The 60,948-nt window shown below is 38.6% G+C and overlaps 1 protein-coding gene, 2 long non-coding RNA genes and 5 gene segments (V, D, J or C); 2 read left to right on the forward strand and 6 right to left on the reverse strand.

Moving 5' to 3' along the window:
* LOC112845271 (Ig heavy chain V region 5A-like) overlaps positions 1-106 on the reverse strand; it is a 452-nt gene extending 346 nt beyond the window's left edge. Inside the window, 1 exon segment of the V gene segment in view lies at positions 49-106. Coding sequence covers positions 49-91 — 43 coding nt within the window.
* A 1,476-nt stretch (positions 107-1,582) lies between these two features.
* LOC106096721 (immunoglobulin heavy variable 3-21-like) lies at positions 1,583-2,203 on the reverse strand. The segment is given in 2 exon segments: positions 1,583-2,001; positions 2,083-2,203. Coding segments are annotated over 2 exon segments (450 nt in total).
* Positions 2,204-11,299: 9,096 nt separating this feature from the next.
* LOC102083129 (uncharacterized) lies at positions 11,300-18,932 on the forward strand. Of its 2 annotated transcripts, XR_003218075.1 has the most exons (3): positions 11,300-11,582; positions 11,897-18,134; positions 18,449-18,932. XR_003218075.1 is itself a non-coding variant. In XM_019357432.2 (2 exons), the coding sequence occupies exon 2, from the start codon at positions 12,105-12,107 to the stop codon at positions 17,940-17,942; it is 5,838 nt and encodes a 1,945-aa protein (XP_019212977.1). In that variant the 5' UTR covers positions 11,300-11,582; positions 11,897-12,104; the 3' UTR covers positions 17,943-18,440. The 2 variants fall into 2 exon arrangements, 1 of the variants encoding a protein (XP_019212977.1); XM_019357432.2 differs by lacking the exon at positions 18,449-18,932 and having other exon boundaries at positions 11,897-18,440.
* Positions 18,933-26,886: 7,954 nt separating this feature from the next.
* On the forward strand, positions 26,887-34,517 carry LOC112845281 (uncharacterized). The gene is made up of 3 exons (XR_003218086.1): positions 26,887-27,010; positions 34,444-34,446; positions 34,480-34,517. It is a non-coding gene; the product is annotated as an uncharacterized LOC112845281 (long non-coding RNA).
* A 4,175-nt stretch (positions 34,518-38,692) lies between these two features.
* Positions 38,693-45,235, reverse strand: LOC106096732 (uncharacterized). Of its 8 annotated transcripts, XR_003218078.1 has the most exons (8): positions 44,954-45,234; positions 44,545-44,852; positions 44,140-44,416; positions 43,953-44,047; positions 42,970-43,653; positions 42,326-42,876; positions 41,218-41,387; positions 38,693-39,590 (listed from the first exon to the last, which is right to left on the reverse strand). It is a non-coding gene; the product is annotated as an uncharacterized LOC106096732 (long non-coding RNA). The 8 variants fall into 8 exon arrangements; XR_003218079.1 differs by lacking the exons at positions 38,693-39,590; positions 41,218-41,387 and adding an exon at positions 43,766-43,856 and having other exon boundaries at positions 41,556-42,876; positions 44,954-45,235; XR_002062042.2 differs by lacking the exons at positions 38,693-39,590; positions 41,218-41,387 and having other exon boundaries at positions 41,556-42,876; positions 42,970-43,261; positions 43,369-43,653; positions 44,954-45,233.
* Positions 45,236-45,832: 597 nt separating this feature from the next.
* On the reverse strand, positions 45,833-46,636 carry LOC106096722 (Ig heavy chain V region 914-like). The segment is given in 2 exon segments: positions 45,833-46,484; positions 46,571-46,636. Coding segments are annotated over 2 exon segments (357 nt in total).
* A 6,713-nt stretch (positions 46,637-53,349) lies between these two features.
* Positions 53,350-53,927, reverse strand: LOC109201779 (Ig heavy chain V region 914-like). The segment is given in 2 exon segments: positions 53,350-53,704; positions 53,787-53,927. Coding segments are annotated over 2 exon segments (357 nt in total).
* Positions 53,928-57,515: 3,588 nt separating this feature from the next.
* LOC109201778 (Ig heavy chain V region 5A-like) lies at positions 57,516-57,994 on the reverse strand. The segment is given in 2 exon segments: positions 57,516-57,840; positions 57,914-57,994. Coding segments are annotated over 2 exon segments (366 nt in total).
* Between the last annotated feature and the right edge of the window lie 2,954 nt (positions 57,995-60,948).

Here is a 60,948-nt window from a genome sequence, read left to right on the forward strand (position 1 = left end):
AGTTGTACCACAAAAGAATTAACCACTGAAAAGTCTTCAGAGACTTACAGGATCCAGCAGCCAAAAGCAGCAGGAGAGCTAGAGAAAACATGTTTTATGTTGTAACTGATCTGCTGTGAAGCAAACTGACAGTTTGCTGTCAAATTTTTATAGCTGTGTTACAGGAAAGGCCACAGAGTTTGCATAGAATTAATCCAGCGCATGATCCGCTTGCTAAGTTAAGTTGATTTGTTTATTCTGAAGACCTTAAGTATGGCTGGAAATCCCATAGTCCCAAAATACATTTTGCTTTTATTAATATATTACAATGAATTTTGTTAAGAATAATAAGGAGGATAATGATGATAAATCTATTTAGTAAAATATCAATTACTGTTGATTTAAAAGTTTAAATAAAAGACTTTAATGCAGACAAAAAGATGAACCCTCAGAATTAAAAAAAACAAAAAAGCAAAATTTTGTGCATGTTCTATGAATCTTGTTAGGGTGATTAAAGGCAAACTAAACTCTATGTTGCCAGTATTTTCAAATCATTTTGTTCAAAATGCTCATATATTTCAGTCACGGATGTTTTGCTCAATATGCCAAATTAATATAAATTATTATAAAAACAAAACAATCCGTGGACACTAGCAGCTCACAGACTGTCAATAAATGAACAAGTTACAAACACATGTATGTCTTCTATTATGAATATAATCATTTATCTGTTTTATATGATTCCACATCAAGAATGCTTTATACAGTAATTAAAGAGACTTGGTCTGGTCCTGAAATCATTAGTGGTCTTCAGGCGCCTCCTCTGGTGGTTTCATGTTACAAGTGTTCAGACTTTGAGGGGTTTTGTTCAGACCTGCTGATGATTTGTGTTACTGTGAGTGTCTGGCACAATAATACACAGCAGCATGCTCAGGCAGATGCTGTGTAATGCAGCTGCATTCTGTCCATTTAGAGTCACTGTGTTGCTGGAAGACTGTAAGTCTATATTGAACTTGTTCTTTAATTATTCTTTGTAGTATGTCATGGATCCAAAACATACACTTTGAATAAACTCCAGTCCTTTCCCTGCAGTCTATCTGATCCAGGCTGTGTGATAGTTACTAACAGAAAAAGAGACCTGACAGGTGATGGTCAGATACACAGAGACAGAGGATGACTGTGTCAGCTGTTCACACTTCACATCGTTAAAAACAAGAAAACTGTTTGTTGCAAGATATCAAAATTTACTGAAAAAGAACAACTGTGGCTATGACAAGTCCAGACAGACTCACACCCAGACCCCCCAAAACAGTAACAGAGGTACAGGAAACGTTTTATGTTCAAACTGAGGTGTTGGCATGATGTCAGTGATAAAGTTTTTATAGCTGAGTAAGCAGCACTCATAGCATTAAAGAGTTAAAAGTCTTTAAAAAACAAAATGTACTGATTGATCTTCTTACTTTAATAAAGAATGATCTCTTGACGATAGGCAATGAATTATACCGATTTTTTAAAATTAAATCAATTAATCATTTTGAGATATTATAATATTTGCAATATGTAGATATTTTAAACCACAGAATACACAAGTACAAAGATAATTTCATAATAAACAACATTATTTCCAAAACTTAAGTAATCTTTTCTCTTCTGTTCCCCGTTGCTGTAAAAGAGGAAGTTTTTGTATGGCTCTCCTATTATTTTCTCTCACTGTGTTGTGTCGGGCACAGTAATAAACTGCTGTGTCCTCAGTCTTCAAGCTGTTCATCTGTAGATAGAGTTTACTGCTGGAATCATCTCTGGAGATGGTGAATCTACCCTGGACTGACTGGGAGTAATAGATATGGGAACTGCCTGTGTGTATAAAAGCGATCCACTCCAGTCCTTTTCCAGGAGCCTGTCTGACCCAGTCCATAGCGTAGCTGCTGAATGTGAATCCAGAGGTCGTACAGGTCAGTCTGTGGGATTCTCCAGGCCTTTTAACTGCTGGTTCAGACTCAGTCAGGGTTTGACCATCAACACCTATAAAGAGAATTTAAAAAAACCTGATTAAATGTGCTGGATTCAGATCTAAAATCAGCATGATAATAGAATCTATTTCACCTGCAAAGCAGATCGTCAAAATCAGTAGTCCTGTCTTGTAGCCCATACTGGTAAACTGTGTGCCAGCTGCTCTCTGTCAAACTTTCTATACTCAGATATATAGAGGTGAAAGACATTTGGGTTTAGTCTTAACTCCTCCTCACAGGAAGCAAAACCTAATACGGCTTTATTGTGTTATGTAAATATACAAATGAATATCATTTGCTGTGAAGCTCATGATAAAATACAATAACCAGTAAATATATAAATACATTATTAAATTAGGTATTTAAAGGCAGTAATCCAATTTTATCTTTATCATTAAATTAAGGCTCTCTGTGAAGTTTAGTTTAACCAATAAATTTAATCAGTGAGAAAACGTTTCTTCACCTTGATGGTAGAATTTTTTATTGAAATTTGTATGGAGTTTTTACATGGCGTTCATTCCTGTATGTGTTTCAAGATCCAAAATAAATTCAAATGTATTTACATAATTCCTTTTTTTTTTTTTTACATCTTTAAAGATGTATAGTGTACGGTCATTCCACCCTAGAGAAAGGAACAATTAAAAAAGAAGGGAAAATAGCTAAAACAAGTTTTGCATGACTCTCACAGGAAGAAAGGGGAAAACTGCACCCTGCTTTATGAAAGTCACATGTACACTGTTGCCTGGTTAAGAAATATCAATATGTAACATGTCTGTGAAGGTTCTCAGTCATCCAGGTCTTCGTAGTCTAAAGAGCTTGGAAAGAAAAGCGTCTGGACTTCTTTAAGTTTCTTGAAGACATTTCACCTCTCATCCATGAAGCTTCTTCAGTTCTTCAGTTAGAAATGAAGAAGCTTCTCGCATGAAGCTTCCCTGAAGTTAATCACTTCATTTGGACATGCACAAGTTTCACCTTTCAATGGTGGGAATTTTCAGCAGTCATACATATATGTTCAGTTCTGTGGTGCTTGAGGTTTTGAATTATTTGTCAAATTTCTTGTCAAAAGTTTTTTTTTGAATTGTACTGATTTAATTTCATTTGACACTCAGGTGTTTTATTTATATATCACACTAAATAATTAGACAATAAATAATTATGATCATCAGGGACCTTTGTATCAACAAAATGTCTCACTGGACCTCTTTAGCTTTTAGTTGAATATTCCTGCTTTATTACAATTGTGAAGGTACTTTAGGTTTTTGTACAGCTGCTGAAGCACCTTCAGTCACTGTGACTCTCGAGCACAATAATAAACAGCAGAATCTTCAGTCCTCAGACTGTTCATCTGCAGATACAGCTGCTGTCTGCTGTTGTCTCTGGAGATGGTAAACCGGCCTTGAACTGACTGAGAGTAGTATTTGCTGCTACCACTGCCACTATCAAGAGTAGCAACCCACTCCAGTCCTTTTCCAGGAGCCTGTCTGACCCAGCCCATCCAGTAGCCACTGAATGAGAATCCAGAGGCTGTACATGTCAGTGTGTGGGATTCTCCAGGCCTTTTAACCACAGGTTCAGATTGTGTCAGAGTCTGACCATCAACACCTGTCAAGAGAATTTTTTTTTTTTTTAAAGAACATAAATAACATGAATAGGCTGGTGGAAAAAAAAGACCAGCATGTGTTATGTTAGAATGTTTTTACCTGCCCAGCAGATAAATAAAATTAGTAGTCCTTTCAAATACTCCATCATGTTGATCTGTGTCCACTGTTCTTTGGTGATCAGATAAGTAGAAGGGGGACACATCCAGTTTTGCATGACTCCTCCTGACAGGGAGGGGAGAACTGCATTTAAATATGCATTAATTTGCACAGTGTTGCCTCATTTTGATTTATATATGGCGTTACTTTTGTGCCAGTATTCTGTGCGCATTTAAAAAAATATTGAGCGCACGTAAAAAATTTTTTTGCAAGTACAAGTGTTTCATTTTGAGGATAAAATTATTTTGAGCGAAGAAAACCTTAATTTGAGCGAACGAGATTCATTGCTGCGTGCATAAAATGTATTTCAGTGTTTGTTATTATCCATATACACACACAAAAACAGCCCCTCTCACTCAGTTTTTGCATTTGCTCTTTTTCAGATCTCTGTGGACCTGCTCACAGTGTGTTGCTCCCGCTCTCAATATCTCTGTCCCTGCGTGCTCAACTCTTTCTGTACACCGTTATATTTGCGGGACAAAACCAACCAATCACAGACTTGGATGCAGAAAATCAGATTAGCTGTTTTCATCTCTAATCAGATCGCTAGCTTCTGCATTCTGGTAGCACTGTCCAAAATGTAACTAAATCCAGTGGAGTGGTTTGGTTTAAGCTAGATTAAAACCAACAATGGCCTTAAATTACATATTTTAAAATAAAATAATTAACCATACTAACCGAAAATGGGTCTATTTCTCAATTCTCAAGTAAGCGAGTCCGTACTCGCGTTCTCGCTAATCCGGACTTTCGTAAATTGACATGGGAGTCCGGACTTCCCGAGAACACGAGAATGACATTTCCATTCTGGAGTTTTTACTGCCATTCCCTCTTAATTTAAGTGTGATTAATATTTGCAATGGAAATTACACGATGTAGATTTTTTTTTTTTAAAGATAATTTCATAAAGTATCTAACCTTCCTCTTGTGTTAGGGTCTGCACCCACCCGTTTTAAATTTTAAATGCATACAAGAATCACATAAATTTGTCTATTGCAACAAGGCTTTTTGACTTTGTCAGGAACCTTTATTTCAACAAAATAAAAAAAAAATATTTTTTTACTGAATTATAAAATGCTGTGATAGAAATTATGACCTTTGTGTTGTTAGGGTCGGTTTCGACCCAGTTATGAAAATACGATGATAAAGCAATATTTGGAGCCCAAACTGAAATCCTAAGTGCACTGCCAGCTGACACACTGACAACCAGCTCCTCTTCTAATCATGTGAGCTTTCTCATTTTACGTGCAGTATACCTGCACAAAAACAAAACAAACAAAGACGGGCATGTCCAGACATGTCAGGTGAATTCTCTCATTTGAGTGGCCATTTGACTTGCAGAGTGCACATTTACAATTTGTAGCATGCAAAAATGAGAACAAGATTTACAGTGAGCCAAGTTCTGGATCATATTTTGGGTGAAAATGAAGGAGAGGACACAGAGCAGCATAGCGATTCAGATGGGCAGGTTTCTGAGGAGGAAGACAATATGAAGTATCATCCAGAAGATACAGACACATCTGATGAGTCAGATGAGGAAGTCACTGGTGCTGAAGCTGCTCCTGCTGAAAGATTCAAGTCCAAAAATGGTAAGATCTTTTGGAGCTCAGTACCTCATGAAGTACATAGCAGGGCAGCTGCTGCAAATATCATCAAAATGACCCCTGGAATCACAAGATTTGCTCTGACCAGAGCCAGTGACATCAAGACATGCTTTGAGTTATTTATGCCATTGTCACTAAAAAGAATCATCATTACTAAGACAAACCTTGAAGGAAAAAAAGTCCATGGCCACATGTGGAAAGACATTGATGAGGAATACCTGGATGCTTTCATTGGTGTTCTTCTTCTTGCTGGACTGTACAGATCCTGCAATGAGGCTACTGATAGTCTATGGTAGAAATATTTTTCGGGCAACAATGTCACTTCAGACATTTCAAATGATATCAAGAGTCCTCAGATTTGACAACAGAGAGACCAGAGTGAGATCTGACAAGCTTGCTCCCATCAGGGATGTCTGGGAGAGATGGATGCAGCTCCTTCCGCTGATGTTCAACCCAGGGCCAGAGGTGACATACCCAGTAAGCCAGGGAAATACGGCATAAAAATCTGGGCAGCCTGTGACGCAAGAATCAGCTATGCCTGGAATCTGCAGATTTACACAGGCAAAGCTGCAAGTGGCATCCATGAGAAAAACCAAGGAAAACGTGTGGTCCTCGATATGACCACTGGACTGCAGGGTCACAATATCACTTGTGACAGTTTTTCTACCAGCTATGACCTTGGACAAGAACTTCTCAAGAGGAAACTTACCATGGTGGGAACAGTGAAGAAAAACAAACCTGAGTTGCCTGCTGAAATCTTGCAGGTGAAGGGCAGGGCTCCACTTTCCTCAAAGTTTGCTTTTACAGACACCACCACTGTTGTCTCATATTGTCCAAAAAGAAACCGGAATGTGATACTCATGTCTACTGACAGAAACAAATCTCTCTATTAATAAAAATAATATACATGTATGTCTGAATAATAACAAACAGGTGAGATGTTTGAATGCGTTTATTTTTACTTCAGTAGACACTCAAAACTTAGAATAGACAGCTGGGTTTTGGAAGAGAATTGAACAAATATTTAACATATAATCTGATCATTTTTGGAGCAGCCTTAAGGATCTCTACATATTAACATGCTGTTTTTGCTCCCGGTGAAAATGTTTCCTCCTGAATTTAAATGTTTTTAATCTTAGATTTAATTCTGAGTCAGCTGTTTAAATAAGAACAGAACATTTTACATCGGGGGATATGACGGGTGAAATTCAAAATATACTGACAGCTCTCCAAGTAAAGACTTCAGTATTATATTATAAAACGGTCCAATTATGAAGCTTAACTTTAATCTCAGCCAAACTGATTTACTCAGGAACAAATCAAACACTGAAATAAACCAAACATTAACATTTAGAAGTTATCTAATTGACTTATATATAATGTTTAACCTGAGTAGCAAAAGACCCCGGGTGGTTTGAAAACGATGTGCCGGGAGTCCGTTGCTCTCGCCAGCTCCAGTGAGCCTTGACCACCCGGTCAGCTGGTGGGTAACAGGCATCTCCGAAAACATCAGAGCACTTTTCCAAGTATGTGATGTCTTTGTAAATCGAGTTGAAGTTTACACACCTACATTTACGCCTTAAAATAACTTAAAAGTTTATTTTGTGACCCAGAAAGAGTAATATTTCAGACTTTTTAGCCGCTTTACTCGGCCATGGCTGCGTTTGAGTTTTGGACGAAATGCATTCTGGGATATTATGCTTGGTTTAGCTACAGTAGCTAGCGAGCTGATTGGAGATGAAAACAGCCAATAAGAATTTTTGCATCCAAGTCTGTGATTGGTTGGTTTTGTGGTGCAAATGCAAAAACTGAGCAAGAGGGGCTGTTTTTGTGTGTGTATATGGATAATAACAAACACTGGAATACATTTTTTGCACGCAGCAATGAATTCTGTTTGCTCAAATTAAGATTTTCTTCGCTCAAAATAATTTTATCCTCAAAATTCAAATTTTTTTTTACATGCGCTCAGAATCTTTTTACGTGTGCTCAGAATACTGGCACAAAAATAATGCCATATTAATACAGTAGGCTATTTTCAGCTGTGATTAGTGTGACAGAAAATTTCAAAGATGACAAAACTTTCGACAGAATGTGCGATATTTAATATAAAAATGTGGTACAAGTTTCTCTTGGCATGTGTGGTGGTTAGTTGCTGATGCTTTTTTGCACAATTCAGCTCTGATACTTTCTGTTATTGTGACTTATGAAACAAAACATAGAACATCTTCAGGTATTACATTCAGATTGATTTGGAATTTGACCTCCAGTACAGATCACCATATTTATCATGTGACATATTAATAGTTTGAGGTCTTTAAAATTACGTTATTACCACAGGATTTTTTTTTAGAATAGAGAGTGGCAGCAGAAACATGACTATGTTCATCACTCTGAGGCTGAATATGTGCCCTCTTGCCCTCCACACAATACACAGGACCACTCGGCACTCCACTCCACAGACTGAAGATTTGTATCAGAGAAGAGTGCTCATTTCTGTTACAGCGTTTTGTACAATTTTAAAAATAAATGTGATTATAACATGAAACAATAGCCCTGTGCTATTATATCAGCATGTTCCTCTGAGCCTCTGGCTCTTTCACTGCTAGAAGATCAGTTATGGTATTGCATGCATTATCATATGTATAGAACCATGTGGAAACAAAAATAGCATTTGCAAGTAATGAGAGTGTCAGGAGATTTATTCTAAAACACTTCTTCAGTTGAGAATCAGAGAGGAGAAACACACAGTTTTACTTGCAGCAAGGGCAGCCACAGAACTCGCACAGAAGTGCGGGCTCTGAGACTCGCGCCGTGCCACTGCCCTGTTCTTTATTTATACATCAGTGGGTGTTTGTTCTTTACATTGGAATGTGGATGTTTAGGTGTGTGTATGTGTGTGTATGTGAACCCATAAAATGACTTCCTAAACCTGCTGGCCTAGAAGTCCAGCAGTTCATCTAAACAAAATGCACTTAGAGTAAAACAGACATAGATACGTTTATCCTATCATAAAACAATAAAAGAAGGTACGACCTCTCCCATGCTCCTAGGATGTGGGTGTGAAAACCAGAACACTCTGGAACCACACAAGCTTCCTAGGATGAGACATTCTTTCAGGATACTATCAACTACATACTTCTAAACACAAATGATTACATGCAGCATTCTACCTTAAGTAAACCTATATAATTAAAAGATAATACTGACATTATATTTGACATTCTATTAACATTCCCCCCTGTTGTCAGTTTAACTTTTAAATGAAATATCAGTATATAACTTCTTGTTGTACATTTTCTGTCACATCGTCATTAATCACACAGATCTTCACGTTCCAACAGGTCGGAGTCATTATCATCATTGGTCACGACTATGTATGCAGCAACAGTGGAAAATATTATGCGGTTAGTCATGAGTTTTAGACATGGCAGTATACATGTTACAAAAACACAAAATAAAAGTAAGCAATAGTCCAACTCTAATAAGTAGTCTTTTTAGCACCTGGCTTCAACCTTAAGTATTGTGTTTTTGGCAGGTCATAGATGTTATCACATATTCTTTTGCTAAAAAAATTTAAAGTGTAAAATTGTTGATTTATTAGAGAGATCATCTCCCCTCCTGTTGAGACATGGCTTAACTCATGGCTCACTAGAGCGGCTGTTTTGTGTAATGGTTGGGGAAGAATGGGAATTCCTGCTATTTTATTATGTCATCAGTGTCTAATACTGCTCTGTGTTTTAGCCATTGCGCTTCTTCTTTTGACGGTGCTGCTTTCTGTTCATCCTGCAGTACAGACAGTGGGATAGTGTGATTTTCATGGGTTATTAATAAGACTGTGGGTGCTATGGCTGCTGCTTTTGCAGCTTTATCAGCAAAATTGTTTCTCGTTGTGACTTCAGAGTCATCCTTCTGATGTGTGGTCCGCCACATATTTCTGCAGAGCAGTTAAGTTCTGCAGTGCCTCATAGATGTGTCTTCCAGTTGTTCCCATCACTGTCCATAGGACCAGAGTCCAAATGTATGTAGAATAGACATTCAAACATACCAGTTGAGTTTGTTGTTTGTCAACATGGGTCTCAGCTATCTTGAAAGCTGCAGACCTCGTCAGCACTCTAGTTTTATGGCCTCTGCCAACCCCCATCACCTCACTTCAGGCCTCTGTCCTGTGGGGGATATTTATGACTCCTCCATTGTCCATCCTCTGCAGGAAAAATCCTCTATGGAAAGGATGTTGGATCCAGTTATCTTACTGCTGTTATGGTCCCAGCAGTCTTCAGTGTGCCACCGTATGCACAGTACAGTGACACAGCATTAGGTGATGTTCATAGGAAACTGCCGTCATCACCACCATAGCTTCTGGTTCCTGTGCTTTTCACAGAATCATGATGCCATCCTTGGACTCCCCCTGCGTTGTCGATGGAGCTTGGCACGCTCCCCTCATCCTTCAGGTGCCCGTCTGTCGTCCACAATCTCCTCTGTTGGCCTCTGGAAAGCCCCCTTGGCACAGCTCTCATCCTTCGCAGCTTCGTGGTCCTTGCTGTGGCTCCGAAATCTGATCTCATGATGGGCCCCAAACAGCTCGACCTTTGACCTCAACCACTGCCTGGACGCAGCTATGCCTGAAATGGGTTGCTTCTCACTGGGCCTCTGAAGATTTCTCAGGAGATTCCTTTCAGCAATACTCTGACTGCTGCACCTGTATTTCCTTGCTAGGAGGAAAAACTCCTATTTGGAAAGCATGTCAACCATCATCAACCCACATTCTTAGTTCAGTGAGCTTCATTTATGGACCATCAAAGCCTCATCTGAACATGGACGCACCACTTTGCATAGGTTTACCCGTAAATGAACTGTTAATCACACAAATCACACAAAAAATCATAAAAAACATAGTTTAGAAAACATAGAAAAGATAGTTTCATGTAACTCTATAATTCTGGACCCCTCCTCTTGACGCATGGACACTCCCATGAGTCAACTCATCAAACCCAGATTCCTGTCTTAAAGAAAAAGGTTAGCTAGATTACGTCCCAGGCAACATCAGGGCATCTCCTCTGGAGCAGCACCACCCCGGACCTATAACCCTGCAGTAAAAGATGTTAGTGTGTTTTGCATAATAAGTGTGCTCAACGTCTGGCTCCGCCTGGAGCCATCATACACACCATCATGGCCTGGAAAACAAGATCTGGAAGTGAAATCAAACTTCACACTTATAAACAATTGTATCATAAGTAGCAATAAAGCACTCAGCATCAGCAGGACAAGTATCATGTGCAGGTTTTCTCAAATCAGTAAACTACAATTATCGGCATAATTTGCCTCAGACATGGATCATCCCATGTACTCAGTTAACATTAGTGTAATCGGTGACTTCCCTGAAGCAAAGTCACTCCATGTATTTAACACTAGGAGCTCAGTAGTGGCCAGCTAATGAGCCCCATATTAAACTATTCCATAAACACTGCATCTCTTAGTTGCTTTCTCATGTTACTTGTCCGTCTCTGCTGAATCCTCTACATGCACTCTTAGAAAAACAAACATTAGCAACACACATGGACAATCCTGGAGGTCAGGCACAAATTGACAGGGTCCAGAGGTGCCATAAAAAGACCATAAAGTTAGCCATCCATAGCTGTGGAAAGAAGTGACACTAGTTTCAACACAGGGAATGTTTCACATGTTATTCATATCGTCAAAGTAACCTTCACATTTCCCCAACAACACAGTGTAACAGCATCACCAACTCATAACCTGTAAACACAGTTTTCTTCACACATAAACCCAGAAATCCTGTAGTAGAAAACATCAACCAGCTATCCTGGTATAAATCACATGATCAAATCACATGAAGAACTGTAATGCTGTAGAAATGTTAGCGCTGCGCAGGTGTATACACACTTCCTCACAGTCACCTCTGTGAGCAACACAAGGTAGTGAATAACACCCCTGGTAGATTCACAGACACAGAAAGTGGCATTTAAAAGGTTAAATCATCACGCAACCTCGAATGTTGTTGTCATCTTTCTGCTCCTGTAAAAAGAAACACACATAGATTCATCTGCACCTTTGTCAGTGTGCTGCCCCTTTAAGGCAGGCATGGTAATTTGGGTGTGTGTTTTTTGTACCAGCAGACTTGCCGTAGTACCTCACCAGTGAAAAACAGTCCTGTAGCCAAACTGTTGTCTGTTCCACTTTTTGTTCACTTTTTCTTGCTGAGCCTGAGAGAGCACATGCCTGTAAGTAGTTGCTATCTGTTGTGTAAGCTTTCCCGCGATAGTTTTGTGTAGCAGTTTAGAGTTTTGTGTGAGAAACTTTCTTTTGTGAGGAAAAACGGCCTCGATGCTAACACGTTAGCCCGTCTATGGGATTTCCCATGTAACGTTAGCATTAAGCTAATCGCTAAACGCGTGGGCCTAATAACCAGTGAAAGGGTTTGGATAAGCTTGTGTTTATGGGTTATATACATTGTAGTGCATGGCTTAATGTTTGATGTTGTAAAGAAAATGCAATTACAGCAGAAATGTAATATTTATTTTTGTTTCTGTACCAGTTTTACAGTGCTTCAACAGTAAACATCTAAAACGTATCCGCTGACTCCTGGATGTTTATTGTGGACCTGTTAGCTATCTGCCAAGCTAGAAACCAGCTTCACATCCTAGTGAGGGCAGAATAGTAAAAAGGCATCGTCCCAACACGGCTACCTACAGAAAAGTGGATCTGCGTGGAAACACAGTTTCTTCTGTTTCTTCTAAGCTACAATGGATAGTAACGACGACACGCTTGAGACGCGGTCAATATGCTCCAACACCTCACGTGCCAGTCAGCGCTCTTCAGCCAGTGTCATTGCAGCCAGGGCACGGGCAAAAGCAGAGGCTGCACGTGCTCAAGCACTATTTGCACAAAAAGAGGCAGATATGTTAAAAGCACAAGCATATATTGAGGAGGAACAACAAAAAGCAGCAGCTGAGGCTGCCAGGAAGAAAGCAGAGCTGCAGGCCAGTTTGCATACCTTGAGACTAGAGGGCGCGGCTGCAGCTGCCATTGCTGAAGCGAATGTTCTTGAAGCAGCTGTTGAGAATGAATTTGGGGAGTTAGATCGGGTTAGCCTGAAAAATGAATACGTTGAGCATAATCCAAGTCCTGAACCTCACCAAGACTCAGAGCTACCAGAACTCATGCCAACTCTGATGCACCAACTACCAGTCGACAGTGATGAGATCAGCAAATACGACTTGCCTGTTCAGAGAACATCCAAATTGAGTCAAGATGCCACTTCCTATTACCCTCATACTCAAAGCCCCTGCAGGACAGGCCCATTCAAGCAAGAACATTCACACAGCTTAAATCCATCCAAGGATACGTACAGACACCAGACACAGTCACATGATATGAGACAATACAGCAGTAGCTACCAACCGCCTCAGCCTCATACAGGTGCTGCCAGAACTGACGAGCCCACTTCATCATCGACTACAGACCTGGCCAAGTATCTAATACGGCGAGAGATGATAAGCTCTGGGCTGTTAAGGTTCGACGATCAGCCGGAAAACTATTGGGCCTGGAAGCAATCCTTCCACAGTTCTACAGAGGACTTAAAACTGACGTCAAGAGAGGAGCTTGATCTGCTATGTAAATGGCTGGGACCAAAGTCATCAGAGCATGCTAAGAGGATACGAGCGGTCCACATACACGATGCAGCTGCAGGTGTAAGAATGGTATGGCAAAGGTTGGAAGACTGCTATGGATCGCCGGAAGCAATTGAAGAAGCTCTCCTAAAGAAACTGGATGATTTTCCAAGAATCTCAAATCGAGAAAATCAAAAGCTGAGAGAGCTGGGAGACATTCTCTTGGAGCTTGAAGCCGCCAGAGCCGATGGGTTCCTACCAGGCCTCAGTTACCTGGACACATCTCGGGGCATCACTCCAATCGTCCAAAAGTTACCATACTCCCTGCATGACAAGTGGGTCTCTCTAGCATCTCGTTACAAAGAAAGTCATCAAGCGTCTTACCCACCGTTCTCCTTCTTCGCAAAGTTTGTTTGTGATCAAGCCAAAATGCTCAATGATCCAAGCTTTGCCCCTCTTACAGGTGGCTGGAGGACAGGGAAGCCAGAACACCCCTTCAAATCAAACATGAAAATACCCATTTCTGTCAAAAAGACAGAAGTCTCCTCAAACTCTAAAAGCATGCAAGCCAGCCCCTCAGGGAAGAGGAGGGCCGAACCAGATGAACAATGCCCACTCCATAACAAACCACACCCCCTCAGAAACTGTCGTGGGTTTAGGAGTAAATCTTTAGATGAAAGGAAAGCTTATCTTAAAGAGAATAGTATTTGCTTTAACTGCTGCGCTTCATTCACTCATCTAGCGAAAGACTGCCACAAAAACGTTCAGTGCAGAGAGTGCAGGAGTGAGAACCACCCTACTGCGCTACACCCAGGGCTGGCCCCCTGGATATCAGAGACTCCTGTAACCACAAGAGAGCAAGGCGGGGAGCAAGAAGAAGAAGCTCCTCAAGCTGTCACAGCAAAATGCACAGACATTTGTGGGACTACCGTCAGAGCAAAGTCGTGCTCCAAAATCTGTCTTGTCAGAGTTTATCCAGCTGGCCAGAGGGAGAAAGCTGTTAAGGCGTACGTTGTTCTCGACGAGCAAAGCAACAAGTCTTTGGCAAGAACAGAGTTTTTTGAGCTCTTTGGAGTTACAGAGGGCACGGCAGCATACACCTTGAAGACCTGCTCAGGAGTTATGGAAACAACAGGGCGCCGAGCTAACAATTTCATCATGGAGTCATTAGATGGTAAGACTCACATTCCACTCCCCACCTTAATCGAATGTGACATGCTCCCTGATGATAAGTCTGAAATCCCCACACCGGAGATCGCCAGACATTATCCACATTTCAAACGGGTTGTGGATAAAATCCCGGCTATAGATCCATCAGCAAGCATCCTGATCTTGCTCGGTCGAGATGTACCACAGGCACACAAGGTTCGAGAGCGATGCAATGGGCCCCACGATGCCCCCTACGCCCAGCGTCTCGACTTGGGATGGGTGATTGTGGGAGAGGTTTGTCTCGGAAGAGCTCACAAACCGGAGTTTGTAAACGTCCATCGGTGCAACGTGCTGAGTAACGGTCGTACATCTCTGTTTGACCCTTGCACTAACAGTCTACACATCAAAGAGAAGCTTGACACTCCAGAGCAGCATCGTCAGTTTCTAGGAGCTAACGCAGCCGAAATCCTGTTTGATGGGAAAGATGGCCTTGGGGAAGGGGTCTTCCAGCAAACGCCATATGACAACAAGCCTGCCATGTCTGTGGAAGACAAACTCTTTCTGGAAATAATGGACAACGAGTTCTTCATAGACGACTCGAATAGTTGGGTGGCACCACTACCCTTCAGGCAACCAAGGCGCAAACTCCCTAACAACCGAGCCCAAGCAGTCAAGCGTCTTTTGACACTACGGCACATGCTGGAGAAGAAGCCAGACATGAAAGAACACATGATTGCCTTCATGCAGAAGATCTTTGAGGCAGGTCATGCTGAACCAGTACCACCAACCACTGGTGAACAGGAGTGCTGGTATTTACCAATCTTTGGAGTGTATCATCCACGAAAACCAGATCAGGTACGGGCAGTGTTCGACTCCAGCGCTAAGCATGATGGTGTCTCACTGAATGACATCCTGCTGAGTGGCCCTGACTTGAATAATTCACTTTTAGGAGTCCTCATCCGCTTCCGCAAGGAACCTGTAGCGGTGGCAGCAGACATAGAACAGATGTTCTATTGTTTCAAAGTCCGCCATGATCACCGGGACTTTCTACGTTTCTTCTGGTTCGAGGACAATGACCCCACCAAGCGCATCACAGAGTATAGGATGACCGTGCACGTATTCGGCAACAGCCCCTCTCCCGCTGTTGCCATATACGGCTTGAGAAGAGCAGCTCTGCAAGGACAGGAAGACCACAGTGCAGAGGCAAAACAGTTTGTTCTAAAGAACTTCTACGTGGACGATGGTCTTGCTTCCTTCCCCACCGATGACAACGCCATCCGAGTCCTGAAGGAAACCAAGGAGATGTTGGCTGATTCCAACATACGGCTACATAAGATAGCCTCCAACCACGACGTAGTAGTGGAGGCGTTTCCACCTGAGGAACGGGCTAAAGAGCTGAAAGACCTAGAGCTAGGTGTGGATCCGTTGCCTATGCAGAGAAGCTTAGGTCTCAACTGGCACCTTCAAACCGACAGCTTTACCTTTCTTGTCTCCCAGGAGGAGAAGCCCTTTACCCGTAGAGGTATTCTCTCCACAGTTAACAGCATATTCGACCCGTTGGGGTTTGCAGCTCCTATTGTAGTCCAGGGCAAGGCGATAGTCAGAGAGCTATGCGCTGAGCATTGCGATTGGGACACCCCAATACCTGCTGAAAAAGTGGCACAGTGGAAGTCTTGGAGAGACTCGCTGAAGGCACTCGAGCAACTTCACATACCAAGGCCATACCTACCTGTTTCCCTGCTTTCCACACAGCACAGGGAGTTATGTGTCTTTTGCGACGCGTCCACCATGGCCATCTCTGCAGTTGCCTACCTAAGGGCAGTGGATGATGAAGGACACTGTCTTGTAGGATTCTGCATGGGGAAATCTAAATTAGCACCCCGGCATTCCCATACTGTTCCCCGTCTAGAGCTTTGTGCGGCCGTACTAGCAGTTGAGCTGGCTGATATCTTGAGGGATGAGCTAGATGTCGAAATCCACACAGTGAAGTTTTACACAGACTCCAGAGTTGTGCTGGGCTACATCTACAACGCCAACCGGAGATTTTATGTGTATGTTGCTAACAGAGTAGCACGCATCCGGAAGTCTTCACAGCCTGAACAGTGGCACTTTGTCAGTTCGGAACACAATCCTGCCGACCATGGTACCAGACCAGTTCCAGCTGCACTGTTGAGAGATACAAACTGGTTTTCTGGGCCGTCGTTTCTTGAGAAGGATGAGAGAGTTGCGTTTACCCCACCAGAGTTCTTTGAGCTTGTTGAACCAGACAGGGATGCAGATGTGCGTCCACTGATTGCAACCTTTGCTACAGGAGCTTCTGAAAGACAGCTTGGTTCACACAGGTTTGAGCGCTTTTCCAGCTGGAAGACACTTGTATGTGGCATAGCAAAGCTCATCCAGAAAGTCAGATCCTGTGCTAAGACTCTGGGGGGAGATTCGACAAAGGTGGATGAGCGTACACAGGCAAGAACAGTAATCGTACAGACTGTACAGCACGAGGCCTTCAAAGAAGAACTCAAGAGCCTGTTCAAAGGAGAGCTTGTCCCAAAACACAGTCCTCTCAGGAAACTTGACCCTTTCTTGGATTCAGATGGTGTACTGAGAGTTGGTGGCCGCACGTCATTATCCGCAATCTCATGGGAAGAGAAACATCCTATAATCATTCCCAAAAGCAACCACATTGCTACCTTGTTGGTGCGGCATTATCATGAGCAAGTAGTACACCAAGGTAGGCACTTCACGGAAGGGGCCATCAGATCCGCTGGACTGTGGATTCTGGGAGGAAAAAGACTTCTATCAAGTATCATACACAAGTGTGTCACCTGTAGGCGGTTGAGAGGAAGTCTGGAAAAACAAAAAATGTCCGACTTACCTGCTGATCGGTTGATCCAATCTCCTCCTTTCACCCAAGTTGGATTAGATGTTTTTGGACCATGGACGGTTTGTGCCCGTCGCACAAGGGGAGGCCTTGCAGAGAGTAAGCGCTGGGCTGTTATGTTTACCTGTTTAGTAACCAGGGCAGTTCACCTGGAGGTGATAGAATCTCTGTCTACGTCGAGCTTCATAAATGCGCTTAGGCGATTCACTGCCATCAGAGGTCCAGCAAAGCTCTTTCGTTCAGACCGAGGCACGAACTTTGTCGGTGCATGTAAAGAACTTGGTATAACCCCACAAGATGCAACACTTCAGTCTTACCTGAAAGACCAAGGCTGCACATGGGACTTCAATCTTCCACACTCCAGCCACATGGGGGGAGCATGGGAAAGAATGATAGGGATGGCTCGCCGCATTTTGGATAGCATGTTACTCAAGATGCATTCCCCTAGTCTTTCACACGAAGTGCTCACCACGCTGATGGCAGAGGTTGCAGCCATCATGAATGCCCGGCCAATAGTCCCTGTGTCTTCAGATCCAGACATGCCGATCATACTCACCCCTGCTATGCTTTTAACACAAAAGGTGGACTCCGTGTCTGCTCCCTTGGAAGACATTGACCTCAAGGATCTCTACCGAAGTCAGTGGAAGCAAGTTCAAAGCCTTGCGGATTCATTCTGGAAAAGATGGCGTCAAGAGTACCTGACGACACTCCAGCCGAGAAGGAAATGGCAAGCAGAACAAGCCAGCCTGCAAGTTGGAGATGTTGTGCTCCTAAAGGACAAGGAGGCTAAACGAAATCAATGGCCCACAGGACTTGTGGTAAATACCTTTCCGGGTCAAGACAGCAGGGTCCGGAAAGTGGAGGTGAGAGTTGTTCAAGGAGGCACCCCCAGGGTGTATTCAAGACCCGCCACTGAAGTTGTGTTGTTACTCAGAGGGACATAGTGGTATAGTCCTCTATACCAGGCGGGGAGTGTGCTGCCCCTTTAAGGCAGGCATGGTAATTTGGGTGTGTGTTTTTTGTACCAGCAGACTTGCCGTAGTACCTCACCAGTGAAAAACAGTCCTGTAGCCAAACTGTTGTCTGTTCCACTTTTTGTTCACTTTTTCTTGCTGAGCCTGAGAGAGCACATGCCTGTAAGTAGTTGCTATCTGTTGTGTAAGCTTTCCCGCGATAGTTTTGTGTAGCAGTTTAGAGTTTTGTGTGAGAAACTTTCTTTTGTGAGGAAAAACGGTCGCGATGCTAACACGTTAGCCCGTCTATGGGATTTCCCATGTAACGTTAGCATTAAGCTAATCGCTAAACGCGTGGGCCTAATAACCAGTGAAAGGGTTTGGATAAGCTTGTGTTTATGGGTTATATACATTGTAGTGCATGGCTTAATGTTTGATGTTGTAAAGAAAATGCAATTACAGCAGAAATGTAATATTTATTTTTGTTTCTGTACCAGTTTTACAGTGCTTCAACAGTAAACATCTAAAACGTATCCGCTGACTCCTGGATGTTTATTGTGGACCTGTTAGCTATCTGCCAAGCTAGAAACCAGCTTCACATCCTAGTGAGGGCAGAATAGTCAGGTGGGGGTTAACTTCACACAGTGATGTCAGTCAGTCTGTCAGCTTCTGTCCGCTTTTACCAGTCAGTCAGTTTTATTTTCTCTCACTCATTCATTCATGCATTCATTCATTCTTTCTTTGCTGACGGTGGAAATTATTGTCGCATTTTCATTTCCACTTCTCAGCAAAATGACGTCATTTCAAAAAGAAAAGAAGAACTTTATATTGGATTCTCTCGCTTAATCCTTTTTTGGGTAGGGACCTATTTTCTAATTGTCCCATATAAGTGACTTTCTCCAGAGCCCATTGTAATCTTTTGGAGAAACTCACTTGCAACAATTTTCTCGACGACACGTCGTATAGCGCTTCTGTTCTAATCGTGCAGATCTGCTCAAACAGAGATCATCAAACAAAACTTTCAGTGCACTGTGAAAGTATCAAAATAAAAAGGCCTCGTTAAGTCATGACACATGCTCCTCATCTCAGGAGGGTAAATCATACCATTAGCATGGTTTATCATACCATCATACTAATTGGCAGGCTCAACTTCACAACAAAGAAAAATCATCAGCTAGATAAACTCCAAACCAACCATCAGCCGCACAACACACAACATAAGCCTCATGTCTCATTAGCTATGAATTTTAATCCCCAGGACTGTACTTTTTACTCATTTAGGCCACAAATTTTATTTAGTTTTCCTTTTTCCCCATCATCATAAAACATGTGACATGTTGTCATACATTTCGCAAAAGAAATTTGTTCTCATGTATTCAGAGTTGTGTATCTGGGTGCAGGATTCACTCGCACATCACAACAGGAAACTCACTGTTTTAGAGTCTCCACTCCAACACATCCCATTCACTCGTACTAGAATTCAGTCACCTTTCATTAATCTAAGAACCATCAACTAATTTGCATATCAGCTATTAACCCACTAAGTTGACAGGACAACAGAAATGCATGTTCAAAATATTATCACAAAAATAGAATTTCCCTCATACAGTAAATGACTTGTTCTGCATCAATCAGGCAGAAAGCATCTCCCAATTTACTATATTAACAACTAAATTTATTGTCTGATCACTGGTTGGTCAAACCAGAATCTTTTTTTTCCCACAAAAGTTAAACTGTTGTCCTGCAACCTAGAGAGTTAACTGTCAGCATTGGATAAATTCAGCATTTGATAACAAGTGTCTGTTAAATTTACACTATTTTAACACTGATGAGAGACAACAAGCTGATTTTCATTGCATGTCTGTTTGTGTTATTAGGCAGGTTTAATCAATGTCTCTGGAGCTGCATCTCCAGCAGGGCATGTTCTTAAAGCTGCCTTTCCTACACACTTCTCTGCTATTAATTGATCTTTTTTTTTTTTTTTTTTTTTTTTTTTTTAAACTAATGTGCTATGAGTCCACTGATCTTTGCATCACTCCTCATCACACTAAGTGACTTGGATGAGATGATAAACAGACTCACATGCTCAAGATGCTGTCTACTTTTCATGAGCTCTCTTGTGTTTGTGTTAGTAGGATTAATGCATGTTCTGCTTGTGTGTGTGATTTTGTATATATTTCTTTTTGCAGTGTTTCAGATTCCTTCACAATTTTCCACTTAAGCAGTCAGTTTTCTTTTCCCCAGGTTTGCTAACCCAAATTTTGATTTCCCACATTAAACAGCAGAATTCCTCTGTGTCCTTACTTACTTTCACTCTGTTGTCCTCTCCCACTTCAACAGTCCAATAGCCGGCAGTTCTTCTTCAGCTTTGTCCTGTGTTCCACTGTCTCTTCTTGCCATTTTACTCCAAAAGTGGCAAATGTCAAACTCCAACAGTCTCCTCATAGGTTCTTTTCAAAAGTTTTCTTCACAGGCACAGTGATGTTGCAGCTTGCTGGAAACACAGTGTCATTCATTCAATCAGTCAGAATGATGGGTTTGCTCTTCTTCTCTGATGCTGTTTGTCCACACTGCTGCTGCTTGCTGGGTCTCTTTGCTCAGGACTTTGCTGCTGTTTCTTTATCTGCCATGTTATTGCTCTTTGGAGCTGCATTCCTTGTCTTCAGGGAGGAGTGAGAGCTCACTTGTGAGGATGAGGGACACATGGAGCTGTAAATAAGTTAGCCAGAAATTGGCCTGAACATTTCCAATAGTGTTAAACTATAACTTTATTCCGACTGCTGCATGTGAAAAACTGATCCAGGTCTGCTTTTCATCTGAAAGTGACAAAACTAAGACATTTCCATTATTATTATCACTGCTTAACCAACACACATCTCTCTCTGTTTTTTGAACTCTTCTTCCTTAAAGGCAGAAAATGAGATTGTAGTTGTTCTTGGCTGATAAACACAAAACCTTTTTCCTATTATTGTTTTCATCTACAATATAAACTTCGTCTCTTTTTTTACTCTTTTTTTATAACTGGTGACCTGCAGAATCACCGTTCTCACAATTGGAGGCAATTACTTTTACACAGCGCACACACTGTGGCGTCAGGCACATTCACACTCACTCTTTTCCATCTGCATAAATAAAACATATGGCTGATGATGGTGATCCATAAGTATGATCACAAGTTTATCTAGTTAGTTTTCAACCCAACAAAACAAATAAACAGAAACATGATGCTGATGCTATAAACACTCTACACACATGAGTCAAGATACAGGAAAACTGCTGCGCATCTGAAAGAACTCACGGAAACGCTGCACACTCCAGTTATCATAGTTATCATAGTTCTGTTTCCCCCTCTTTGATGAGTTCTCAGCCAGCTCCCAATCTGATGATGTGTAGCTTGCTCATCAGCTCAGAAGAGACCGCAATGCAACCTCACACAGTGGTTGCGTGCTTTGCCCACAGTGGCAAAGACTTACACTTTCATATTCAACTCCGCTTCAACTCAGCCTATTTTACTTCATCTCACATGTCATTGTACTGAATTTGAGCAACCCTAATCTTAATGCAGATTACTGTTAACAACTGGTTAAATTAATGGTCTGGAGCACAGGCTGTTGTTGATCAGGGCAATCTAAAGAATCATCTAAACATTTTGTGTCAGCAAGGGGTGAGGGAAGCCATTCACCAGAGCATAGCTTAAATGCTGCTGATGTGGGCTGGCCTTCTCCACACGCTCTTCAAGGCTGCTGTTTTCCTAAAAACTTCTAACATTTGAATCTCTTCCATTTATAAGCCTGCGATTAACCGCACGGCTCAGGCCCGCGTGAAACCCGCGCGACCGTGCTCGCGTGAACCCGCGCAGCTAAGGAGCCATCGCTCTCTTTTGTTTAAATACTTTGCGCTGCCAGCAGCGAAGTCCAGTCTGTCAAACTCTGACGCACTTTTGGTTGCTTCGGAACCCATGATAACAACAACAACCGTGTCACAGACCGCGCCTGCTCCGCAGTCATTCACACAAACACAACAACACTTTTACACACATAGACATTTGCGCGCTAATTTGTCACGAAGTAATTACGGCTACCTCTCAAACCTAAGTCTAATTCGGTTCCTTTCGGCGAACCTTAACCTATTTTACGCGTTTCACGAAGTAATTACGGCTACAACAAACCTATTTGCGCATTTCTTAAAACCTTCTCTGCGGTTTTATATATCAAAATAGTGTTTCTCACCCTCAGACGACTCACTGGTGGTTCGGATCGTCAGACTGAATCCCACCGCCGTGGACCAGACTATAAACACCGGTCCGGACCCGAATTCTAAGAGGGCTGTGCACAGACTTCGGTGCTGGCTCCACGGCGTCAGGAAACAGTGTGCCAGATCCTGGAACAGAGTCACAGATAACAGTTCTGATGTTTCTGCTCCGGCTACGAAGGACCAAAACAATGTCAGGAGATTTATTCTAAAACACTTCTTCAGTTGAGAATCAGAGAGGAGAAACACACAGTTTTACTTGCAGCAAGGGCAGCCACAGAACTCGCACAGAAGTGCGGGCTCTGAGACTCGCGCCGTGCCACTGCCCTGTTCTTTATTTATACACCAGTGGGTGTTTGTTCTTTACATTGGAATGTGGATGTTTAGGTGTGTGTATGTGTGTGTATGTGAACCCATAAAATGACTTCCTAAACCTGCTGGCCTAGAAGTCCAGCAGTTCATCTAAACAAAATGCACTTAGAGTAAAACAGACATAGATACGTTTATCCTATCATAAAACAATAAAAGAAGGTACGACCTCTCCCATGCTCCTAGGATGTGGGTGTGAAAACCAGAACACTCTGGAACCACACAAGCTTCCTAGGATGAGACATTCTTTCAGGATACTATCAACTACATACTTCTAAACACAAATGATTACATGCAGCATTCTACCATAAGTAAACCTATATAATTAAAAGATAATACTGACATTATATTTGACATTCTATTAACAGAGAGAATTACTCGAGTAGAATTAATGATTTACGATCCCAGAATATTTTTTTCTCTTACTAATCATCATAGAAAACATGTTTGATATCGAGTACTCAGAGGTTGACCTGTCTGCACATTCAGAGAGGCTGGCTGCCTAACCTGTTCAAACTTTGCACCTGAGAAAAAATGAATGGTCAGTGTAATTGCCATAACAGCGTTTACAGTGTACTGCAGCCAGCAGCAACAGCTTCAAATGGAAGCTTCTCCTCTTCTGATATAATTGAGGGTTTCATATGAGTCTTTATTTCAGTCTGTAATTAGCCCAGTTTGAATGTAGACATGATTATTAGAGAAACATGGATTTTCCTGCCACATGGAGTAATCTAAGCAAAGACACTGATACCATAAAGATAAATATAGTGTTTTTGTTTATTATTTGTTTTTTCTTGTTTTTCCATTTCTGAAAAACATATTTCAAACAAAACAGACTCTGGTTTGCCCAAATACAAATGAAAACAATCATTAGCCCTTTCCCAACAACAGTTTTTTTTGTCTCTGTGTTTGTTCATAAGTTAAATTTAATTTCTGTCACTGATAATCTAATTTTGACTTAGTTTAATGTGCTGGGTTTTTGTACTGCATTTCTCCCTTTTGCATCACTGTGAGTCTCGAGTACAATAATAAACAGCAGAATCTTCAGTCCTCAGACTGTTCATCTGCAGATACAGCTGCTGTCTGCTGTTGTCTCTGGAGATGGTAAACCGGCCTTGAACTGACTGAGAGTAGAATTTGGTGCTACCACCGCCACTACTGATATAAGCAACCCACTCCAGTCCTTTTCCAGCAGCCTGTCTGACCCAAGCCATATAGTAGTCTCTGAATGTGAATCCAGATGCTGTACATGTCAGTGTGTGGGATTCTCCAGGCCTTTTAATGACTGGTTCAGATTCTGTCAGAGTCTGACCATCAACACCTGTCAAGGTAACAAGAACGGATTTTGTGAAATATATCAAAAATGCTAAAAAAGGTTAAAGATAAACTATATTAAAACGAGATATATTAGACTCTTTACCTGCCCAGAAGACAGTTAAAAGCAGTAGTCCTGTCCTGCTGTTCATCATGTTACTCTGTGTGCACACTCCCCCCAGAAGTTAGATAAATAGAGTCAAGACCACAAGTTTTACATTGAATTCTCCCATGAGATTAAGAGAAAAAAAATATGTGCAGGATGAGTGTGTGTGTCTGTGAAAAGTTATTGATTCATTATATTATGTGTTTATTGAAATAGATTAAATACATGCATGTAAAACAATGACAAACACATATTATTTGAATCATTTATTTATTTATTTACTTTATAATTTGAGCGTAAAGACATTTAAATTCATGGATCGGCCCCTGTTATGAAACTTGTTGTTGGCTGCGTTTCATGTTCAATGTGTATTTATGAAAGTCTCCTGTGCACTCTTTCTAGTCCATACTTATATACATTATCAAAGTCACTCAGCTGATTAGAAAGAGAAGGTGGAGCTTAAATCACAGCTTTAAAAACTTCTTTGTATGTTGAATATTTGTTATTTTGTATCCACTGAGCAGTTATGATTCCTGATAAATCAAATCTGTTTCTGATCTTATGTTTTTGTGTTCTACCAACCAACAAAGGTACTGTGAGGCAAAATTCACTATAACAATAAAAAGGGCTGAACTGACTGTATTGATTCCTGTTGGTGAGTTTTTGGCAGCCACTCTCTGACAGGTGATGATGGTTATGTTTGGAATAGATCTTGGTTTGGGTTAAGATGCACATTTTTATTGGACTACATGCAATGTTGAAAAAAGACACTGAAGGTGTTCCTATTGTGTTAAAATGTGATGTGAAAGGGAGAGATATGCAGAGTTCACAGTTTGGAAAATACAGACTCCTCTGGCCATGAGTGTGATAGATCATACTGGGTCTGTTACCTTTGGTGACCTCTATATGTCCTCACACTTCCACTGGCATCACTATAAACAGCTACAAAATCGCTCACAGGGCATAAAGAGAGCAGCAAGGAGAGAATAAATGTGTCCATCATTCATACACATTTTTTTGTTTCTATGAATTTACTGATCATGTTAAATTACAGCTCCTTTCTGTGAATGGGAATTTCACATTTTAACTTGGGCTGAGTTTTTGTACACAGTTTCTTCCTCTTGTGTCACTGTGGCTCTCGAGCGCAATAATAAACAGCTGAATCCTCAGTTGTCAAGCTGCTCATCTCCAGATACACCTGCTTTCTGCTGTTGTCTCTGGAGATGGTAAACCGGCCTCTGAATGACTGAGAGTAGTAGGTGCTACCACCATTATATTGGATCCAAGCAATCCATTCTAGTCCTTTTCCTGCAGCCTGTCTGATCCAAGCATAATGGTCATCACCACTAAACCCTGAGTATGTACAGGTCAGTCTGTGGGATTGTCCAGGCTGTTTAACCACTGATTCAGACTGAGTCAATGTTTGACCCTCAGTACCTGCAGATAAAAACATAATTAGCCTTTGTATTTCAAGCATATTATTTGTCATTGAGTCATAATGTTTGTAAAAGAAATACTTCTGTCCTTACCAACCGAGTAAACTGACAGGACAAGAATAACAGCCATCAGCGCTGGATGGTTCATTGTAGGAGCCATTTGTCTCTGCCCAGTCCACATTGGTGTGATTCAATCATGTAGTCCTTGTTTTTTATCCTGTGACACATATTCAAAGATGGAGGATATAATTTTGCATGTGTTCCTCCTCAAAGAGAACCACACTCCAGGTCACAGAAATTTAGCATTCAGCAAGTATTCAGGCTATCATTATAAAGAAATCAATACTACAGTGCTTAAAAGATTTATTACACCACTTGTCATAAAAAAAATTATAAATCTGTCAAAAACCTGTTTTTTGGAAATAGCTGGTACACATGACTTCTCTGTCAGAAAAGTCAGAAATGAATCAAGCATAACAGTCAACCAATAAAAGTATTTTTTTCAATTTAGGAAATAAATATCTGTAATTTAACATCTTAATAAAACATAATAATGTGATTTCCTTTTTTGCTATTTTTAAATAAAACGTAATTTAAAAACTGCATGGATAAGATCAGTAATTAACAACATTCCAAAAATATATATTATTATAAGTACTTCAGGGTAGCTGTGTCATAAACCTTACACTGGGTCGTGGTCTATTACATTTATTAAAGCATCTATGGGGGTTTTTTGTCTGATTTTTCTGCTCAGAAAGAATTTTTATACTGATATTAACCAGGAAAAGAAACTCTTGAGATTCAGAATCTCTTTTGACTCTTTTGAGTATGTAGGACCGTTCACAGCGAAGGAAACAGGAATTCCAAAACTACATGATGAGCTGTTGTTGTGTGTACCTGTATGCATATTAAAGAAAATAACATTTTATTGACAATAAGGAACAGAAGACGACAAACCACAACACCAGCTGCTCCCTCTTAGTTTGCATTTGTACATTCATATTTAGAGCCATACTTTTTAAACAACAAAGGAACTGATTGAGTTTTTGTATAGCTTCAACATTTCCTCGTACCAATGTGTGTATCAGACATAGTAATGCTGTCCACAGAAGAGTCCTCTGGTTTAAAGTTGGACAGTCTGAAAAACAACATATTATTTTCTCTGTTTTATTTTGCCTTAATTCAGGAATATCATTAAAAAAGATACTATTAAAGATTAATACTTGTGGTCTGAAAACTAAATAAGAGTGCAATTTCAGTAAAGATTTGAAATGGGATTACTAATCCCAATTGATACTGTTAAATATTTTGCAGATCCTTGTGCCTTTGTTTTTTCTTCTTGTGTTAATGATGTTGAACTGCAGTTGATTACAGTCAATGTGAACAGCAGAAAGTAAATTGTTCCTTTTGTGATGCGCTGAGTTTTTGTACAGAGTTTCTTCCTCTTGTGTCACTGTGGCTCTTTGGCACAATAATAAACAGCTGAATCCTCAGTTGTCAAGCTGCTCATCTGCAGATACACCTGCTTTCTGCTGTTGTCTCTGGAGATGGTAAACCGGCCTCTGACTGACTGAGAGTAGTAGGTGCCACTGCTAGGGTTGATACGAGCAATCCATTCTAGTCCTTTTCCTGCAGCCTGTCTGATCCAAGCAGCATAAATATCACTGCTGAACCCTGAGTATGTACAGGTCAGTCTGTGGGAGTCTCCAGGCCTTTTAACCACAGATTCAGACTCTGTCAGTGTTTGACTCTCAGTACCTAGAGAAATGTTAACCATTCATTAGTTTAATCATTTTTTTTATATATCAGTTATATCAGTTGTTTAAAAAAAGTCCTTACCAGCCAAGAAAAAAAACTGAATCAGGAAAACAACTAAATGAACAGGTCCGGTCATTGTAAGAGTCAGTTGTTTTTGTCCAATCTACAGTGGGTATATGAGGTTGGCTCCCTGACTTGTATTCTTGAACACTTATAAGGTTATTGAATATAGGAGTTTTGCATTGACTCCTCCTCCTCAGTAGAAAATACTGAAAATTATTATGTACAATTTTCCAATTTTCTATGATTTTATTATATTCTGTTTGTATTTTAAAAAAACTGAATATTTACATATTAAAACTGACAATGTATTAAGACAGTCATTTCATAACATTGTATCGTATACTGATACTAGTGCTGCCCACTGTGCTCTACCTGTACTTCATTATTTTTTGCATCCAATCATTGTTTTTGTTTTTTTCTCACTGTTATGCTTCATTTCTGCTGAACACACAAACGTACAGTATTTGACAGCACACCACAGACATAAGTGTGTCTCAGATGGAATAGCTGTGACTTTGCTTGACTCAGCATCAAACCGTTTGTGTGCGGCACATTGTCATTGCCTTGGTGGTATTGTTCTTGCCCTGTGGATTAACTTTTCTTTTTGTTGCAACTCAGGTCTTATTTTTGATCTAATTTGTTAAATTATTATTGAGATTAATTTGCCATGACTCTGCCTTGTCAACACTGGGGCTGTGTGCTTTTGTGCTCGATAATATAATTAGTTTTACTGGGAATACAATTCCTCAGGTGGCTTTGAATTCTCATGTGTGCTCTTATCTACAGTGGAGGTCAATCATGTTCTCCCTGCCTTATATTCTTTATCACATATTTAACCATCATAGTTTAATATAGGTAATAGTTTGCATCAGCTCCTCCACCTCACAGACAAACACAAACTCTGTCATTGCAATTTTTACATAACACATTGTATGTTAAATAGTTCAGACTGACATTAGTGATGCACAAACAATGTGAGATATTTTTCCCGTCCCTTCATGAGACGACCAACTTTCATACATTTATTTAAACAGGAAACAAAAATCTTTACAACAAGCAGAGGGAGAAGATACAAACTGCATAGCCTGAAGATTTGCATAACGATAACACTAGGTGGAAGTAACAAAGAAATTATACCATATATTTGTATTAATTTTTATGTCACTTAATATCATTAACTGTGGAAACTAATATTAATTCCAAAAGTCACTTTCTCTCTTTTTTTATGTATCACCTTATGGTCTCACTGTAGTACTAACAGTAAAAAAATAGTGTTGGCATTATTAACAGAAAATTGTTATTTAAAACATAAATCTAGATTTGAATGTTTTTATTATTATTTCTTAAAAATCCTTTACATGCAAGAGGATGAAAATATTCACATTTACATGAACACAAACCACCAAAATATGTAATGTAAAAGAGCAGAACATTATAGCATCACAAAAAACATTTCCCAATGAAGCTGTGTTATTGTATCTTTGAGTTTTGATGACGTGAATGTAATTTCTGTAAATTTAAGGGGGAAAATGGCTGAAAGCAAAACCGTGCAATATGAAAAGTAAACTATAATAAATAAACATCTACTAACTCTGATAATGTCACGTTAATCATGGTGTTTTAATACTCAAAGCTCCATTTAAAACCAAACTTTAATGTTAAATTGAAATTAGTTTCATAATATAATATTTTATTTAAGATTTGCATTTCACAGACTTTTCGCACACTAAGTCTGTCAAGGACTTTCATTTTTCAATATTCTCAAATCCATCAGTGGTCTGAGAGCTCCTCCTCTTGTGGGTTCATGTTACAACTATTCAGGCAGTAAAGAGGTTTTTGCTCAGGTCTAATGATGGTTGTTACACAGCAGTGACTTCAGGCTCCATATTCTTGTCACTTCTGTGTCACTCTGTTGTTTAAAATTCCTAATTTAATACCGAATGTGTTCAACAGTTAATGTTAAAATTCAGTGCCACAGTGTATCAAGCCCAATCCACTCGAGTCCTTTCGCTGCAGACTGCCCAAGCTGTCCAGTAGGTGGTCACAGAATAAGAGATCTGACAGGTGATGGTCAGAAGCTTTATTGGCTGCACCATCACAGAGACTCACGACATCCAACGGCAGCAGCTACAAAGAACATGTTGCCACTGAAATTCATCTGCTGGAAGTTTCTCTTCTCCTGTTGCAACCAACTGCAGTATATCAGTCTGTGAGGAAGTTTACTTTGCATTCAGATGGACACTGACCCCAAAATACAAATCCAATGTTTTATAGGGCTTTTTTTTGAAAAAAAGAAGAAAAAAAAAAGCTTTTAACATAATTATACAGGGGATATTAACATTAACACATAGAAAGATGCCGAAAGAATGCTTATTGTTGACGGTTCTTGATAAAGCTTTTTCATTGTTTCTTTAAAAGTGTTGATGATGTATGGTTATGGATGATAGAAAAAAAATAGGACTTGGTTTGATGTGCTGAGTTTTTGTACAGAGTTTCTTCCTCCTGTGTCACTGTGAGTATCGAGCACAATAATAAACAGCAGAATTCTCAGTTGTCAGTCTGTTCATCTGCAGATACACCTGCTTTCTGCTGTTGTCTCTGGAAATGGTAAACCGGCCTTGGACTGACTGAGAATAGTACTTGCTACTACCACTGCCAGGGTTGATATAAGCAATCCACTCCAGTCCTTTTCCAGCAGCCTGTCTGATCCAAGCTGCACCAATATCATAACCAAATCCTGAGTATGTACAGGTCAGTCTGTGGGAGTCTCCAGGACCTTTAACCACTGGTTCAGACTCAGTCAGTGTTTGACCCTCAGTACCTACAGAAATGTCAAAAATTCATTAGTTTTCACATTTCTTTATATCATTTAATTTGTTCAGCAAAATATATGTCCTTATAACAGGATCAGGAAAATAACTAAATGAACAGGTTTGGTCATTGTTAAAGTCAGCTGTCTTTGCCCAGTCTGCTGTGTCTATATGAGGTTGGGTCCCTGACTTAGGCTTGAACACATATAAAGTTAGTTAATATAGGAGTTTTGCATTGACTCCTCCTCCCTGGAAAAAATACTGCTGTTTAAAGTAAAAAGCTAAAAAAAAATGAACATGTGCAGTTTGCCAGTTTTCTGTGACTGTTTGGTATATTGTTTGTAATTTTAAAGCAAATTTTAATTTTCAAATATTAAAACTGACCATTTTTTCAAGACAATCATTCATACACAATTTTCATACCATTATGTTTTATACTGCTAGTAGTGCTCACCACTGGGCTCTTAATGTACTTCGTCATTTTTTTCAATGATTTGCTTTATTATTCTTTATTTCTATTGAACACACGAATGTACAGTATTTGACAGCACACCACAGGCGTAAGTGCGCACCAGATGGCTTTTCTCAGCAACTGTGTCACTGTCACATTGGCAGGGAGGGACCTATTTATCAGAAAGCCACACACACAACTTGAAATGAATTATTGTTAAAAATGGTATTGCTGAATGTGTAAGTAATCGAATGAGATGTTTTCTAAGAAGTGGATCTATTTTAACAGCTTGTTTTATATAAAATAACTTAAAAATGTAAATTAATCTGCAGCTTCCTCATATGAAATACATTTTATCTAATGCAATGTTTTTTGTCCTTTAGTTTCAGTTTATCTTTCTAAAAAATGTTTCTAGAAAATGTTTTATATATCAAGAGTGTTTCATTGTCTCAGTGTATTAATCCATTGCAGGTTTCTATGAACTTGCAATGGATTAGAAGAACAAAAAAACTCCCCTTGAAACATTTTGCACATTAATCTAAAAAAACCCGTTGAAAAACAAAAAGTCAAATTGACATTTGGTAGTATAGTCAAAAACAGTATAACAAAAAAAGCTTTAGTCTTTAGTTTAATTAATCTTCTGGTGTCTTTTTCTAAACAATTTTTGTTTACACACAGAAGAAGAAGAGAAATTCACTTTTTTGTGCTTTCCCTGAATTTTATATCAATTTGACTTTAAATAAAGTTTAAAAAAAATATTTAATATATAAATACTGCAACACAGAAGTGGACAGTATTTTACTTTATTTTTAACTGGAAAATTTCAGAACTCTTTGCACATTCATGAAGATGCACAGTTAGAGTTTTGCCACAGCTGCTCATTAATAACTTTTTGATTCTGAAAATGTTGTTTCCACTTTTTAATACAGAAGAGCATTGTATGCGACATGTGTATTACCACTTAGCATTAGAGTACATTGAGGAAAATTTCATCTCGCATTTCTAAAGAAAATGGCACCTTTTCTGACAAAATTCGGTATTCCACATGTTATTGGTAAATAGAAGAAGTAGTTTTTGTATGACTCTCCAGTTGCTGTGTCTCACTGTGTCTCTCGGGCACAGTAATAAACTGCTGTGTCCTCAGTCTTCAGATTGTTCATCTGTAGATAGACTTTACTGCTGGAGTCATCTCTGGAAATAGTAAATCAACCCTGGACTGACTGGGAGCAATAGATATACATATATATGTATATAAATGCGATCCACTCCAGTCCTTTTCCAGGAGCCTGTTGGACCCAGTTCATATGGTAGCTGCTGAATGTGAATCCAGAGCCTGTACAGGTCAGTCTGTGAGATTCTCCAGGCCTTTTAACTGCTGGTCCAGATTCTGTCAGTGTCTGACCATCAACACCTGTCAACAGCACCAAATCACAGTAAGTTAAATAGTTTGTTGAGAGAAATAAATATTGTGTAATATCAGGGTCTCTGAATATTTTCACCTGCCCAGCAGATAGTTAACAGCAGCAGTCCTGTCCTGTACTCCATACTGTTAAACTGTGTGTCCTTAGCTACCTGTCATCTTCTCTGAAGTCAGATTTATAGAGGAGGAGCAGCATGCAAAAACATCATGGATTTGCATTCATCCCACATTTTTTAAGACCAGTCACAATTACCCATGTAGTTAGGATATGTAATATATATAAATCTGTTTTCAAGTCAGCCACTGATTATATCAATAGAACAGGTGAAGGTGAAGATACTATTATCAATTTTCTTAATGACGTTTATTGATTAATACTTATAAAACACAAACATGATCATATGAGTAATAAAAATATTGGAGAAAACATAAATGAAGAGTCATGGGAACATTAACTGCAGTGCTACAGTTTTATAATTAATATTATAGATATTTTAATGATTTCTGTGGAAGAAAAAAAATGGATGATTAAGTATTTCATGAGAAACTGTGGTCTGCATTTTGAGTATCTGCACAGATTTTTGGAGGTCTGTGGATGATGATGATGTCTCTTTACAGATAAATTATATTAATTCATTAAATAATTTCTCTCTCAACCTAAAAGAACAAGTTATCTGTCTTTCAAAAGAGACAAATTTCTTGAAAACGTAAAGATGATGAGATTTCAAACAAAACCCCAAATCAACAACCATCATTTAAGGTCACTATATTTAAATCTGTCATTGAAATCATTTTAATTCTATGACATTTTATCATCGTTATCATTATTATTATAAGATGTGCTTACAGACTCATCTTGGAGAATTTATCAACAAACTGACTTCCAGAGAAAAATCATCTTGAATTCATTCATGTTCTGAGGGCTCCTCCTCTGGTAGTTTGATGCTACAATTGAGGGGGTTTGTTAAGCTATTCTGATGGGCTGTGTGTCTCTGGCTCTATGGTAATACACACCAGTGACTTCAGTCTGCAAATCTGGTCAATTTTAAAGTCACTTTCTTGTTTGAAGTTTCTAATGCAATACTGAAATTATTTTTCAGTGGATCTTTGTAGTATGAATCTGCAGTCTGCAGAATATCCTGTCCTTTCCCTGCAGGGTTTTTTTTTTTAATCCAAGCTGTGTGGTAGCTCAGCAAATAAGAGACCTGACAGGTGATGGTCAGATGCTGACCTGGCTGCAGAGTCACAGAGGCTGGCTGTGTCAGCTGTTCACACTGCATTTAATTGTACATAAAGTAACAGTGCTTAACATCCATGATGTCAGTGGTTCTTTTCAGTGAGACTCACAGGATCCAGCAGCAGAGCTACAAAGAACATGTTGGTGCTGAAAGTGATCTTCTGGACTCTTCTCTTGTTCTGGTTCAACAAAATGCACCATGTCAAGTTATTATATGTGTCTGTGAGGAAGTTGAGTTTTAATACAGATTACAACTGACAGAATAAAATAGAAATATGGATTAACCTGCAAGCAACAAGTGGAGTTTGGATGTTTTGTGCTGCTATAAACTGCATGAAGATTTGTATCAGGATATCACGATGAGGGACTGGGAATTTGATTAGGGATGTGACATTGACTTTTTTTTTGTCATTTTCATTATTGTGACTTAATTATGGACATTTTCTTGTTTTGTCATGACTGACCTATTGAGTTATTAACACTTACCAGTGTTGAGGCTCTGAGGGATTTTTTTATTCAGCTATACTGATGGTTTGTATTACTGTGACTTCCTGGCACAGTAATACACGTCTTGCTTGAAGTGTCTAAGATGATCGTCAACTTGTCCTTGTGCAGTACAATTTGTATTTTCAATTCACTCCAGTTCTGTCCCTGCAGGGTCTTTAACATGATAAAACAATACAATAAAATAATGTATTTTTATCATACTGTCATTGCCTCAGTGAGACTCTTTGGATCCAACAGCGCCATCAGAGCTACAGAGAACTTGTACTGAGGGTGATAACCTGAAACTTCTCATTTTCTCCTGCACCAGGCTGATATTAATCTTTATATCTGTGTGTGAGGAGCTTTGCTTTCAGTACACAAGGACAATGACCAATTATAAGAGAGAATAAATGGCCTTGTGGCTGTACTGTAGTATTGGTTTGGGCATAATTAAAAGAAAAGTATTTAAAACAGAAATTTAGATTTTAATGTGTCTTTGTTTTGGTTTTTTTAATTGATAAAAAAAATAAATTAAGACAAGACATCATAAAAGCATTTCCCATTGAGGCAGTGTTTTTACATCTTTCGATAACTTAACTGTAATTTCTGTAACTTTAAGGGGAAAAATAGCTGGCAGCAAATTGTTCCTTCTTTTGATGGGCTGACTTTTTGTACAGAGTTTCTTCATTTTGTGTCACTGTGACTCTCGAGCACAATAATAAACAGCAGAATCCTCAGTCGTCAGGCTGTTCATCTGCAGATACACCTGCTTTCTGCTGTTGTCTCTGGAGATGGTAAACCGGCCTCTGAATGACTGAGAGTACGAGGTGCTACTGCCACTGCTGATCCAAGCAATCCATTCCAGACCTTTTCCAGCAGCCTGTCTGATCCAAGCAGCACCAATATCACCACCAAACCCTGAGTATGTGCAGGTCAGTCTGTGGGAGTCTCCAGGCCTTTTAACCACTGATTCAGACTCAGTCAGTGTTTGACCCTCAGTACCTACAGAAATGTTTATGGCTTATTATTCCAAAAAGTTTACTTCATAACAATAATTTGAACAAAAAAAATGTAAAAACGTCCTTACCAGTCAAGAAAAAAAACAAAATCAGTGAAAGAGCAATATAAACTTTTCTGATCATTGTTAAGGTCAAATGTCTTTGTCTAGTCTGCAGTGTCTCTGGTAGATTGAGTACCAAGATATATAAATCTACTGAAGGTATCAGTTTTACATAGACTCCTCCTATACTCAGCAACACAAAGTAAACTCAGCAGTATATCAAGAACGTAGGAAATATTTTTAGCAACTAACAGATGAATAGAATGATATGTTATAATAGCTTTATATAAGAAGTAGAGCGTGCTGCCCAGACTGCTAGTTTGAGTAAATGACCTGAAATGTCTGTTGCACTGGCTGCCCTGTTCAGCATGTAGTACATATTTTATTTTGTTTGTTTTTTTCTGATATGATCTTCACCCGGTCCCTGTCATTCCTTTTTTCTACTAGGACAACTAAAATGATGCGGAGCAAGCCACTGGACATAATGGGTTTCTGGGCACAGCAGTGCTGTCGTCACATTGTATGTGAAGTGTCCTTAGGATTTCTTTTAAAAAGCCAGAGGGCCTAACCTAATTTCCAGGCAGCCAGAAACACAGGGCCATTAACTTTTACATCTTTTCTGATGATTGAAACAGAGAAAACATGCAAACTGCAAAGCCTGCAGATTAATATCAGGATATCATTGGGAGGACAAATATATGGGAAGTGACAAATATAATTTTATTTATTTTATAGTTTTTTTTAATTAAATCTAAAACATGTTTTTATTTGTAAAACTTTGACTAAACAATAAACATCACATCTACCCCTGTGATGACTTAGATAATGTGCATATTTCAGGAATATTGCTTTGTCCTCAGTTCTCTCTATTTTCTCTCTTTCTATACTTTGTCCTGCTTTTGTGTAGAGGTGGGAGCCATCTCAGGTTATCCATGCACACACCTGTTCCTCATGTACTTCTTTGCTTCCACTACTTCATGTAATGGCAGACCGTCAGTCTTTGCTAGATCATTGCATTGCATCGGTTAGCAAAACTTGGCTCCTAGACCTTTGTCTTTCTCCAAATTTCTGCTGAAGAGAGGTGAGCTATTTGGTGTTTTAGGAGAGAATCTGTGTATCAGTGTGGATTTGTGAAAAAGTCAGCCCTATCCTACTGGGACCTTCATTAGTGCCAAGCTTTTTGTATGTATTTGAATTCACTTTAAATAAATTCACTGAACTTTAGCATGAGTCCTGCCTTTTTTTTTTTCAAATAATGAAACAAAACCAATTCTAACCTTTATTACAGGTGGTTTTACACAAAGGTTTAGATGGAAGAACTTATCATATAAATGAGTATCAAAATATATTATTGTCACTTAATTACAGAAAAAAAATGTCAAAAATTGAGCAGGTTATTAAGGTTGAATTGTAAATATAAAATTTAAAACTTTATCTATAACTATAACTTTAAAAGAATATATATTATCATGGCAATCTCCAGTGCTAAACAGTAACATGCAGCAGATAACAGTGTTCTGTAGTCTGGGGGCTCCTCTGCTGGTGGAGGATGTTACACATGTTGAAGCTCTGAGGGGTTTTTGTTCAGCTCTACTGATGTTTCGTATGTGACCCTCTGGCACAGTAATACACAGCAGTGTCTTCAGGCTGCATGTTCTGTCCATTTAGAGTCACTTTCTTGCTTGAAGTGTCTAAGTTGATGGTGAACTTGTTCTTTAGTAAATTTTTGTAATATGTGCTGTATCCATAATGTGCATCTCCAATCCACTCCGGTCCTTTCCCTGCAGGCTGTCTGATCCAAGATGTCCTCCAGCTGCTTAGAGAATAAGAGACCTGACAGGTGATGGTCAGACGATGACCTGGCTGTACATTCACAGATGCTGTCTGTGTCAACTGCTCACACTTCACACCTGTGGAGAAAACATGTTGAATACTGAATCTGTGTTTCAGCAGAATCTTATAATCAAATTCTGTCTTTTCTTTATTGAGACTCACAGGATCCAGAAACCAGCAGCAGCAGGAGCACAGCTAGAGAACATGTTGCACTCAATGATTTCCCTCCTTTGTGTCACTGATGGCATGATCTCAACTCTTATAGGAGACTGTGAGTAAGTGCAATTTGCATAAATGGATACAAACATGTTATAACAGAAAGGTTACTGAAGTTTCCACCTGTAAAAATAACTCTCACATACTATGCAACCGTTAGTTTAATATGTGTTTCTGACTGCAGAAACATTTGGGTCTAGCTAGGTATTTTCCTATAAAATGGAACTATGGAAAATGGGTTGTGCAAAAAAGGTGTTAAATTATTGTGCTTAAACTATTAAAAACAGCGGAGGTTTATATGAACTAAACAGGAAAAAAACAGTTTTTTCTTTAAACATTTTCAGCTTATGTCTCTTGTTTAATTAAGTGTTGAATTTGCAGATTTTGTTTTCTTAACACTTTTGATACACACTGAAAGTTAAAAAAAAGATGAATCCATCTGTCTAAGCTTTTATTTTATATCATATACATAAAATAATTTAATTATTGTATAAAGAATTGTAAAAACAATGGGTTTGTCATATCAGTTCAGAACTTCTTTAACTGATTTCTTTTAATCAAATATATGTTTTACAACCCAAGTTTATGTGGGCGTTCATAAACAGAAAATAAAAGATAAAACTGATATTTCAAATCTTATTCTACGTTCACAGAGATATACAGTTAGACCTGTGCCACAAAAGTTCGGATTTTTTTTTCTGTAAATGTTGTTTTCAGTATTCAGTAAGTGCACATTTCAAGAGGAAAGCTGTGCCAACTGTTCATGTTTAAATGTTTTTGAAAAAACATTGAATATCACTGTAATAACAGTAACACTTAATGTGCTGTGATCCTGCTGTCAGTGTCTCGACTTCAGTGAGAGTCACAGGATCCAGCAGCAGCAGAGCTACAGACAACAGGTTGGTACTCAAGGTGATAGCATGGGAGCTTCTGGTCTTATTAAAAATATTTTTATTTAAAAGTTTTAATAAACGTCTGATAGGTGGCAATCTTTTTTTATCCACGTCCATTATTTTCATTATTTGCTTTTTTTCTAAATAATGTTTCTTATCATCATTATCATCTCTTATATTAAAGAAATTTCTTACAGCTGTCTCAACAGCCGGTGTCCCTGTTTTTGATGAACAACTGCTTCCTTTGGGTTCTTCTAAAAATAGATGGCAGGATGTTTTTGTAAAGCCTCTTCAGCTGCTTTAACCACTGTGTTTCTCTTTGGCACAGTAATAAATAGCAGAGTCCTCTGGCCACAAATTGGACAACCTCAAATACACCATGCTGTTGCTATCATCTCTGCTGATTTCTACATGTCCTCTCAAACTGCTTGCATAACTATTTCTGCTGGAAGTTGAGAAGCCGCTCCCGATCAGCTCCAATGGTTTTCCTGCAGGTTCTCTGACCCAGATCATAACACAGCAATCAAAACTGAAGCCTGATCCTCTACAGGAGAGACTAAGAGTCTCTCCAGGCTTTTTCACTACTGGACTGGAAGGAATGGATTCCATGCTCTGACCTGTAACACCTGATGAGATGAAAGAAGAGAGGAACAAGTGAGACACCTGGAAAGTTGTAATGGGGCCACAAATGAGTATCACTTGATGTTTTTTGATATAAGAAAAATAAGAAGCAAGAAAACTTACAGGGCAGAGAGAGAACAATGAGCAGAGGAGTGAGTGTATTCATCATCCTGGTGGAGATGTGATTTCTGGTCCTCTATGCAATATAAAAGACCAGCACAGGATGAAGATTTACATCATGATATCAAAAAAGGGAGGGGCTCAAAAAGATAGTTATTCTTTAGTTTAATTGAAGCTTTTAGTACTTAATGATGTTTAATATAGCTGGTTTATCATATGTGCAGTGTAATGACAAAATGTGTTTTTTATTAGGGTTCATTAAAATTAAAACAACAAGAGTACTAATGAAAGAGAAAGTAGTCAATTTACATTTTTTATTTGGCTTTGTTGTGAATAATAAACATGAATAAATGGTAAGCATACAGATTGTTAAAATTAGTTGTGAAGTCTTAATGATAAATATGCTGCATATCCATTACATACTTAAGATTTAAAGATTTAAAAAAATACATCTGAATCTACATTAAAATTTAAATTTTGGGGAAAAAAACAACTAAAAGTTCATTTCATTTGTTTCACATGGCAAAATTAACCTGTACATTTATGTAATTGGTTGAGGTGTTTTATTTTCTGCAGTGTCGTTTAGTCTTTAGGGTTTGAATGAATACAGAGTATACATAATTTTTTGCACACTTCAATTGTGTTACAAAAACCAAGACCAACAGAATGGTCGTTTAGACTTATATGGTTATTATATCCAACTTATTATGACTCATTTAATTACATGATGTTGATTTTTAAGTGACATCTTATTTCTTCTTATTGTGCTGATCTGAAATCATTGGTGCTCTGAGGGCTCATCCTCTTGTGACTTCATGTGTTCAGTCACTGAGGGGTTTTTGTTCAGGTCTCATGATGCTTTGTGTTACTGTGGGTGGTTCTCTGGCACAGTAATACACAGCAGAGTCTTCAGGCTGCACATTCTGTCCAATCAGAGTCACGGTCCTGTTGGAACAGTCTATGTCGATACTAAACTTATTCTGTAGTGAATCTTTGTACCGTGTGCTGTGTCCAATATGTACACTACCAATGCACTCCAGTTCTTTTCCTGCAGGTTGTCTGATCCAAAATGTTCGAGCGCTGCTAAGAGAATAAGAGGCCTGACAGGTGATGGTCAGGTGATGGACAGGTGATGGACGATCACCTGGACGCACAGTCAAAGAGCCTGGCTGTGTCAGCTGTTCACACTTCACACCTGAGGAGGAAAACATGTGGAATATTGAAACAGTGCAACTGTCATTGTGTTTTTATCATAGTGTGAGTGCCTCAGTGAGACTCACAGGATCCAGCAGCCAGCAGCAGCAGAACTAATGAGAACATGTTGGTACTGAAGTTGATCTGATCATAACGTCTCATCTTCTTCTGTAACCGGTGCCATGATTTCAAGTCTTAATAGCAGACTATCAGGAAGTTCACTTTGCATATTGAGAAGGACTCTGAGAGCCCTCTCACAAGAGGACTCTCACTTAAAATTGTATTAATATAATATGTATCTATTATTTAACTCAGGAAGAAGCTCTGATTCACAGAGGATGCTCCTACAAACATATTGTGTGAATGCATAATTTAGAAAATTACCCCAGGATTCTTGAATGTGCCATTGTGTCTATCTATTTTTGTATCCCTCTTAAAAATGGTTTTTCCGTGTTTTTAATGATATTTTTACATATTATTTTTCATTATAATCAAAAGTCTTTTTTATATTTTAAAAGCATTCATAGACGATAACCGCAGGTGTTATTGTGTCAGTGAGTTGAACATCGTATTTTGATCATCTGTTGCCCCCTGTAGGTTCTTGTGAAGCTGTATGGCTGAAGGTTTTTGTAAAGCTTATGTCATTACTTAAACCATGGTTTGTCTTTCACACAGTAATACACAGCAGAGTTTTCTGGTTTTAAGGATGGAAGTCTCAGATATGTCATACTGTTTGTTAGATTTGTATTGTTTGTTGTCATTTATGCTTAGAAATATTTACTCATATATGCTTAGAAGTATATAATCATTTGTAGATTGAAAGAACGTCTCATCCCAGGAGGTCTGTAACAACTCTGTGTAGCATGAAGAGGGGAGTGTGTTCACTCCTCAGAGTGTTCTGGCATAGATCACACACCTCCTAGGAGAGGTCGTATCTTCTCTTGCTGATATATGGTATAGCAAACACACGTATATCTGTTTGAGTCTAAGAGCCTTTTGTTCAGATGTACCGTTAGACTCCTGGCACCAGCTTTGGGGAGTCTTCATGGGGTCATATCTTGACCCCACACACACACACACACACACACAAGGTATATGTCATATGTTAATGAACCTATGCATATTCATGTAACCACAATAAAAGAGCAGTGTTACGGGAGAGCGGAGAGAGCAACTGAGGTCAAGCGAAGGAACGGCGCCTGTCCAGTTCTCTCCCGTGCACGTGAAACATAAAGAATGTTGCCTACTTCGTGTCTTGCTTGCTGTGTAATAACATTGCCTTCAACGTTCCAGCGGATAGGTTCAAGCTACAAACCTATCACTGTTGCTTTTGTCTTTGGTAATTCTATATGTCCTCTCAAACAGCTCATGTATCTGTTTCTGCTGGAAGATAAAAAGCCTTCTCCTATCCATTCCGGTTTTTTTCCTGGTTGCTGTCTTATACCATCCATAGAACAGCAGATAAATGTGAAACAAGATCATCTACAGGAGAGACTGAGAGTCTCCCCAGGCCTTTTCACTACAGGACTGGAAGGAATGGACTCCATACTCTGACCTGTAACAGCTGATGAGATGATAACAGAGAGAAACGAGTGAGACAGATAAAATGTTAAGTATCATCAACTCACCATCAATCAGTGTGTCCTGGTACATGGTGAAATAGTGAGCAGCACAGGAACTCAGGGGGAAGCAAAAAAGCAATCGATGAGGTTCAACACAAATGCTATGGCAAAGACGAGCCAGTATGTCAGGTCATTGATATGTGTTCATTCATAGTTCTGATGCCTTCAGTGAGAATCTACAATGTGAATAGTCATGAAAATAAAGAAAAAAACATTAAATGAGAAGGTGTGTCCTGGTAGTGTATTAAATACTGGTATTCCAATGTTAATAAATGTGTTTTTGTTAACGTGAAAATATGGGATAGTCTGAATGCGCAACAGATCACTTCAGAGGTTGCCAATAGTAAGCTTTAGTGTGTTTAATGCTCTCCCTGCCAGTTGTGAATTCTTCTAAACCAGCAAAGTACACAAATGCAATTCATTCAAAGACAGGGAGTTTACAGATTTACAAGGACACTACATATGTTTGCAAAGAAGAAGGGTTACAACAACAGTCTTTGTGCTTTCAAATGAATGCACCTCTTCATAACACGACATTTATCAGCATCTTAAAATCACAACATGAGTAGCTTTTCACATAGAGGTGGAAACTATATTGCTGCTTCTGCACATGGAGCTTTGTCTCACTCTTGTGGAAAATCTGATGCATGAATCAATTTTCTGAAGGATAAACATGGCGTTATACTAGTATGTGTCATCATAATACTCTTTGAGGTAAGATAGCATGTTTCTAAATTCACGCAGGAATTAAGGCATTTAGTCATTAATTTCCTTTATTCAATTTTGTATTTGTTTTCTTTCTTCATCTTGCATATATGTCACACCTAGTAAAAAACTAAAATACAAAAAAACATTTTGTAAAGCATAAACAATGCAATTAATAACAATGGAAACAGAAAGCATTACATGTTCAAACTAGTCAGCATACATGCTGTTCAAACTGTAATAATAGCACAGGCTTAAAATAAATCAACAAAAACAAAAACTAATAAGAAAAAAATAACATCAATAATAATAATAATAATAATAATAATAATAATAATGGTATGCACAGTATAATTTTGAAAATTGGACTGGAATCTTACTTTTAAACCATCAAATGACAGGCGCTTACCTTAATCAATGTAACTATGATACCCAATAAGGTGGTGATGATGAAAAAAACAATGAGGGTGAAAACCTCATTGTCTTTTTTAGGTTGGCTGATGGTTGGCTGTAGATCACTGAGGCTGGAAAGATGTGCATTACAGTTTTAGTAATAAGTTGATAAATTTTAGTCAGTTTTGTTCAAATGAATATTATGGAAATAAAAGATTAATGTTAAATGCTAAACAGCAGCTCTCCAAACACATCAGTTATAGTGGTTTCAACAGGCTCTTCAGATGACTCATGTTTGACAACACAAGAATACGTAGACCTTTTGTCTTCAGTTTTGAATATGTTTAGTCTGCTGCTCACAGAGTAAGAGCTGCTCCCTGAGTATTTCCATGGAGGACTGTTAACGTAATGCATGGATGGGAGAGTCTGGCCATCTTCTTCCCAGTACACTATGATGTTAGCAAGGAAAAATCCAGACACTAGGCAAACAAGTGTTAGGATGTCAGACATAGAAAGTTCAGAGGTTGCATTATCTTCACTGTTGGCACATGAAGGTCCTGAAAAACACTAAAGGGAGAGAACCTTAAAAATATAGTCACAACCAGAGGAACATGAAGTTTAGAAAGATCTGTAATCAGTTTGTTACATTTCTAACATTACCTCTGTTTTTGCTTATATGGTCTTCATTGCCCTGATTGGAACATGGATGTTTTCCTTTACAAAACCCTTGTTTATCTGCATCCCAATTTTCTGCTGACACATTAAGGAAGCTCTGTTGAGTCTCTGTCCCATTGTTGTGACTCACTGTAGGATTAGTAAGGACATAACAGTCAGGAATTTTGTTGCAAGCTGATTTCCAGGTGATGGAGAAATCATTAAGACTAGGGGCAACCAGAAGACAGATAACAGTCACGGGTCCTTTGTTCTCAGGCTGCTACAGTGGTGATGGTCCCTGAACATAAACCCCAACCAGCTGTGAGGATGATGGAGGTACTCGAAAAAAACACCAAAACCAAAAAAATCTTAATGTGTATCACAATAATAGTATTTTCACTTTACCTGAACAGATATTGATGTTTTTTCTAATATTTTTATTCAGAGACCTGTCAGATACTGTACAAGCGAAGATCTTTCCTGTTTTCCACTCAGTGTGATCAATTATAAGTTGGCTGGTCACTCTAGCATGTCCATCTACACTCATGCTGATATCAGTGGTTGTTGGAGATCTTTGCTGAGACTTGTTAAACCATCTGATATGAGCATTGAAGACCCATCCAGAGCATAAGACTCTCTGTGATCTTGACTCCTTACTTTGGACCAGAAGAAGCTCCACTGATGGGTCCACTAAAGTGAGACAAATCAGGCCATCAATTAATCTATTTAACAGAAACCATTAAAGTATAAAACAACAAAGATAAATCAGCTGCCTAAAAGGGAAGCAAGAGTAGCTTGTTACCAAAAATATAGCTGGTAGAGTTTGACTATAAACTTGCAGAAAAGCCTTGATTGACTTTGCAGGTACATTTTCTGTCTTTCTTCCAGTACGTCTGAGGGACAGTGAATTGACTACTGATTAAAAGGAGGCCAGGGCCTTCAGCCTTCAGGAAAATCATAATATATATATATATTTTTATTTTAATCACCATTGACTTGTAAGGTGATGTAGAGGTCACATGAGGACAGTTGTTCCCTTCAGCAGATCTGGGCAAGATCCTGATTTCTACCAAAGGAGTTTGAACTGGAGGACGATGAAACAAAGCAAAAATGTTATTTAAGGTCCTCTTTGGTCATAAGATGCCTGAATTTCCTGTAATGCTAATATCATCTTACCTGCAATATTTATAGTCTTCTCAGCAGATCTGACACACCTTTGCTCTCCTCTGCATGTTAAATGCTTTACTTGCTTCCTCTGACTCAAGAAAAATGTTTACTGATAATAAGAGTTGTGTTTTACTCTCTGCACATTTTTTTCATTTGTGGCCCTCCATTAATCAGCCAGGAGATCATGGCATCAAAATTAGTGTGGACCCAACATGTTCCTTGCACATTAGAGTCTGACGCTTAAGTCTTAAACTTGGGAATCTTCACATGAATGGAAGGTGAATTTCTGTGGAATTAAAGAAAAACATGCTAATTTATAAACTTTATCTTAAGACTGTTTTTAATTTGCTTTAGATATACCTGCAAATGTTCATGTTTAATATGGGCTTTGAGACAGTAGCTGTACATACTTACTGTGACAAATGCTTATTGTCTTCTCATATTCAGTATAATTGTGATTAGCTTTGCAGGTAAAAGTTGATCCTTGTCCCCACACTGAGAGTTTGCTGCTCAGGCTAAAGGTTTTCTGCTCTGTCCCTTCACTTTGTAGCTTCGTTCTGCTTGGCTTCTTGTTTTGGCACAGTGGTGATTTGTCCTGAAACCACTCCAAAGCCAGTTTGTCTGGAAAGAAGCCATTTAGCAGATGAGCCTTACTGGTGAGATTCCAAATACCCCATCCGAGACTGGGTACAATGTGATGTTTGGCGACACAATCCATGGCACTGAAATAAAGAAGAGATTAATTTGATTTACTTAACTCATTATAAATATCATGTGTGAACACAACAAGGAACAACTTTAATCTTATCTAAATTATACATACCTTCAGATTCTGGTGAATGCAGAACTCTTCAATTTCAGTTGTCATTAGGCTATGTTAGAGTTGTACTTTTACATTGTTTAGTGTTGTTCAGCAAGGCGAAAATAGGGCAGGAAGTCTGTTGCACAGTTGTTATGCATGATAAGGCAGAGTGATCAGGGCAAGCAGCAAGCAGAAGCATTGAGTAACAACTAGGTCTCAAAAAAGTACCAAAACACAGAAGTGAAAGAATGCAAAGAGCAACAGAGCATCACAAACAGCAGGTGTGAGGTGTGGTTATGCCAGTAAGAGAAACAAAGTGCACATTTCAATTTCTCATGTCGGTTTGCATGTGTACCACATCCATATTTTCTTATCAATTTGCCAAAGATTTTAGTTCTCAAATCTTGTAACAATAGACTAAAATGCAACCAGTTGTAAAAGCTTCCATTTTGCATATTTGGTATCACATGGGCTGCTGATCCCAGGAGCTGTGGATGTGGATTGGCCTGTAGTTATCTAATAATAAGAACTTTTATTCCTTTTTTTTAATTTAGTATATTTTAAGCATTTGTGTAAAGCATATGAATTATTCACTTTTGCTCTTTTCTTTAGTGTAATTCTAGCAGCCACTGTCAATATCTGATGAATTCCTCTGTAAATTTGATGTGAAGTTTTTTACAGAAGAAAGATTGCCAAGTGTGATTATCGTTTAGGCCACATGCCGTTTATTTTTTTGAATCATGGCTGAATTTTAAAACACTGCCTGAAAGTTTTTTGAGTTACACAGCGGATCGCTGCAGTCCTAACCATTTCTCTGTTTGGAGTACCATTAAGACCCAATTTAGCTGCTCTCTCTTCTTGTCTTTGGAAATTTGTCACTCTACAGGTTATAAAAGGAGAGGATGTATCAAAAATACATCCCTCAGTAGAGAACTCATGCAACAACAGTCTACAATGTTGAATGTTCTTAAAAATGTCATTTTTACACTGACTAAAAATTGGGACAAAGAATTTATTCTTTTCAGAATTCTGTACAAGAATTCTGAAAATGAGAAAAACTAAAATATATAATTTTCTTGAACCATACTATACCAAACATATTAGATACATGTAGACAGGATAAAGACGACTGGATTTTGTACAGCTGTTCAAGGAACTTCAGTTTGTAAATGTGAATTGCAGAATAAAATTTATTCATTTTTGGTTTTCTGAGTTTCTGTACAGTGTTTCTTCCTCTTGTGTCACTGTGACTCTCGAGCACAGTAATAAACAGCAGAGTCTTCAGTCTTCAGGCTGTTCATCTCCAGATACACCTGCTGTTTGCTGTTGTCTCTGGAGATGGTAAACCGGCCTTGGACTGACTGAGAGTAGTATTTGCTACTACCAGTACTAACTTCGGCAACCCATTCCAATCCTTTCCCAGGAGTCTGTCTGACCCAGTGCATATCATAGCTGCTAAATGTGAATCCAGAGGCTGTGCAGGTCAGTGTGTGGGACTCTCCAGGCCTTTTAATGACTGGTTCAGATTCTGTCAAAGTCTGACCATCAACACCTGTCAAAACAAACAAGAAAATTGTCACCTGCTGTGAGTTGGAAAATCATTAAAAGAAATTCAGCTCAAAATGCCTGGAACTATACCTCCCCAGAACAGTAAGATAATCAGCAGTCTGGCCGATATGTCCATTATGTTAAACTGTGAGTTCACTCCTGTCATTCACACTTCAGTCACAAGAGTATTCTTTAAAACCATCCAAGTTTTGCATTAACTCCTCCCCACAGAAAGGATATAGTGTTCATCAGTTATTTTTCTTTTGAGCCCCTATTTTAAATTAGATTATTAACAAGTAGTGGCTACCATACAGAGAGCACAAATCAACCAGCTACACAGATGTTCCAGTCATGTCTGGATTAATGAATGATTGTAGTTATTTCTACATAGAAGTGCATTAAAATATATTTGTCTCAAGGTGGTTGAAGTCTTCAGTCAAATCACGTACTATTCTCATCTTAACTGAAGCATGTTTTTTAATATTGTTTGTAGTGCATCTTATCACTGCATTATATATACAGCTACTTCCTTTAACACTGATGACAACGTGAAAGCATCAGTGGTCCAAGAGCTCCTCCTGTGGTTTGTTAATGTTAGAGCTGTTTAGACACTGAATGGTTTTTGTTCAAGTCCACTAGTGTTTTGTGTCACTGTGAGTCTCTGGCACAGTAATACACAGCACTGTCTTCAGGTTGCACATTCTGTCCAGTTAGAATCACTGTGTTCCTGGAAGAGTCGGTGGAAATGCTGAACTTGTTTCTGAGTAAAGGACTGTAGTGAGGCGTGCTTCCAGAAGCTGCTCTTCCAATCCACTCTAGTCCTTTTCCTGGAGCCTGTCTATTCCAGTGAGTCCAATAGCTGCGCACAGAATAAGACACCTTACAGGTGATGGTCAGAGGGTGACCTAAAAGCACACTCAAAGAGTCTGGCTGTGTCAGCTGTTCACACTTGACACCTGTTGAAAAAAGACATGTGTTGTTGTAAATTACAACACAAAGACGAAATGCTGGATATAACAAATCTACAGAGACTCACATCCAGCAGCTAAGAACACTAGCAGAGCTACAGACAACATATTGTTTGGTGTCTGTTGTGTTGTGAACTCTGCTTCACAATCTGATGTAAAGTTTTTATAACCCAGTAACAGAGAAAGCCTATGAGTTTGCATATGATCATACACATCATAGTTGGTCTAACTGGAAGCAATCAGTGAGTTGTGTCTATTATGGACCTACTTAGACCTACATACGTAATTTTTTATTTCACAATTCAGAATAACAGCAGTGAAACAACTGATTGTTTCATTGCATTTAATATATCCGAAAACAATATAGTATTAAGGATTTTGTATTAAAATCAGTGGATCAATACATTAAAATGCTTTTTCTCTTCTTTTTTTAGATCATCTAGTAATTAAAAAGAATATTAAATAATATAAATTTTACATGTTTTGGTATTATTTCAAAAATCTTAAAACCTTGTAACTGCTTACTAATGCTTTGGTTTGCTGGGATAAACCAGCGGTAGATCATTTTACCCAAAAGTATTTATTATGAGTGGTTTTTAAACAGTTATCATTTTTGCACATTTTAAATCCACATTTATATGGCTGCAGAAATCAAAAACTGTTCACAACAGTATTGAGTATTGTGATATCACTGGTTATAATTTTAGCACCAATAGTATTCTAATTGTACTGTTTTTAACATGCTATGAACAAAAAAAAAAAACCCAAAACGTGACAAACAAATTGATTTAGCAAATACTAACTTTAGAATTCTTCAGATTCTGGTACAATTAAAACATGGAGATGGATATTTGAATACTGTATTCCATAAAAGATGAAAGATGGCTCTGTTTTACTTACTTCAAAATAAATAATAATTAATGGAAGAATACATTTGTAATGAAAAGTGTAGAATATAATACATTAACATGTCAGATATATTAAAACATTGTTAAAATTGATATTGTTTCATATATTAAAATTATTTTAAAAGTAAAATTAAAGATAAGACTTGATAAATGTCTGTTATATAGAGAGGATGACTCTAAGATTTTGCACAAACAGCTTCAGTCAGTCATTCCTTACACTGTTCATCTGCACATGTCTGTTGTTTTTCTGGAGATGGGGAAAACTGCCTTAGCCTGAATAAACAGCAGAATCCTCAGTCCTCAGACTGTTCATCTGCAAATACACCTGCTGTCTGCTGTTGTCTCTGGAGATGGTAAACTGGCCTTGTACTCTGGGCCAGTTCTAGACAGGCATATATGAGGGGGCAGACAGAAATGTAAAGGGGGCACAAGGTGGCAATGCAGGCGAGAAAGGTGTGGGGGCTAGGTGGGGTGCTCTGGATTCAGGGTGCCACAAACAATTATTTTGATAGTTGGCTAGTCACTGATTGTTTTTGCAATTAGTTGACTAATCAGATCATGCATCCATTGAACGTAAAACGAACAGCTTATTGCACCAGCATGCATCTGCTTTTATATAACTATCATTAGCTTACAGCTTGAAGTATGTGCTAACTAAAAAAAAGACAAGATGGTAGTTTATTAAACTTTTAATGAAATTTGCAGATTGTCTCGGTGGAGTTTAATAAACTCAGTCGTCTGCTTCCTGCTATCTAAAATATAACAGGACACTGGAGTAAATTCTTTACCATCTCACACTTCTGTTTAATCAGTTTTCTGTTTGATGTTTTTTCAGCTGTGTGAAAACGATAACTTTAATCTCAGTCAAACCGATTTACTCGCTTTACTGATTTACTTGCTACTTATTCCTGCGTCTGTCAGGATCTTACAAAGCTTCAAACAATGTGTCAACTATTAAATTAGTCGTTGACGATTTTGATAGTCGACATAATCGTGACTAGTCGACTAATTATGGCAGCCCTACTCTGGGTAACTGTTTTTGTCATGTAATTGGTTTGCACTTTGTCAGGCCTCTACCCTAAGACCTGACCAACTTGGGTGTCCCACCTGAAGGCTAAGCTTCTGCTGGTCTAGCTTTTATGGTCACTAAGACACGCAATGACCACGTTAAGGTGAAAAAATAGAGAAGTATAATTTTTTCAGTGACTTTATTATAGTCTCTTTTTACTTTATAATACAGAAATTTTCAAATGTTAAAACTTAAAATGCATCAAGAGACTTTTTCATATCACAGGTCCTATGCTCTAACTATCTGTTTTTAGGAAAGATCTCAAACTCCAAACTAGTTAAAAGAAATAGTACAAGGTTTATATTTGTGTGCATTATATGTATGGACCCAATCCCTGTCATTCTTTATTTCTACTGCAGCACTTGCAAGTGCGTGTCTATTTCAAACTTTGCAGTGATATCGCACCCAGGCTGGTGCCCTCAGACATCGGTGCGTTGATGGAATTGTAAAGTGCTTTGAGGGTCTCGAAAAGCGCTATATAAATGCAATCCCGTATTATTATTATCATTACAAATTATTAAGTCTTTAACAAATTCTACTTTGAGGTGATTGGAAGTAAGGAACAACAATAGCGCCTATCAGTCCAGCAAAGAGTGGAATGGAACCATCAGTTCACACAGTATAAACCATCTTTAAGATTAGCATTCACCCTCCAAAAAGGGTGAAGGGGGAAAATCATTGGATGTGACCAAATTAAATCCTTTATGTGCAACTCATACTCAATGATTTAGATTTTTTTTTTCCTGTTCAAGCACTGAGGGGTTCTTTTTCAACTCTACTGATGTTTCTTTTCTGTGAGTCTCTGGACAAGTAATGTTGAAAGTTGAAAGCAGTGTTTGACTTTCATGGGTTTTTGTACAGCATTACTTCCTTTTGTGTCACTGTGAGTCTCGAGCACAATAATAAACAGCTGAATCCTCAGTCGTCAAGCTGCTCATCTGCAGATACACCTGCTTTCTGCTGTTGTCTCTGGAGATGGTGAACCGGCCTCTGAATGACTGAGAGTACCAGGTGCTACTGCCATCACTGATAGTAGCAACCCATTCCAGTCCTTTTCCAGCAGCCTGTCTGATCCAAGCATTCCAGTAATCGCTACTGAACCCTGAGTATGTACAGGTCAGTCTGTGGGAGTCCCCAGGCCTTTTAACCACTGATTCAGACTCAGTCAGTGTTTGACCTTCAGTACCTACAAACAAACAGCTCATTAGATACAATGATGCAGACATTTTATGTGTTTTCATTAGTAAAAGTAAACGTATGATCCTTACCAGCCCAGTTCATTAAAAGAATGAGAAAAGTGAACCAGATATGAAGTCTGAACATGATGAAAGCTATTTCTCTCTGCAGTCTACAGTGGGTACATCAATGATTTACTCTCTGTCTTAAACTCTCTAACATTTATGTAAACATAAACTAGAACAGTTTTGCATCAGCTCCTCCCACACTGTAGCTGGTAGTACTGATCATTTTATTACATTATTATTTGAAATGTATTTATTTGTTAAGTAATTGTGTTCAGGTAAGACAGTCCTATCCTTATAATTCTACATTTTTTCTTTTCTTTTTTCTTTAATCATAAAATCCTTCTTGATACTCATTTAGAAAAGTACATCATGTTGACGCATTTGTTTAAGCATCAGAGTTTGTGTTTATGATTATTGTTCATTTTACTGTAAAGTATGAACGAAGTAAATAAAAATGAATTTTGTTCAGCATGCACATAAATCTTTCTATTTGTCTGTCTCCAAAGAGATTGTCAAAGAGATTGAACTGCAGGTGATTTATGCAAATATCATTTTGATCGGCTGAGTTTTTGAACTAAATTTCTTGAAGGAGGATTGTTTACTGTCATATGTAAATATTTATAAAAGGATAGTTAGGTTTCTGCTAAATGCCACTTAACATCTGTTTCATTTATCAAGCTTAATATTACAAAAAATAGATTTTACTCCAGCAGACAAACTGTTGGAGTCATCTGTGGAGATGATGGACCTACCCTGGACGAACTGGGACTAACAGATATCAGCAGTTCCAGTGTGTATCAGTTCATATTGTAGCTGCTGAATGTGAATCCGGAGCATGTACAGGTTAATTCTGGATATTTTCCAGGCCTTTTTAACCACTGATTCAGATTCTGTCAAAGATCATAAAAACATGTCAAGAGCATCAAATCACACTAAATTAAACTGTAATATCAAGAATTATTAATGCTGTCAACTCCCAAGCAAATAGTTAACAGCAGTTATGATGATATTTCTAATCCACAATCGGGATTATGTGATTAACAAAAAGCACTGGAAAATTAAAAATTAGTTAAGGAGCAACTAAAGTTGTCCAGTTTTATTTTCAATATTCGCACTTCTCTCTTTTAAAATAAAATGAAAACAAAATCAAAGACAGGAGATGTCATAGTGAACGATACTCAGAGAATAAGAGACCTGACAGGTTACTGTGAGATTGTGATAAACATGATAAATCGAGTCCAGTTCTAAAGAAATGAACACTCTGTCCATGCTTTCAGTGTTTATGTTCAGTGAGAACATGTTGATATTGAAATTCATCAGGTCAAAGCTTCTTTATCTCTTGCAACCAACAGCAGTACATGTGTAGCAAGACTATTCCAGCAGCCTGTCTGATCCAAGCAGCGCTAATATCACCACTGAACCCTGAGTATGTACAGGTCAGTCTGTGGGAGTCTCCAGACGTTTTAACCACTGATCCAGACTGAGAACCTCAGTACCTAAAACTGAATGCCACTCTTTTAAAGTACAAATCAGAAAAAATGGAAAATTATAATTTTTCAAATAATAAAACTTAGAATACAACAATACCTATACTAAATACATATGCTAAAAGCCAACTTGTCAGCTGAAAGTGGAAGTGAACAGGATAGTGGTCTGAGAGCTCCTCTGGAAGCTTTTTATTAAAACAGACTGTGAGGGGTTTTTGTCCAGGTTCCTTGATGGTTTGTGTTACTGTGGCCTGGCTGCACAGTCTCAGAGGCTGGCTGTGTCAACTCCACACATGTTACATCTGTAAAAAGGTGGATATAAAGCAGGACAAATGATTGAATTTTAATTTAAAAGAAAAGCTGCACATTTACAGTTTACAAATTTACAGTGACTTGCAGCATCCAGCTGCCAACAGCAATAGGAAGGCAATGGGGAAACATGTTTTTTTGATTGAAGCTGACTGTATGACCTTCTGATCACTGTTTCACTTTAAGTGACTTCTTTATAACTGTGTCACAGGAAGTCACTTGGTTTGCATATTGATTTGAAAAATTAGGGTGCAAATTTACCTTGGTGTGTGACCAGGTAACCATATGCCTCATGTTGGGGTGCAGCAGACTTCATCACTGCTCAGCTACTCAATAAAGTGCAAAAAGAATATCAAAAAGAAAAGAACAAAGAGAAGGAAAAATACTGGAAAAAATACTAACTTGTAAAAGCAGCATATAATACAAAATGAGAGGAAGAGAAGTGATTGATGCATTGTGGGAGGTCACCAGAACCCCGGGCTTATGGCAGGATTTCTAACAAATTTGTAGAATAATTTATTTAATAAATACATCTTATTATGTTATGTATTATGTAATATTCAGTGTAATATTCACTTTAGCATCATATGAGATAAACAGCTGCTGACAAGAAATAAATAGGAGAGACCTCTTTGGTCATTTCTTTGCTGTTGTACATCTTAATTGAAGGGCCATGTATTAAACACATCAACAGAAACTCAGTAACTCACACTTAAGTACTTTGTGTAAGCTTGAAGTCAGTAGACAGTTTGTGAGATTATCTGGATCTTTTAATCAGCCTGTCAAAGTCTTATGAACAAAGAAAAAATGTAAATGGATTTGTAAGTAAAAAAAAAACACAAAACCAAATCACATGCACAAGCACATATGAGTGAAAAATGTCTGAGGATCACTGGAGGATTTTGTTCAGCTGTTCAACTAGTTCCAGTCACTGTGAGACTCGAGCACAATAATACACAGCAGAATCTTCAGTCTTCAAGTTGTTCATCTGCAAAAACAGCTGTTCTCTGCTGTTGTCTCTGGAGGCAGTAAACCTGCCTCGTACTGACTGAGAGTAGTAGTTGGTGCCTCCATTAGCCTCAGTTGCAATCCACTCCAGTCCTTTCCCAGGAGCCTGTCTGATCCAGGCCATCCACCAGCTACTAAATGAGAGTCCAGAGGTGGTACAGGTGAGCCTGTGAGACTCTCCAGGTTTTTTAACAACTGGTTCAGACTGTGTCAGAGTCTGACCATCAATACCTGTAAAAACAGAATTGAATAATAATCAGTTCCTTTATGTTTTTCAGAATTTTATTGATAACTAAAGCTTGTAGATCTTCACCTGCCCAGCAGATAGCTAATAGCAGCAGCCCCGTCCTGCAGTCCATCGTGTTAAACTGTGTGACTTCTGCTCTCTGCCATGCTCCCTGCAGTCACATAAGTAGAGGTGTAAGGTATGTAAGTTTTGCATTGACTCCTCCTCACATTAACTAGACTCATGTGAACTCACTTTAACTGAGCATCACATATTAACTGGTGAAATTAGAGTGGATGCTACATGTAAGTAAATATTTGCATAAACTTTAAATTGAGTGACAGTTTTGGACATCACTTTGATTAAGTGAACCATTTTGATTTGGCACTTCCTGAGGCTTGAGACCACTTTTCTGTTCAGTAAAAACAAATAATAGACATAATGTTAATGTTTATAAATGTTATCTCTTTTTTTACAATTTCTGCTATCAGTGTCTCCAGTATTCAAACTGAGTGCACATTCACTCATCTTGCAAAATTACAACACGCTCTTTGCAAGACTGTTAACACGTCTCACTCCTTTACACCTAGCAATAATTTCTGTGCTGAATTTTCTTATAAATACTAAGAAATGACAATGACAGTCTGACAAAATCTTATGTTAGTTTGTAATTTGTGTTTGTGTTTTTATTTAATTGATGGCTTGTGTCTCATGTAAAAAGAAAATTCAACCTTTCAACTGGTTTTCACTTCCAAGACTTGCAATGTTTGCTGGCTTGGTGCAAGGTTTTGTGGTACTTAGAAGTGATTTGAATGAGTAATTGTTTTCAAAGTTAGTGCTTAAGTAATTACACATAAAATGTAATCATGGAAATTTATCCTGTATTGAGAAATCTTATCCAGGAATACTAAAAAAGCGTATCAGAGCAACTACTATAAAACTACTGTATCTTATTAAGTGGTAATGACGAAGGGAAGTAGTTTTTGCATGACTCTCCTATTACTTCTTCTCAGTGTTTCTCGTCAAGCACAGTAATAAACTGCCGTGTCCTCAGTCTTCAAACTGTTCATCTGAAGATAGACTTTACTGCTGGAGTCATCTCTGGAGATGGTGAATCTGCCCTGAACTGTCTGAGAGTAGGAGATAGGAGAACTAGCTGTGTGTATAAAAGCAATCCACTCCAGCCCTTTTCCAGGAGCCTGTCTGACCCAGGCCATGGCGTAGCTGCTGAATGTGAATCCAGAGGCTGAACGGGTCAGTCTGTGAGACTCTCTGGGCCTTTTAACCATCGGTTCAGATTCTGTCAGAGTCTGACCATCCACACCTGTAAAGACATAAAATAAGAAAAGAAAATTAAAAAAAAAAACGAAATGACATGAATTGTTCTCCAAAGAAAATAAGGGCATGTTAACTAAAGATCAGGGAAAATCATCATCTGCCCAACAAAAGCTACAAGCAGCAATCTATGATACAGCATTCAGGATATGAATAGAATTGTATTTATTTATTTATTGCTTTCTTTATCTTTTATTTACTGTTTTTTCTGCTCCTGACCCCAATGACACATGCTTATTTTTTTGCTATGATATTGGCTCTATTGTATTATCTCATTATCATCATCCTCTATCATGCACTCTTCATGTTGTTGATAACATATAAAGAACACTATGGAGACTAACTACAAGTAAAATGCACAGTTTAGGCCTCAAGCTTGCCTGAAGGCTTGACAATACTTCTTCAGAAGATGAACAACTACTCCTCTCATTGAGTGAAGAAATCTTCTTGGTTATTTCCAAATATGGAAAAGACAAACAAGAATGTGGATCATTATACTGATTTACTGATAAAAAATTTATTGTAGTCAGTGCATTCACAAAATGGGCCAAACCACAAACACATTCACACAGATTGTATTTTTATGCAACAATATTTTATTGTTGTTTTTGTGTGTTCAATTGTACTGTGAAAAAATGACTTTCTATAATAATAATATGTTGTGTTGAGAATACACATCAGTTGAGCTTCCATTTGCATCCTTTTTTAGTTAATGACCCCCCGCCCTTCCGAAAAAAAATGGTATAATTGTAATTAATTGTATAATTGGTAGTAGTAGTATTGTTGTTGTTGTTGTTCCTTGTTTTTTCATTAGATGAAGAGACAATTATGAAACAATAAATTCATATCAATCTTGTTAGAGTGAGGACGCTCTTTAAAATCATTAGTGGTCTTAGAGCGCCTCCTCTGGTGCTTTTACTGATGTTCAGGCAGAGTGCAGTTTTTGTTCAGCTCTAGTCATGTTTTGTGTTATTGTGGGTCTCTGGCACAGTAATACACTGCAGTGTCTTCAGGCTGCATATTCTGTCCAGTCAGAGTCACGGTGTTGCTGGAAGAGTCTAAGCTGATACTGAACTTGTTTTTTAGTGAATCTTTATAAGCTAAAGTTGCACCAACTCTGCTTCCAATCCACTCCAGGCCTTTCCCTGCAGGCTGTCTGATCCAAGCTGTCCAGCGGCTGGTCACAGAATAGGAAACCTGACAGGTGATGGTCAGACGTTGACCTGGCTGTACAGTCTCAGAGGCTTTCTGTGTCAACTGCTCACACTGTACACCTGCAAGTAGGAAAAGGTTATTATTAACATGTGATTAAATTGTGTTGTTACAGATAATCTGATGAATATGACAAATATAGGAGACTCACATGATCCACCTGCCAACAGCAGCAACAGAGCTACAGAAAACATGGTTTAATTGAGACTGATGTTCTGGTATCTCCACCCAAAACTGTGAGCAGTTTTTATGACTGAGTAGCGAGGAAGCTGAGTGATGTTTGCATAGAACAAAGCACGTGCTTGTAAACTAGAGCAAGTAGCGCAGTCACTATACTATCTGCCAAACTTGCCACCAGATCACATTTGCCTAAAATTTGTTTAACCGTATTACCTAATGAAAATGCATACAAAATAAAGTCTAATTGCTTTCTTTATGGAAAGGATCCCTGTACCGCTGATTTTTTGAAATCATGTTTGCTGTTTGCTTGACTGAAACATATGCATGAAGAATGTGCTGCAGCATTTAATTATTTATCCTGTAATGTCAGGAACAGCTTGTTGCATTATTTAAATTTGCCCTGTAACACAGAATTTGCAATAAAAACTGTAATATTTTAGTAGATTAATTTTCATGTCCAAAGGTAAAGCTCAATCAAGGCACTTTATGCCTTGAATACTTATGTTATTTAGTGCACAGACAGCCGTATTGTGCTAATGCACTTCAGTGTCTGTATTCCTAAGGCAGCAAACCTATTGGGAAAACTGATAAACACAGAAACAAAGTTGTTATGAATAACTTATAACATTAATTTATGTATAAATTAATTTATATATGCTATTTTCAGACTAAATAACATACATGATTTCTTCAAGCCACAAACAGCTGCAGGTAAATTAACAGTCAATGTGAGTGTATTGTAAGGGACACAGGATAAGTAATCATTTTACATTTCACACAGGTTTGGAGGTGGTTTGAATGTTTATGATGTGTGTGTGTGTCATTTATGATTCCATTGTCTTTAATACTGAGAAACCCAATCATGAAGAATGTATCTTCTTACAAAACAACACAAAATGTACTTAATTTGTTTGTCATTGCTAGGCCTATATATATATGTGTGTGTGTGTGTGTGTGTGTGTGTGTGTGTGTGTGTGTGTGTGTGTTTGTATACTACATTATACAACTACACAAGAAATTTATCAATATTACTAAGTAAAAAATAAACTGTATGTAGAAAGCTAGAGGATTTTGTACAGGAACTACAACAGCTTTAATCACTGTGGCTCTCGAGCACAATAATAAACAGCAGAATCTTCAGTCTTCAGGTTGTTCATCTGCAGCAACAGCAGCTGTCTGTTGTCGTCTCTGGAGATGGTGAAGCGGCCTTGGACTGACTGGGAGTAGAATCTCCTGCTACCACTGCCGCTATCGTGCCAGGCAATCCACTCCAGTCCTTTTCCAAGAGGCTGTCTGATCCATGCCATAAAGTTGCTGCTCAGTGTTAATCCAGAGGCTGTACAGGTCAATGTGTGTGATTGTCCAGGCCTTGTAATGGCTGGTTCAGATTCTGTTAAAGTCTGGGCACAAGCACCTGGTAAAAAAACAAGAAAATTGTGATTTTCTGCAAGCTGGCAAATTTTAAAAGACAGAGAATATTTTCTCACCCGTCCACCAGACAGTTAAAAGCAACAGTCTCATGTTACAGCCCATCATGGTGAAGTGTCTGTCGTCTCTTCTCTGTCGTCCTCTCTCCAGTCAGATAAGAAGCGCTGGATTATATGTAGGTTTTGCATTGGCTCCTCCTCATAGGAAGGATTTATGAGTATATTCCTCCAGCACTGTTACTGTTTATTTTAGATCTTCAACTCCTGCCCCATAATGCTCTAATTATGATAGTTTAATTTACTTCAGTTTTGTTAAGTGCGCTGTGTTTCCGTTTGTTCATAAAAGGTTATTTAATTTGATTGTTTGCTGAATTTCTTTAATTTATGATCATAATTACAGATATCTCATGTATAAGATCAGGAGTGTTCACTTCTGCAAAATGCTGTGTGCCCTTTACAGACAGCAAGTGCTATAGAGGTCCTTCAGGTGTCCAGTGATGTTCTGCTATTGTTAATGACCCTTCTTAGTGGCTTATTGTGTGCCATAGTGGAGCTTGAGAACAACACAGAGATGCAATATGTCAGCACACTCTCAGTGGAGAAGTGGTAGGAGATGGTCAGCAGCTTCAACTTCAGGTTGATCCTCGTGAGGATCCTCAGAAACCAGGAATTTGAAGCTGGTCAGCCTCTCCACACACTTCCCAATGATGAAGATGGGCTGAAGGTCAGACTTCCTCCTGCTGAAATCAGTGATAAGTTTTAGGTCTTTCGGGTTTTTGGTCAACTTAAGGACCGATTTGTTGATTAATCACGGGCCCAGACTGAGTCAGTGTTTGACCATCAATACCTAAAGACATGGTAACAGCTCATTAGTGCAATCTGCCTGTAACCAGCAAATAAAGCTGTGTTAGAGTTCACGTCTGTCTGCTGAGTCCTGATCTGGGTCCACTATCACCTTGCCACACAACAGACCATAACATTAGAGGTCTGTGCAATCCACCATATATAAATACATCACAGATATCATTTTTTCATCAACTCCTCCTTCAAAAAACACAAAAAAACTGTTAATTGATGGTTATACATAGAAAATCTTTTAGTAGGCAGGTATTTATGCCAATAACACTCTCAAAATCAACAATACACCACAAGCTCAGCAGTCTCTTATCATTTAACTCTAAAGGGACATGCAAACTCTATTCTAAGTAATACAAATGTTTGAAATTAAATATTTCTCAAATATGCACCTTCAAAAGTGAAATGTCACTAGAGATAATAACAAAAGAAGTTTTTAAGTTGCTGGTTTAATTTAGAGGAGTTTATCTGCTGTGCAAAGATCTAAAACCTGACTTCATACTACTTTCAAACATGATATATGAAAGCTAAATCCATCTAGAATAAAAGGAACTAAGTTTGATTTGTTGATAAGAACATATGGACCATAGGATTTTTAGATTTTCCTTTTTCCTTCAACCATGTTGAGCAATCATTTGTGATCCTAGAGCTCCTCCTCTGGCAGCTTCATATACTGTAAGTGATCAGGCTCAGAGGGGTTTTTGTTCAGGTCTGCTGGTGGTTTGTGTTACTGTGCATCTCTCGCACAGTAATACACAGCAGTGTCTTCAGGCTGCATATTCTGTCCATTTAAAGTCACTCTCTTGCTTGAAGTGTCTAAGTCAATACTGAACTTGTTCTTTAGTGAGTCTTTGTAAGCAGAGCCTCCAGTATATCTGGACCCGATCCACTCCAGTCCTTTCCCTGCAGGCTGCCTGATCCAGCCTGTCCAGTAGCTGCTAAGAGCATAAGAGACCTGACAGGTGATGGTCAGACGGTGGCCTGGCTGCACTGTCACAGAGGCTGGCTGTGTCAACTGCTCACACTTTACACCTGTAAATAGAAAATATTATTTTTAACAGATGATTAGGTAAAGCCGTTAATGATAAACTATTGAGTTTGACAAATAAAAAGGGACTCACGTGATCCAGCTGCCAACAGCAGCAGCAAAGCTACAGAAAACATGGTTTATGTTGAGGGTGATGTTCTGCTATCGTCACCCCAAAGATGTGAGGAGTTTTTATGGCTGAGTAGCAAGGAAGGACACCGAGTTTGCATAGAATCAAACACATTAGGCACCAGTGTTGGTACAGTTAGAGCCAACAGAAAAGTCTGCCATAATATAGTGTGATATAGACTTGCCAGGACTCACCTTTGCTTAGCATTTGTTGTACCGTATTACTCATTCACATTTTCAAATCCAAAAGAAAGTTTAATTTCTTGTTTTTTTCTTATAACACATCTGTGCACCTGTGATTTTTAAAAATATGTCTGCTATTTTCTTGACAAAACTGACTAATTCAGTCATTTGTCAGATTCAGAAATATATTATAAGAGCATCTTAATTACACAATTTAACTAATTCTCTATTCTTTCAAAAGGCACTTGATTCATTTCAGGACCATAAGATTCATAAATATAGCAACAGAAATATGAATAGGTACATCCTGTACTTATTTTTTTTCAGCACATTATTGTTATGATGTCTTCCAGCCTTATACAAATAGCTTTGCAGAAAGACATTATTTCCTGCATTTTCACAGGAAATATGTTAATTCTTTCAGAGGTTGCAGATCTGCAAAAATTGCAGTTTTTACTGTTTGGGTTTAATATTGCGTTGCCTGTTTGCAGTAATATTTTAGTAGGAAATAAAGCTCGTACAAGGCACTTGGGGCAGCTTAGCGATATTTTAAACAGGATGCAGGGTGGGATCCATTTCATTCATGCACAAACAGCTGAAATACTCCTGACACATTGCACTTCATTTTTCCATGTGAACAAAAGTGTTGAAAAGTTTTATTAATATAGCAGCACAGATATATAATGAACATGAAGATGTTCAGTCCAACACTCCCTTCCTCACCTACACCAGATAATATTGGCAATAAATACATCAGTACTTTGCAGAATATTGCCAGTGTGAGTTTATTTAAAGGGACATATTATAAGCAGGCTTTTTGAGTTCTGAAATCTTGTGAATGTTTATGATGTGCGTGAGATTCTTGATTCCAATATTGTTCCCCCATCATGAAGTATGGTTC

This window comes from Oreochromis niloticus, unplaced genomic scaffold (genome assembly GCF_001858045.2).
Source record: "Oreochromis niloticus isolate F11D_XX unplaced genomic scaffold, O_niloticus_UMD_NMBU tig00006539_pilon, whole genome shotgun sequence".
In the NCBI taxonomy this organism is placed as follows: Eukaryota; Metazoa; Chordata; class Actinopteri; order Cichliformes; family Cichlidae; genus Oreochromis; species Oreochromis niloticus.

Excerpts from the sequence above, each read along its gene's own strand:
- LOC102083129 (XM_019357432.2), top strand. The coding sequence starts at position 12,105 with ATGGATAGTAACGACGACACGCTTGAGACGCGGTCAATATGCTCCAAC.